At 35.7% G+C, this 72,089-nt stretch overlaps 1 protein-coding gene and 2 long non-coding RNA genes across 3 annotated transcripts; all 3 read left to right on the top strand.

Moving 5' to 3' along the window:
• Positions 1 to 4,866: 4,866 nt before the first annotated feature.
• On the top strand, positions 4,867 to 5,602 carry LOC109076794. The gene is made up of 3 exons (XR_006157802.1): positions 4,867 to 4,990; positions 5,177 to 5,287; positions 5,542 to 5,602. It is a non-coding gene; the product is annotated as an uncharacterized LOC109076794 (long non-coding RNA).
• Positions 5,603 to 26,306: 20,704 nt separating this feature from the next.
• LOC109092282 (CD276 antigen homolog) lies at positions 26,307 to 42,055 on the top strand. Its single transcript, XM_042749799.1, has 4 exons — positions 26,307 to 26,378; positions 40,690 to 40,730; positions 41,024 to 41,344; positions 41,510 to 42,055. The coding sequence occupies exons 1-4, from the start codon at positions 26,368 to 26,370 to the stop codon at positions 41,728 to 41,730; spliced, it is 594 nt and encodes a 197-aa protein (XP_042605733.1). The 5' UTR covers positions 26,307 to 26,367; the 3' UTR covers positions 41,731 to 42,055.
• Positions 42,056 to 53,469: 11,414 nt separating this feature from the next.
• On the top strand, positions 53,470 to 54,180 carry LOC122141534. Its single transcript, XR_006157884.1, has 2 exons — positions 53,470 to 53,574; positions 53,745 to 54,180. It is a non-coding gene; the product is annotated as an uncharacterized LOC122141534 (long non-coding RNA).
• The last annotated feature ends 17,909 nt before the right edge of the window (positions 54,181 to 72,089 follow it).

Genomic DNA, 72,089 nt, shown 5'->3' with positions numbered 1-72,089 from the left:
GGTTTAATTCATAAAAATATTGAATGCAAGACTAGGTGATTTGCAGTAATCATTAATTATTGTGTCAACTGCACCCTAAAACAGTCAGTGTAATGCACATACACTTACAGGAGGAAAATATATTTCCATTATTTATTAACAACCAATAGGCCTATATTAAATTACTGAAAATATACATAAAATATACTGACTAATACTAAGCTGCAGAATTGGCATTTTTCATATATTGAAAAATATGTGACCGTATATTTATCTATATATTTTGGAGTTAAAACCCTCACGTTATAAAGCTCATTTTCCCCCACCATGCCTTTAGCAAGACATTCAGTTGTCTGAAAATGTTAAAAATTTGAGTTCAGTAAACACTTTTTCTTATATACTGGCATGCATATGTTCTTATACAGTAGTGTCCATGAAAAGAGATGTTCAGACCAGGAAAACTGCTATTTCGTCTTTTATTCAAACATACTGAAAACTGTGTTGATGATGTAGATTTTAAAAGCATATCTATCGCTGAACACATGCAGAAGACTTTTGGCAGAGGTCTAGTGTCCTTGCATTATTCAGCCTGAAGATGGCGCTCTAATGTTGACACACACACGACATACGCATACGTGTATGTAAAGCAATCTTAGTATAGATTTAATGCAATATGTATCGCCCTCAAATGTTATTTTGGAATAATAAAATTTGTGGACGAATTCTGTTGAGGAAAAGAAAGTCATGTATATTCTCAAACACAACACATAAAACATATAAATGTTAAGTATTTTTTATTTTTTTTTTTTTTAATTATACTTATCCATATAAGAGAATTGTTGGCTTTGTAGTTCCTGAACTGAAGCAGACTTATATACACATAGCTGAAGTGGACTGATCTGGAGTGAGGTTTTCATAAAGTAACGTGAAAATAGGACAGTCTCAAATCTGTCCCAGTGGCTCTCATTAGAGTGCGCTGCAGTTCCATTTCTCACCACAGGTTTATATTCGAAAACTGTGGGGCGCTGTAGAGCAGGGGAGGACTCAGGCACCGTCTGCCCCACTTTAGTATCATAATCGTTGAAGCTATGTGTTAAATTTTAATGTATCCTGTCTACTTTACGACATAAAGTAATCTAGAATATCTAAAATATTTATTAATATATGTATATTTGTTATCAAGTGATGTTGGTGAGATGTTGAAAAAAAAATGATGTGGTGAGAGTGAGTTTGTCTTTGACTTCCTCTGTTTGATGATTTTTTTATTTTTTTCTTCTTCCTCTGTCTTTGCTTCAGAGCTGCAGTAAATTGATATAACTGCTGTGTGGAAGGAAGATTTCATACTGGAGTGTTTTAATTATGAGAACAACATGAAGATCATTCTGCTTCAGTTCTGTGAGTTCATTACATTATATTAATACATTTACATGCAATTCAGAAACAGTCATAAATTGTTTCATGCTTCACAGTAATTTTAAGCAACTATCATCCTTTTTTTATTTTATAGATGTATTTATCTGTTATCAGTATGCAGTGTCAGATCTATTAACTGATCTGGGATCAAATGTGATCATAAACTGTGATCTTGATGGATATGAGGTGTTTTTGATTTTTGTTATTGAAGAAGTTATTAAATGTGTTATTGTAAGAATAAGGTATGATGATAACATCACCTTTTTATTTAAATGATACATTCAGAAAGAAATATTTCAGTGCAGTTTAAACATCGTCTGGTTATTAATAATGTGACTGCTGATGAATTAGGAGTTTATTACTGTATGAACACACGTACACCTCCAAAACTCAGCAACAGCACCAGAATATACTTCAACGGTGAGTTAATTTGTTCATTCAGTCATCAAGACATATTGATTATCACTATGTTTATTTACTATTCATTATGTATTTTTTACTACTTCAGATTTTTAAACACTTAGGAAAACCACGATTAACCCTCTCAGTGGTTGCTCCACAGAGATGAATATGTTATAGATATTCATTTCATATCACACTTTCTTTACAGAATCAACTCAACTAATTCACAATCATACAGCGGTCGACTGCATTGATCAGAATCAAACACAGTATCAGATTATCATCATCATATCTGCTCTGATGAATGGACTTTTGATCATTGTGGTGATTGGTGAGTTTTTTTTTTTTTTTTTTTTTTTTAAATTATCAGATAATATACGCATTGGTGTAAAAACATCAATATAATGCAGTTCTCTGCAGGTGAAGTATTTTTAATTTGGGTTTTTTTTTTTTTATTTGGCCTATATATATATATATTCCATTTAAAATAATAATGTAACCATTATTAAATACATTTCTGTTTCATTTTTAGTTTTTGCTGCTGGAAAAACAGAGCGGTTGGAAAAACACATTCACGCTGATCTGCAGACAAAAGTTACTTATCAGCCTCAATTTTAGGAGCAATGAGGTGAATGTGAAGAAATGTATTTGTTTATGTATTTATAGCTAAATGCTATTACTGTAAGTTTTAATTATTGAGGATACAACTGTCATCCCAACAAAATATTGTAGCTTTATTGTCTGGATTAATTTAAATCAACTGCAGCTGAAAGTTAATATTGTTTTCATTGTTTCTCTTTCAGTTCATTAATGTGGAAAATATTCAGCAAGCAAAATGTGGAAAAACTGTGGAAAATGTGGAAAAACAGCGATCCCAAGTGGCTAACAGCGGAAGCAAGTTCCAGTTTATTAAAAAGAGAAAAAATAGGAAAAGAAAGGGAAAAGGGAAAAAGACGATTTATTCATGACATTAGGTTTTCAAGACAAGAGCTGCTTCCACTGAGACGCTTCAACATAACGATTTCAGCAAAATGAAAGAGAAATGATAAGAGACAGACTATGACTACTATATAATAAATAAATAAATACAAATAACAGAAATAAATCCTCTGCAGGTCATTCATGATAGTTCAGAATTACTGTCTGTTTAGTGCACTGGTGTTTGGTGTTTGTGTTTTTTGTTTTTAGTGTGATGAAGTTATCTGTATGTTTTGATCTTGCAAGGCTTTGTAACACTTTTTATGTTTTGATATTGAAAGGATTTGTAAAACAGGTTCTGTGTGAGTTTATTACATGATATCTAATATGATTTCATTTACTCTGTAAAGGCACTTTTTTAAACAGCATTATGAAATAACTTTAAGAACATTTGCTCTTCATTACTTTGTGTTTGATTTATCTACTCATACTGTGAGGTTTATATGCGATGTTAACAGGGATTAACAACTAAAATGAAATAGAAGTCATTTGTTTAGAGAGCACAACTCACCCTCCTTCAGTCACTGTCCCACACTAAACCTACACCAAACTACTCCACTAGAGGATCTCTAGACCCACAATACCTCCTCACTGCTCACAGATCAGTCACCAAACTAAAGAGACATTTAAAACTATAAACACGTCATCAACACATTTAATACATTTACACCACTCAGCGTTTAACAGTTATACTACTGAACACTGAAAATGAGTGTATTTATTCAATAAGATTATTGGCTTCTGTCATACTTTATGTAAATATACAGTAGCCTATTGTGCATGTTTTCACACACACACACACACACACACACACACACACACACACAAATAAAATTATATTATTGGACATGCACGCACACACACACACACACACACACACACACACACACACGCACACGCACGCACACACACACACACACACACACACACACACACACACAAACACACAAACACAAACACACACACACACACACACACACACACACACACACACACACACACACACACACACGCACACAGATCCAAACTCAGGGGTGTTTAATCCTGCTCCTGGAGGGTCAACATCCTGCAGAGTTTAGCTCCAACCAGCTTCAACACACTTGCCTCGAAGTTTCAGAATCAAGCCTAAAGCTTTGTGTTCACATCCGTCAGTCAGTCATATCAAAGATTCAAGTAAATTACAAAGTTCATGTAATAATGGTGAAGTTTCATTACAAAAAAAAATAAAAAAAATTAATAAATGGTGGTGTAGTAAAAAGTATGTGGTCCGAACAAACTTGACTTCCTCTGATATGGTTTTCTTTCTTCCTGCTTTGCTTCAGAGCTGAACTGATCTCATTTTAACTGCTGTGTGGACAGGAAAGTGTGTTTTAATCACAGCAACAACATGGAGATCATTCAGCTTCAGTTCTGTGAGTTTATTACATGATATCAATATACTGACATGCTTTATAAACTTGGAACAGTAATTATGTTTCCCAGCTAATAATGTTTAAAGCTGTAATGGTTAATCTTTATCTATAATGTTTATCTTTTTATTGTTTTATTTTTTTTAAATCTTTTAGATGTATTAATCTGTTGTCAGTATGGAGTGTCAGATCTTCTAACTGATCTGGGATCAAATGTGATCATAAACTGTGATCTTGATGAAAATGAGGTTTATTGGATTTTACTGAAAACAGCAGATCCTCCAACAGTGATTCTACGATCAATGTCAGCTACAACATCACCTTTTTATTTAAATGATATATTCAGAAAGAAATATTCAGTGCAGTTTAAACATCGTCTGGTTATTAATAATGTGACTGCTGATGAATTAGGAGTTTATTACTGTATGAACACAGAAACACCTCTAAAACTCAGCAACAGCACCAGAATATACTTCAGCGGTGAGTTCATTTACTCCTGTAGTGATTAAGACATTTATGATCAATGTGTTTATTTACCTTTTTATTATTTGTTATTATTATTTGTGGTTGTTCCAGACAGAGAGGAACAGGCCTGTGTTGTAGATATTAAACTGCAGTCACTGTACTCCAGTAAAGAGTAACGGTTGTTGCTGTAACTGTGGATATTTTCTTTACAGAGTCAGTTCAACTAACTGAGTGTCACGATCAGACACAAGTGGAGTTCACTGATCAGAATCAAACACAATGGCAGATGATTATTATTATCATATCTGCTCTGATGAACGGGCTTCTGATCATTGTGGTGATCGGTGATTTAATTTTCTTATTGTTCTCAATAATATTATCACATTTTAATACATAATAGTGTAATAAATATCATAATGCTCTTCTCCATAGGTGATTTTTTTTAATTATTTGGTATATTTTTACCATTTAAGAAAAACTAATATAACTGTTAGTAAATATTAAATCTGGATTCTCTGTTTCTTTCGTAGTTTTTGCTGCTGGAAAAGCACAACAGTTGGAAAAACATATTCATAATACTGATCTGCAAACACGAGTTATATATCAACCATAAGAACCAAACCAATTTCTTCAATTGTAAAGTAAGTGAATGACTATCTATATTTATTTATTGCTAAATGTCATTAATGTAAGTATGAATTATTAAGGATTCTGATGTTATCACAACATAATAAAGTCACTTTTTGTTTGGAGTCATTAAACTCAACTGCAGCTGGATGTTAATATTGTTTCCTTCTTACTCTTTCAGTTCACTGAGGTGCAAAATATTCAGCAAGTAAACAGCAGATTTATGACTCTATAACATGTGCTTATCATGTGCTATATTCTTTTACAGAGTAATATCTGAGTATTTGGGACACTTGTTACACTTCTTACTCCAGTGAAGTCTGTAAAAATATCTCCCACAATCCTTTGCCTGATTACACAGCATCTGGAGCCTAGTTTTGTTCTTGTCTGGCTGGCAATGCTGATTGGTTTCTGTTGTTATTTCTGGTTTGATTGATCTTGAAATGTTTTCCCCTGTTTTACGATTGCTCGCTGTCTGTTTAAATAAAACTTCAAAAGGGTCGTTGCTCGAATGTTCTGTCCCTTACGAAAAAGAAGTTTATTCAAGTGTGCTATTAGTATACTTATTTTAAACAAAAAATAGGAAAGTATGCTTTTAGTTTACTTTTTATGTACTTCTCAGAAAAATACTTAAAAATGACATTTAAGTATACTTGACTTATACTTACAAAAAGTCTAAATATACTTGAACTTTACTTAAGTATACTTAATAAAATAAACTTGAAGTATACTACTTTTTGGTAAGGGGTATCACACAGACATAAAATTTTACAAAACTCTGCATGGTGTAACTACAGGCGACACAGTGCGGTTAAACTCAACTGAAGTGCTTAACCAAAACCAAACATTTGTTCCATTGGTTGGTCATCTGACAGCCAATCACTTCACATTTGTCTAGAGTGAGGTTAAACCTTGAACCGAGTGTCAGTATCTTTATGTATGTATGTATCTCAGTTCTCACAGCTGTCTGAAACTCAAATAGAAACAGCAGCATTACAGTTTGTCTGTTTTGTAGCGTATATCTACACATTTAGTGTCAAAGAGCTTGACGAGTGTTTAAATGCATATAAAGCCAGTTCACACAAACTGAAGTTTGTATTGCTTTGAATATCCAATAGTTAATAAACTGCAACTGTCAAAACTATTGTTAAATATTCACATCTGATCTCTGTATTTTCTGTTTCTCAGTCTGTCTTGACTTTTCTGTACTTCTTGGCAAGTAAAAAAAAACACAACAACAACAATAATATAATCAAATTTTCAACATTTTTAAGTGACCGTTTGTGCTTGTTTTAATATTGGAAAGGCTTTGCATGGAGGAAGCACATGATACTGAAACACAACTTCAGTTCTGTGTAAGATTATTAGATTTATTGTCACATATAGGCTTACACAGTGTAACTGAGGTCTACAGCAGATGTTACAGAGATTAACAACTTTAGTTAAATGGAAGATGGGTTCATTTGTTTAGAGAGAAAAAACAACCTGCCCTCGCTGTGTCAGCCACTGGAGGCTCTCGAGACCCACAACGCCTCCTTACTCTAAACAGGCAAGAATAATCACCAAACTGAAGTGACACTGAATACACCAAACATTTCATTAAAGACATCTTGATGAAACCTTTTAGAGTTCATCTGAGTGTCTCTTCAAACACACACACACACACACACACACACACACACACACACAAATATAATTATCTCTTCACATTCAACAGTTTATTTTTCTGAACTGTCTCACATTACTTCTTTCATTGTGTATTTAATACATTGTTGTGTTTTGACTTCAGTTTATCATCGCTGTAGGAACATGACAAGAAGGCAGATCCTCATTCTGAATTGAAAAGATATTGAAAGAGAGAAACAAAAGGTTAAAAAATACAGCCTTTTCATGAATTCACCATCCAAATTCATTTTATATATGTTTATAGGCATATTGGCAAAATAAAAATATTGTATTTATTATAATTATTATTACAAATGCTGACAACAAGCACATGTCCAACATGTCACGTTTTCATGACAAACCCAAACCAAAATGTCTCCGAAAGAGACTGTAAAGGTAAAAGATCTATCTGTTATCTATAACAATAATTACTATTGCCTAAACACTGAGAACAAATGTAATGTGCTATATGAGAAAGAAAGCACTGAATCATTAACATCTATAGACTAGTCAGGTATCATGTCTCACCTTAAAAACACAACACTGGCCTCAAACATTAACTGCTTCCATCATCACTGTTCAGTTTGATTTAGTATTATGGCGCAGACTGATAGGTTCTAACTCAGTCTGATATAATTTAATGATTATTCACAACTGATTGGTTTCTTTACACATCAGCAGCCAATGAGGTTGCTGCTCAACATTCAAATTCTTGGCTAGTGCTTGGTGTAGCAGTTGTATCACCCTCCACCTCCCCAGCTCCACCTGTATAGATCTGCTATGGGGTGATTAATGTATGCTATGGGAGTTATTCATATATGCTATATTTGCAGCAGCAGTATTTCTTACATGCTCACAGCATCATGTTGTGATGTATTGACAATGGCTAGTCTCTGTACTTGCTCTGCCTCAGCCGCAGCATAGCAGAACTATTTCGCCAAACACATTAAGATTGTCATGTACATTACCATACTAAACTCTCCGAGAGCTGTCATTACAGATCTGAGTTTATGTGAAGGATTCATCTGATTCAAACCCATATTTTTCTGGTCCAAATCCAGTCCAAAGTGTCAGTACTTATAGTGTCTTCAGTTCAGCAGTCATGTCTTTGGACCGTGGAAGAAATCTGGCCTGGCCCGGGACTCGAACCAGGGACTGTCTAACAAAGCTACCCACCAATGCACTACAACACTCCTAATCTGAGTCATAAACTGATATCCAAAAGACAAAGAAAAAAGATTATGTTTGAGGGTTGATTCTAAACTTTGCAGAAATGCAAGTCTCTCTACACTCTCAAATGACATATATTTGTTTATACTTTAATATTTTGGATTAAACTTCAAATGTGTGGTGTTTTATAAAAATATTTTAATCTTTTAAAATACAAAATCTAAAACAGTATTAACCATTCAAAAATGAATGCATTATGATGTGAAAATACATCACTTAATACATGTGTGTTATACTTTTTAAAATGTTCTTTAGGAAAAGACTTAATAATAACAATTTAGAAATGTCTTAGACTCGATTCTCAATTATCCCCTGTACATTTGATAAAATATCTCTTTTTAACAAGAACTTAGGAATCTTTTCCTGCTCAGTTTTTAAATGCAGGGTCACAAGCCTGATGTTGGTCACATGATCACAGGACTGATCTGAGCCACACACTTCTCAACAATCAGTCCTCAAGCTTTCTGTCAGCTGTGCTTTCATTGCTACACGTGACCCAGCTTTTGTCCATCAATGCCAGCCTGAGGCAACATCAGGCCAAGATCATAGCAAGGTGTTTCATTATTTACATGTGTACCAGTGTGAACAAGAGCTGCAGTTCACTTAACGACCAGTGGTCTTGCTAAAGGCTTTCTGAATTCTACATGTTCAGATAGACAAAAAATGATTGATTTTTGAGTAATTTTCTCTTGAATCAGACATTTGTCGTGGAGCTGTTTATTTGGTGGTTGAGGGTGGGGGATAAAATGGCTAGCTGCTAGTTTTGGTTATTGAGTTTATTTAAAAAAATAAGTTTGACTAATTAACCAAGTGGTTGGTGGCCATTAGGTGTTCAAGAAAACTGTGTACAGTGTGGTCAGAGCAAACTTGACTTCCTCTGATTGATGTGGGAAGTTTTTTTCTTCTTGTCTTTGCTTCAGAGCTGCAGCATATTTCATTTTCAGTGTTGTGTGGAGGGACAAAAGGCTTCTTTATTTTTAGCTGTTTTATTCACTGCAACAACATGAAGATCCTTCAGCTTCAGCTCTGTGAGTTTATGATATGTGTATTTACTTGTAATGTGCTTTGTCATTAATTGTTTTGTTTTATAGGTTCACAGTGTTTTAAAGCAGGTAATCGTAATCATGATGGTTGTTTTTTTTTTTTTTTTTTTTTTTTTTTTTTTTACAGATGTATTAATCTGTTATCAGTATGCAGTGGCAGATCTATTAACTGATTTGGGATCAAATGTGATCATAAACTGTGATCTTGATGAAAATGAGGTTTATTGGATTTTACTGAAAACAGCAGATCCTCCAACAGTCATTCTACGATCATTCTCAACACAAACACCACCTTTTTACCCTAATAAAACATTCAGAAAGAAATATTCAGTGCAGTTTAAACATGGTCTGGTTATTAATAATGTGACTGCTGATGAATTAGGAGTTTATTACTGTATGAACACAGAAACACCTCCAAAACTCAGCAACAGCACCAGAATATACTTCAATGGTGAGTTCATTTACTCCTTAATAATGGTGATTATTTACTTTTCATTATTTGTTATTTATAACTTTTTTATACGTCATCATAGTTCTCCCTCGTTCCAGTAAAAGACTGACAGAAACAGACTGAACACTTTCTTTACAGAAGCAGCTCAACTACCTGAGTGTCACAATCATACAGTTTATGAGTTTATTGATCAGAATCAAACACAATATCAGATTATCATCATCATATCTGCTCTGATGAACGGACTTCTGCTCATTCTGCTGATCGGTGAGTTATTATTCTTATTGTTCTAAAAATTATCAAATTAAATACACATTAGGGTAAAAAAAAATATTAATATAATGCTGTTCTCTGTAGGTGAAGCTTTTATTTGGTTGTTTATTTATTTAATCATTTATTTATTTATTTTGTCTCCATACTTTAAACAGTTGAGGTCAAAAGTTTACATCCCCCTTTCAGAATCTGCAAAATGTTAAATATTTTACCAAAATAAGAGGGATCATACAAAATGATTGTTATTGTTTATTTCGTACCGACCTGAATAAAATATTTCACATAAAAGATGTTTACATAAAGTCCACAAGAGAAAATTATAGTTAAATGGTTGTTTTATAAAAATAACACTGTTCAGAAGTTTGTCCACAAGAGAAAATTATGCTGTTTGATAATTGTTTTTTTTTTTTTTTTGATCTTGTTTGTATGGTTGTTTTATAAAAATAACACTGTTCAGAAGTTTACATGAAGTTTTTGATAATTGTTCATGAGTTTATTTGGTTTTCCAGCATTTTTGTGTATTTGAACCCTTTCCAACAATGACTGAATAATTTGAGATCAATCTTTTCACACTGAGGACAACTGAGGGACTTATGTGCAGCTATTACCGAAGGTTCAAACGGTCACTGAAAAAAACATGCATTTAAAGTTTGGGATGGAATGTTTTTAACATGAACAGACATGCATTAAAAGTTTGGGACAGAATGGAGATGTGTACATTTCTCTTATTTATTAACATTTTGCAGATTCTGAAAGGGGGAGGTAAACTTTTGACCTCAACTATATGTTATTTTACCATTTAAGAAACAATAATATGCCTGTTAGTAAATATCGAATCTAAGTTCTCTGTGTCTTTCTTAGTTTCTGCTGCTGGAAAAACAGAACGGATGGAAAAACACATTCATAATGCTGATCTGCAGACAAAAGTTATATATCAACCATAAGAACCAAACAAACTGTAACTGTAATGTAAAGACAGTTTCTATATGGGCACATTTTAAAGTCGTGTCTTTTTTTGTTGTTGTTGTTTTTTTTTAGTTTTTTTTTTTTTTTTTTTTTTTTTTTTGGTAAATGGTCCTTACATTATTAAACCTCAGTTAATCTTGTCGTGTTGATGTGTATTTCTTGATTTGTTTCAGTCAGAATTTGTTTTTTCTGTTATAATGTTATTGACTCATTCATGTTCTATGGGTGGGGTTTCTGTAAAAACCTGCTAGACCAGTGATTTGGTAGAAGGAAAATTATCAGACATGAAATAAAAAAAAAAAAAAGAGTAAGATTTCATGTGAAATGACAAGAGCTTTTTAAAATATTTTCTATCAGTCATCAGAGATAAAATGACACATTCATGACTATTTATTTATGTATTTTATTTTGTATACTCTTACATTTAACAGATGCTGTGTCCTTGTATCTTTTGACAGAACAGAGTTTAAGTAAATATATTTGAACAGAGTTTAAGTAAATATGAACGAGTTTACAAGTTTGTAATAAACAGAGTTTAAGTAAATATATATGAACAGAGTTTAAGTAAATATATATATATATGAATTAAGTAAATTTATATGAACAGAGTTTAAGTAAAATATATACGAACAGAGTTTAAGTAAATTATATGAACAGAGTTTAAGTAAATATAAATGAACAGAGTTTAAGTAAATATATATGAACAGAGTTTAAGTTAATATATATGAACAGAGTTTAAGTAAATATATATGAATAGAAGTAAATATATATGAACAGAGTTTAAGTAAATATATATGAATAGAAGTAAATATATATGAACAGAGTTTAAGTAAATATATATGAACAGAGTTTAAGTAAATATATATGAATAGAAGTAAATATATATGAACATGTATACTTGAACAAGTAAATATATATGAACAGAGTTTAAGTAAATGTATATGAACAGAGTTTAAGTAAATATATATGAACAGAGTTTAAGTAAATATACGAATATAGTGAATAGAGAGTAAGTTAATATATATGAACAGAGTTTAAGTAAATATATATGAATAGAAGTAAATATATATGAACAGAGTTTAAGTAAATGTATACGAACAGAGCTTAAGTAAATATATATGAACAGAGTTTAAGTAAATATAAATGAACAGAGTTTAAGTAAATATATATGAACAGAGTTTAAGTAAATATATATGAACAGAGTTTAAGTAGGTCACATCCTCAGTCTCTGTGAAGAAACCCTTGACGAACACATGTATGAACCCTGATGCTAAAAAAAAAAAAGTTGTTTTTGTTTATTGGGGACTTGTATTTTTTTCCGGTGAATTTCAGGATATGCTATATATATAAATATATATATTTGTTATATAGTTTTTTTATTCAGCAGAAATCTACACAGTGTAACTACACAGACTGTGGTTAAACTGAAGCTCTAGCCAAAACCATGAATTTGTTCCACTGGTTGGTCACTTGGGCATTTAACAGCCAAAGATAAACAGTTTCTGTCACCTTTGTCTAGACTGGAGGTTTAACCTTGAACCGAGTGCAGTGTTTCTCCTGCACCTTTATGTCTCTCAGTTCTCACAGCTGTCTGAAACTCAAATAGAAACAGCAGCAGTTTTGTCTACTGTTTTCTCTACATTTAGTGTTTATAAAGCCCCTTCACACAAGTGTGTAATGCTTTGAATGTGTTTTAAACTTCTTCTGTCAAAGCTGTTGTTAAATATTCACACCTGATCTTTGTATGTAAGGTTTTATCAGTCTGTCTTGACTTTTCTGTACAAGTGGAGAAAGAAAACAGCGACACCACGTGGCTCACACCATAAGTTCCAGTTTATTTAAAAACACGATTTATTCATGGAATCTGGATTTCAAATGACAAATGAAATGACATTAATAACATTGTGAAAGGATGTTTAGGTCTCAAACAGCTTCTCTCTAACTGAACAACGTGCAGCGTGTCATCATGAGTACATGCGAGATGAGTTGTAACTTATTTCTGAACTAATTATGAACATTAATGACCTGCAGAGGACAGCAGAGGATGAGTTTCAGCTGTTCCTTTATTTGAAATCTCAAAAACATTAACATACAGTAAAGGGCAATTATAGTTTATGAATTTAAATCTCTTAACATTTCCTTTTTAGTTTGCTAAAACAGTTTTGTTGAAGCCTGTCTTGTTGGAAGACCGTGTTATTCTTTTTTCTTCTTTCAGTAATGATTGATGAGGTTGGTTGAGGTAAGTGAATGATTATTATTTATTTGTGTTGGTTGGTTTATGTATGATAAATTAGAAAATGTATTTGATTCCCAATCCCAACAAAATTTCCTCTTTGGTTCAGTGTTTGCAATATGCTGTCTACAAGATCTCTCTCTCTCTCTACAAAATTTCCTATTTGGTTAGGTGTTTGTTTTTTGATGTAGAAAAAGCCAACCCACCCTCGTTCAATCATTGTCACACGCTAAACCTACAACACAGAACAAACACCAAACTCAAGAGACATTTAAGACTATAAACACTTCATCATGACATTTAACACTTCAGTTATACCACTGAACAATGAAGACAAATGTAACAGATATTGTCATATTTACTCAGTAATATTCTTGTCTTCTGTCATACTTCATGTAAACACAGTGCTGTGCTTGTTAGTGCATGTTTCACAAACACAGAAACACATTCTCACTTTACAGCATTTTTCAGGTGTCAGTCTTATCATCAGCTGAACATGACAAGCAGGGTTGGGTATCGTTAGAAATTTTCCGGTTCCGATTCCATTAAAATCATTAAACAACTATTAAGAAAATAGTGGTGAGGAAAAATGAACAATACTTAACTACTCAGTGCTCAATACTGTTTATTACTTACTGTCTACTTAATTTAAAGGTTGGCAATGTCAAAATTCAACATATATATTACAGTATACAAATTTTCCGGTTCCGATTCCATTTAAATTAACTATTGTTATGTTTTTTTTACTATTTTACCTTCATTGAATGTAGTGTTGCTGGAAGGTAGTGAGTAATGTTGAGTAATTCTAGTCCATCAATCAGCATGTGCTTCAAAGTTGATGTTTTTTACACTATCAGTAACATTTTGCTTTTCAAGCAGGAATAAGCTGGTTGGCCAAATAGTCCCTCGAGGGCTAAGACACTTGTTCATTTCCCTAAATTAATGAAATATAAACTGTTATACTTATAACCATGTATACACACACTCCATAAAGCCCCTATATTACAAATAATAATGCAGTCAGGAGATGGTGTGATGCAATGAATGGTTTCCTCATTTTTAAACATTTAAAATGCATGAAAATACATATTTTCTATCACTTTATTTATCTCTCTTGAAATGACCTGTACACTAAATAATCTAACCCTCTAATAATCTAATACTTACATGACAATAGCAGTCTATTTATTTAGTGGTCCAAGTTGAAGTCAGTGTGTATATTAATGAGAATATGGGACAAATATAATGTAATTTAGTGGCGGCAGACAAAACAACAAAAAGACGTGCACAGTTATCAAAGGCGCGTGCGCGTACAGTTGTGGGAAACGTGTGTTATGTAGTTACTGTAACTGTGGAGTGCGCTTCACTGGAAACAATGTGCTCAGTAATTAAAGAGGCAGGGCGGTGTTGCTGTTATTTTGGTTTGTGACATCTTTCACGGGAAACGCCGAATCGATTCGTCAGAGCACCAACGCAAGGCTGATCACAGCGCCTGGTCACGTGTCGCACCAGAACCGTTTTTGGAAACGAAACTTAAGAACCTGAATAAGAACCGGTTCTCGGTTGGTTTTCGCAGAATCGTCAGAACACCAACGCAAGGCTGCTCACATTGACTTGCAAAGAAACTGAAAGAGAGAAACAAAAGGGTCAAACATACAACCTGTTCTTGAATTTGCTATTCAAATTTCATTCATATTTGTTCATAGGGATATAGGTTTGCTTTTGTGTGTTTCCTTTTAGTTTGTTCAAATCAGACTGAACTCTTTGGCACACTTTGTTGTCTATTTAGTTTCATTATTACCTTATTACAAAGAGCCCCAGTGACTGACTCAAATCAAAAGAGTGTTGTGTACATCAAAATAATTAATAGGAATGATGTGTTACAAGAAATTAATAAATCAGATTTGATAAAAGCTGTGCAGTTTTAATATTAACAAGCATACAGTGATATACCAATAAATCACACACATGCATCATGGTATGATCATGACAAGTGTCAAAGACTGTCACGGAAGAGAAGACATTGTTGAATAAATTCATTATTTTTGTTTTCTTTGCGCACAAAAAGCTTCATAACATTATTGTTGAACCACTGATGTCACATGGACTGTTTTATTGATGTTCTTACTATCTTTCTGGGCCTTGAACGTGTCAGTTACATTGCTGTCTATAGAGGGTCAGAAAGCTCTCGGATTTCATCAAAAATATCTTTATTTGTGTTCAGAAGATGAACGAAGGTCTTATAGGTTTGGAACAACATGAGGGTGAGTAATTAATGACAGAATTGTAATTTTTTTGGGTGAACTATCCCTTTAAGTTCAGTTATGGATTACTTTAATAAACATATATTTTGGGGTTAATTTAATTTGCATGTGGCCTCCTTGTTACAATTTTGGATATATTTTGTTTAACTCCACAAATAAAAAAAAACTGATGACAGCCAGAATAATAATAATAATAATAATAATAATAATAATAATAAACAAAAAAATCACCATCTTTTAGGTATAAAATTTGGTTTAAAACCAGGTAAGTGAGATATGAATAAACCCCTTCTTTAAAAACCTCATGAAACCAAATATTAACCGTACACATTTATTATGACTTCCACTACTGAGAACCCTGAAAATGTGAAAAAGGAGGCATGTAAGTCATGATATACATTTACATATTAATAACATCAGGCCACCATGCTCATAGAGTTTGTTTTTACAATATAATTCTGTTTACACAAAACACATCATACTTCCTGCACATTTCACTTTGAAACTTCAGTGATCCGTGAAAAAAGACCTGATGGAATTTGTGTTCCCTCATTTGCTTTCAGCCTGTGTTGTTTTGAGCCAAATCTGCTTTATTTAAACTAGGAGGATCTGTGTGTAAAGTTGCGTCTGTTGGTGTAGTTCCAGCATCTACCAGCAGGGGTGAACAGAAACCATTACCAGAAACATCTTCAGGAACCTGCTGAACAGCTCATTCCTGACCTCCTGGTGTCTAATACAACAGCTGAGGACGTGAAAGAAAAGGTGTGGAAATGCAATCATGAACAAAATAGAAGAAAAAGAAGAATTTGCTGTAGTCTCTTATTCACCAGAAATTTATAACATGTCATTTATCGTCTATAATGACTTCCGCTACCGAGAACCCTGGAAATGTGAAAAAGGAGACATCTAACAATACTTTCAAATGTGTACAGTTTATATTAATGACATCAGGGCACCATGATCATCTGGTATTTTTATGATTTTTTCAGTTTACACAAAACATGCCATACTTCCCACACATTTCACACTGAAACTGCTATGATCCGTGCAAAAACACCTCACACAGTTTTGTGCTTGTATTTGCATTTGGTCTGGTTTGTTTTGGTCCTCACCTGCTTCATTTAAACTAGCCTTAACAAACAAACTTTTGGACATTGTTAATACATGAAACATGGATTATATCATATGGGGCTGTTGGATGCCTCTGATTGGCTGACGAATGTTTTAAGGAAGGCAATTATTTTCATGAAACACACACCGAACTTACAGCCTAAAACAACAAAAGAACTAAAATCCACAACAACACTGGACAAGCAAATAAATATAGTAAACAATAGGATAAAAATGACAAATTATTTTCATGTTTTTGCTACAAAATAACATTTTATAGTGTACGGAAAGCACATACTCTCTTTCTTATGTTCTCTCTCCCTTACAAACACACACACAACAAACGTGTTGTCAGTGCAGATCTGGTGATTTTATTAGTAAAATAGTTTAGCAGCTACAGAACATTTTATCAAGAACATTACTGCTTGATCTGATTAATTAAATCCTGGTAACACAACAGTCAAATAAATGTTTGTCTGTGTTTTTTGTCATGTTAATATTAGTCTTCAGTTATTTATAAAAAAAAATAAAAAAAAACACCTGGCATGCATTTTGTATTGACAGCAGGGCTTGGCAGCTTTGGTCCTGCAGAGTTCAGCTCCAACCCTAATTAAACACACCTGCCTGTAGCTTTCTACTGATCTTGAAGACCTTGATGAGCTGGTTTGGGTGTGTTTAATTAGGTTTTGGGGACTCAGCCCTGTATTACAGCATTCTTCTATTGTGTTTTATACAATAAACATCACGATAATGGAGATATAAACACTGTCAGAAGTCAAAAAAAGACTCCACACACATTTCTCTACCAAACTCTGCTGCTGAGATACAGTTGAGGCCCTCAAGAGCTGCCAATGCAGTGACTGACCCAAATCAAAAGAGCCTTCTGTTAACAGCCAGAAACAAACATTAGCAGATTTAAAAGATAATCCATTTTTCTTTTATGTCAGCATAAACATCACTAAACAGGTAGTGAACACATCTAGTTAAGATTTACAATTAATATTATGTTGAAGTTTTGTTTAAGAGTATAAAAGACTATATCAAATAGATACATCCTGCTTGTTGTTGATTTAAACCATTTTTCAACAAGGTAGGTACAATGTATGGGATCATGTCACCCAAAAATTGAGTAACCACTGTCCCAATGTGCAGTGAGCCAGGGTCCTTAACAGTGCCTGGATTCATGTACACCATAAACTGACTCAGGAGCTGATTAAGATACACCTTGATGTCGCAAATCACAGTCAGTAAAAAGGTTTCAATTGGTGCAAATGAGGTCTGGTTTCATGTTGTTTCACAACACACAGTCCAATCCGGACATTGGCTCTGGTCGAGAGACGCAATCGCACGGAGTGCGATCATATGCTCAAGTCGGCATATATTAAAAACTTTTACAACTACACAGCCACAGCATGATTATGAGCACTATTTTGTTTTACCAAGAGTTTCATATTGAATCTATGGGTTAATCTATTAGACTGTGGCTGTCAAATGTGTCTTTACCGAGCTCAACGGCTCTGGCCCGAGCAGATATAAACAAAACGCTATTGGTTATTTTTAAAAGTGGGCGTGCTGCGTCCTGCCCTCTCTTCCTGTTTCAGTTGAAATTAAGTCACCACATAGAATAATGCTGCCTGTTTCAAGGCACTTCAGGGGACCTTTAACACTGTAAATCTATGAACTTGCTTCTTTTAACACTTCTGCCAGGTTGTTTCTAACAGTAGAAAACTCTACTTTTGAAAGTTGCCATCTGTTGCTGTAGTTCCAGCATCTACCAGCAGGGGTTTAGAAGAACTGAACCAGAAACAACAAAAGGAACCTGCAAACCAACCATTTTCTGAACTCCTGGTTTCTAATACAGCGGCTGAGGAAGTGACGTCAATTTGATGCAATCTTTTCCGTAATTTCCGTGATTTCCGTAATCCATTTTTCTATATTTTTCTTGTTTTGGAAAGTCATCTAAATGCAACTAAACAACTAAATTTGTTCACTATACATGAACAAAATAATAACTTCTGCTGTAGTCTCTCATTAAACAGATCATAGCCATACAGTTCATCCATCAATATTTTGACTTCCACAGCAGGGAAACCCCGGAAAGGTGAAAAAGGACACATACTTTCATTTGCGTACAATATATGTTACTGATTAACTATGATCATCAGGTATGTTTATGATTTTTTAACGACATTAATTTTACGCAAAACATGTCGTACTCCACACATTTCACTTTGAAACTGCTGTGATCTGTACAAAAGACTTAGTGCAGTTTGTGTGCTTATATTTGCATTTGGCCTTGTTTGTTTTTCCTCAACAACTTCATTTAGAAATGAGTTTAACCCAAATTGTGAAACAGTGGTTCATTAAGCATGAGAAATGCACACATGAATTGGCCACCACCGAGTCCTGAGCTTAACCCTTTGAAAGTCTTGAGGATGTGCTGGAGTTGACTTTAGAGAGTGTCTTAACTCTGCCATTGTCAATACAAGATCTCAGCCAAACATTAATGCAACTCTTGATGGAAATAAACGTTGTTCAAACAATGTTACAACAAAAGCACAACAACATCAAAGCCAAAGGTGGTGCAACGAAATATTAGAGTGTTTGACTTCTTTTCAGACAGGTGGTGTAAAGTCAAGTCCTGCACTTCCAAAAAAGACAATGCCAAATGCCTTGCCTTGGATGCAAAGAACATAGTAAATTTAGAGTTGAAAGATCAATGTCAGTGCGCATATGTGGCAGAACATCAGGCACCATCACATTAAGCAAAGGTGCCCCTCAAGGCTGTGTTCTCAGTCCGCTGTTGTTCACGCCGCTCACACACAACTGCACGGCCAAGTCAGAATCCAACCTTGTTGTCAAGTTCGCTGATGACACAACAGTAGTGGGCCTCATCAGCAACGATAACGAAACACCATACAGAGATGAGGTGGAACAACTGGTGAGCTGGTGCTACAGCAACAAACTGTCTCTCAATGTGGACAAGATGAAAGAGATTGTTGTGGATTTACGAAGAACTCCAACTGATCATCTTCCCCTGCTCATCAATGGCTCGGCTGTAGAGAGAGTCAGGAGCACCAAGTTTCTTGGTGTGCACATTTCTGATGACCTTACCTGGTCCATCAACACCAGTTCCACTGTGAAGAAGGCGCAACAATGTCTTCATCACTTCCTGGGGAAGGTGAAGAGAGCCAGCCTCCCGCCACTCATCCTCACCATCTTCTACAGAGGAACTGTGGAGAGCGTCCTGGCCAGCTGCATCACTGTGTGGTTTGGAAACTGCAAAACAGCAGAACGAAAGACCCTCCAGCGCATAGTGAGGACAGCTGAGAGGATCATAGGGATCTCCCTCCCCTCAATCCAGGACATCTATCAGGCACGCTGTGTACGCCTTTGCCATTGTGAAAGATTCGTCTCACCCCCGCCCACCATCTGTTTGACCCTCTGCCATCAGGCAGAAGACTACGCAACATCAGAACCTGCACGGCAACAGCTTTTTCCCCAGGCTGTCAGAATCCTGAATAAGCTGATACCACCCAGTATACTACTCCCATCATACACTGCCTTCCTACCCCATAACTACAGGAAAGAAGGAAACCAAAAAAAACAAAAAACAATGGACATTTGCATACATCTGCACTCTGCACTTTCACTTAGCTGTGTACTATAGACACTCTTGCACAACTGCACAATGGTCAGTTTACATACATCTGCACTCAATTCATCCACTGTGCACCAAAGACACTCTGTGCAAATACACATTTTCTAACATAATACCTGCTCTGAGCCACCTCAATTGTGCACAAGCACTATATTCTTAAACTCTAACATTTCTTACATTTCTACCTCATTTAACATTTCTGCCTTGTTATATTTATTGTGCTCGTCATGTTTAATGTGCTCTTATGTGTGATCCCTGTTGTCATGAACATGTGTGTATACTGTCTTGTTTTGTCGGTGTCTTTGCACCTTGGTCCCTCAGAAATTACATTTCGTTCTTCTGTATACTGTGTATGTGGAAGAATGACAATAAAGTGAAGTTGAGTTGAAGTTGAGTTGAGTTCAACATGTTTTATAAAACCAATCCTTGTTCTTGTTATATGCCGATGTGTGTTAAGTTCATCATCAGTATTTCCCATCATGCTTTTAATTTGTGCAGCTGGTAAACTGAAGTTTCATCTAAAAACTACACCATTTGGCTCTCACAAGAGTATTTGAGCAGAAAGTATTGAAAAAAAAGTCAGAAAGTATTTCTAACCAGCATGCACCTCGTGGTTGTTGTTTGTTATTTTATAATATGATTATTGATTGTGTAATGATCTGATTGAGCTACAGGAAATTAAATAACTTATTTTTTTTCTTTTTCTTCAGGTTCTACTTCATCTGTGTGTTTGCAGTGCTGATAAACAAAGGTGAGCATCTGAATAACACATGTAATATTAATGTTAAACATTTACTGGATTGTAATATTTCTATTGCTTTATTCTGTTTATTCCATTGAAAAGGGTTTTAAACAAGTTAATAACGTTTCGTTTTAGAATGCTTAGAAAAATGTGTCTTAAATATCTTTAATTTGTATTTAACATTTTAATTAAAGTATGTTTTTATTGCCAAGAAAATAGCCAAGGAATCTGGAATGGCATTACGACAAACAAACATGCTACATGTATGAATGTCAGACTGTGTGTCTACAGTTAAAGTTTGTGTGATTTCAGTGTGTCTGCAGGGGGGTATTCCAAAAAGCAGGTTATGTGACATACCCGGGTATGTTTGAGGATAAGCGTGTGGATAACCTCAGCTTTCGGTTCCAAAATCAAAGATTACTTTCAGGGTATGTTAGTAACCATAGTAACTTGCTCTCTGAAGTTAACCTACTCCGGAGCAGGTTATGTTCTTGGGTTAGATCACTTCAGCGCACGTGTGATCTACTGACGAGCCTTCAGTGGGCATGACAGATAGCGCACATCATTATATAATATTACATATATATATGATTTAATGATGAAGCGCTAATATAAGTAATAAAAAAAGGTAATATATTAATCCAATATGGTTATTATATTTATTTTATTTGGCATATATAACAGTTATCTGTATAAATTATAAAACACTATGACAAGGTAATGTTTAATTTATTATATTATACAGGTCCTTCTCAAAAAATTTGCATATTGTGAAAAAGTTCATTATTTTCCATAATGTAATGATAAAAATTAAACTTTCATATATTTTAGATTCATTGCACACCAACTGAAATATTTCAGGTCTTTTATTGTTTTAATACTGATGATTTTGGCATACAGCTCATGAAAACCCCAAATTCTTATCTCAAAAAATTAGCATATCATGTAAAGGTTCTCTAAACGAGCTATTAACCTAAATCATCTGAATCAACTAATTAACTCTAAACACCTGCAAAAGATTCCTGAGGCTTTTAAAAACTGCCAGCCTGGTTTATTACTCAAAACCGCAATCATGGGTAAGACTGCCGACCTGACTGCTGTCCAGAAGGCCATCATTGACACCCTCAAGCGAGAGGGTAAGACACAGAAAGAAATTTCTGAACGAATAGGCTGTTCCCAGAGTGCTGTATCAAGGCACCTCAGTGGGAAGTCTGTGGGAAGGAAAAAGTGTGGCAAAAAACGCTGCACAACGAGAAGAGGTGACCGGACCCTGAGGAAGATTGTGGAGAAGGACCGTTTCCAGACCTTGAGGGACCTGCGGAAGCAGTGGACTGAGTCTGGAGTAGAAACATCCAGAGCCCACCGTGCACAGGCGTGTGCTTTTGAACCAGAAACAGCGGCAGAAGCGCCTGACCTGGGCTACAGAGAAGCAGCACTGGACTGTTGCTCAGTGGTCCAAAGTACTTTTTTCGGATGAAAGCAAATTTTGCATGTCATTCGGAAATCAAGGTGCCAGAGTCTGGAGGAAGACTGGGGAGAAGGAAATGCCAAAATGCCTGAAGTCCAGTGTCAAGTACCCACAGTCAGTGATGGTCTGGGGTGCCATGTCAGCTGCTGGTGTTGGTCCACTGTGTTTTATCAAGGGCAGGGTCAATGCAGCTAGCTATCAGGAGATTTTGGAGCACTTCATGCTTCCATCTGCTGAAATGCTTTATGGAGATGAAGATTTAGTTTTTCAGCACGACCTGGCACCTGCTCACAGTGCCAAAACCACTGGTAAATGGTTTACTGACCATGGTATTACTGTGCTCAATTGGCCTGCCAACTCTCCTGACCTGAACCCCATAGAGAATCTGTGGGATATTGTGAAGAGAAAGTTGAGAGACGCAAGACCCAACACTCTGGATGAGCTTAAGGCCGCTATCGAAGCATCCTGGGCCTCCATAAACACCTCAGCAGTGCCACAGGCTGATTGCCTCCATGCCACGCCGCATTGAAGCAGTCATTTCTGCAAAAGGATTCCCGACCAAGTATTGAGTGCATAACTGAACATAATTATTTGAAGGTTGACTTTTTTTGTATTAAAAACACTTTTCTTTTATTGGTCGGATGAAATATGCTCATTTTTTGAGATAGGAATTTTGGGTTTTCATGAGCTGTATGCCAAAATCATCAGTATTAAAACAATAAAAGACCTGAAATATTTCAGTTGGTGTGCAATGAATCTAAAATATATGAAAGTTTAATTTTTTATCATTACATTATGGAAAATAATGAACTTTTTCACAATATGCTAATTTTTATTTTTGGACCTGTATATATTTATTACATTTTATATTTTCATTTCCCACATGGATCGGCATTTTCTATAATGTCTAAATTCTAAATCAAAATACATATCTGATATGACTGATATGATAAAATTAGCATTAAACAAACTATATAATTCATATTCTCAAGGATTAAACGGACAAAAGAAAATTAAAATGATTGCACAACCATCAATTAGGTGGCGATATGCACTAAGCATGTAAAAGAAGAAGAAAGAAACAGCATGGCTCGCTTTTTCCTAGCGCCCGTTTCCATAGTGACTCACTGATTCGTCGATTTGTTGAGAATGTCAGGAACATAATCTGAGTTGAATGAACTTACTCCCTGACGCGGTTTTTGGAACCACATACCTTGAGTAAGCAAGGTTTGAGGTTAATCAACAGAAAGTTCAGGGTAAAGCTGATGGTAAGTTAACCGTGCTTTCTGGAATACACCCCTGTTCACAGTAGAGGCTGTTATCAGTGGTTCTGTTCTCCTGCCGTGTTCTTCAGCTCAACAGGATCTTAAACTTCAAGACATTAATGTGCACTGGAGACACAAAAACTGTGAGATTGTGTATGATATATAATCAAGGTAGTAGAAAAACAGGACCCATGGTACAAGAACAAAGTTGAAACTTTCCCTGAAGAGTATAAGAGAGGAAACTTCTCCATCAAACTCAACAAACTCCAACTCACTGAAGCAGGAAAGTTCAATTGCTTCATCATTCTCCGAAAGGAACAGAAGACTGTGGAGCTGCAGGTCAACAGTGTGTCAAACTACTTGAATAATATATGAAGATTTACATAAAATAAAATCAAAGTTCATTAGTTAGGATTTGGGTGAATACTGCTGTATATACACATTACAGACAGATCTGGGGCCCAAAAGGAGGTTAAGTGAAAACTCTGAGTATGTTAAACCTGAAATGAGGGAAGCTCTGGGTTTTCCGTTTCAGAATGGGAGGTTTGTCAAACCTGAGAAAGCAGGGTAAGTCAAGCCTGTTTCTGAAAGAGAGGTAACTTATACTCAAACTCAGTTACCATGGTAACTTACTCTATGAACCTAACCTAGTCAGGTGTACTCACTTTCGTGGCCAACGGTTTAGACATTAATGACTGTGTGTTGAGTTATTTTGAGGGGACAGCAAATTTACACTGTTATACAAGCTGTACACTCACTACTTTACATTGTAGCAAAGTGTCATTTCTTCAGTGTTGTCACATGAAAAGATAATAAAATATTAACAAAAATGTGAGGGGTGTACTCACTTCTGTGAGATACTGTAAATGCATTAAATGGGTTTAGATTTAACTGTAATTATTGTATGTTTTATTTATGTTGTCAAATTAGTTGTTTATTTTAAGAGACCTATCTTATTTTCTCTTGTATATCTAGAATTGCTCTTTAATAAAGAATAAATACTTATCCAATTTCTTGATTAATCGATGGAACAATCGGTAGAATACTAGATTACTAAATAATATGTTTAATTTACAGGCCAGTCTATTGCTTGCACATATGGAAGCATTTTGGGAATAAAATGTGCAGTGATTTGCTGCTCTATCAAGTTTGCTGGGAAAACGAGGAAGCAACCTTGTTTCAGATTTAAGCATGGAGATGTTTGTCTGAAATGTGAAAGGATGACCAGAAGAAACAGTAGAGCCTGGACACTTTCCAAAGACTAGAGATAGTGAACCAGACATTTCAAGGCTGGAAAGATCTAGAACCCCAGAGATGGGATGGGTGGAGCCGATATTTGGCTGTGATTTATTGTACGAAATGAAAATATTTAGATGAAAAAATAGCAAGAATGAGGGATGAAACCATTTTTAAGGACTGCAGTCTCTCACCCTAGATGGAAAACAAGAGGGCAAAAGTAGAAGGACTGAGACTGAAGTTAATTCAGACAGGGCCGACATGAAAACCACGGACAAAACCATGTAGGGCCCATATCTCAAGTCCATATCGTGTCCAAACTGGCCCCATCATGAAATGTTGGCTGGGATGAAGATGAGTGTGTCTCTCCACTGAACACTTTCCCAGAAAGATGCAATGTGTATAAAGGAATTGAGGAAAAACAGCCCAAGTTGTAATTTGAAGTTCTCCAGTGACATGACGTTTTTAGGTTGGTAATCTGGTAATTACAGTAACTCAAGCGTGACATGAACATACCATAAAATATTCAGTTCCACATGCATAAAACACAAGAATATTTATGTTGGCCACACTAACACAAACTGAAAAACTTGTAAATGTTTGACATAATCATTATATCGGCGTTCTTATGCACTATTATGTGATGTTTTGTAGTAGAAATAATGTGAGTAGTGCATTCAATGAGAATTCCAAAAAAAAAGTGCACTTTTAAATACCCGGATGATAAACTTAAATAACCAAAAAAAAATGAAGTGTGGAATGTTGGACACTTAATGCACTCAACTGTCGCAGCTTTGATTATGTAGCAAAGGGGGAGGGGCTATCAGACTCCAATTATTAATGAAAAAAAACCTTATAAAATTCATACGCTACATGGCTGAGTACATAGTGCATACAGTATATAATGTATAAGTGCATATGTTGCGTCATTTAGGACACAGTTATAGTCTTAATTAAAAAAAAAAAAAACTGATTGTTTCCACAGTTATTAACACTATATCACATTTTAATTCTTTTTTTTAAATAGTTAACACTTCTGCCAGGTTGTTTGCGCTCTAAAAGACTTCTAGAAAACACAAGTTGCCGTCTTTTAATGTAGTTTTCCAGCATCTACCAGCAGGGGTTCAGAGGAACCGTAACCAAAAAAACACTTTAAACATCTGACCTCCAGGTACAGAGCTTGAGGAAGTGATGTAAATTTTGACATCATCTTTCTCCTGATCGCTGTGATCCATTTTCCTATATTTTTTCTTGTTTTGGCAACTCGTGGAAAAAAAAATTTGGAAAGTCGTGGAAATGATAACAATAATAATAACATGTATATAGCAATAAATAAATAAATCATGCAAAACAAAAGCTCATTCATCAGAACTTTGCCGTACGTTACTGTGCCGTACTGCTATGACTACTTCCGCTGCATTGAAACCCCGGATAAGGGAGACAACAGCCTACTTTCGGTTGCGTACAATATATGTTATTGATTAACCATGATCACCAGGTATGTTTATGACTTTTAACGACATCTGTTTACCCCAAACACGTAATACTCCCACATATCTGAACCTACCGCGATATGTGTAAAGAGACTTAATATAGTTTGCGTGCTCGCATTTGCATCTGGCACTTCGTTTTATCTTCTTTCAAAATGGCATAATTGATCGATAAATCTATTTGTTTCGTTTGTGCTACGTTTGTGCTAATTTGTGCCGCAAAAACGAATGTTTGTGCTGGTTTGATGTTTGAGATATTAAACATTCTTTTTTCGACCGTGTGACGTCACTCTCCATCCTATGTTGCCCAAATCGCTCCAAACCAGCGCAGTTTCCTTTGTGCTCGTTTTGTGCCCGTTTGTGCCGTTAAATCAAACATTGTATCTATTTTCCTTCCGTAGATATAACCAAAATATTTTCGGAGGCCGTGACGTCACTCTCCACCCCAGTTCCTCTAAATTGCACATAACTGTTTGTGCTCGATTTGTGCCGGACGGTTTGTGCCGTTAAAATTTACATTGTATCTATTTCCCGTCCTCAAAAATAACCAAATACAAAACGGGCCAGTGACGTCACTCTCCACCCCATGCAATCTAAATCATTCCAAAACGGTGCCGGACACCTGTCAGACACCTTCAACATTTCACATTATAACAGTTTATACTCTATAGTTTAGAAGATGGTAATAAAATATGACAAGAACTCATACCGTTTTAAACTGTGTCAGAACAAACTAATCTTGATAATGTTAGATAGCTTTGATAGAAAGGTATGTAATGGATTACGATCAACCAAAAATTATACAGACAGCTGTTAGTATGACAGTATTTACACAACTATCAATACTTAGTCATGCCTCCCTTAGCCTTAATGACTGTCTGTAGTCTCCTGGGTATGTTCATGCAAACAGCAAATAAATTTAGGGGCAACCTGCTTAAAACAGTCCCATTAGACGCCATTATAGAAGGCCCAGATGGGATATCTGCCGGATTGCAGGTCACATAGTTTGATATTGTAATGGGAGTGGTGTATTTATTGGGATAACTTAGTTTAATTGAGACATGTGAGTTGGCTGTTGAGTGGGATAAATTACATTGATTGTGTGAACTCACTGTAAACCAGCATCCATAAATCTGAAACGCTCTTTTCGGTGTCCACCTTCTTCACCTTACACTCGCCATGTTTTTTATATCCTACCTATCTATCACCGTGACTAAATAAAGCATTGCAAATCATTTTAACTTAAGTGTCAGCGTAATGCCAATAGAACAGGTCAACAGCCTTCTGGAGAACACGTGTACCGACCATATTAAGTTCAATTGTATTTTGTTTGCGTCCCACCCGCGCCACGCCCACGTCCAGTGTAGACACAGTGTAGGTTAAAAGGTTACTCCATCCCAAAATGAAAGTTGTCATTAATCATTTACCCCGATATGCGTTCCAAACCCAAGAAAGCTTTGACTCATCTTGAAACACACTTTAAGATATTTTGAGTTTAGACATTGAAGGCTTGCTGACTGTCCATAGACTGCCAAATAGTTAAATAACAGTGTCAGGTCCAGGAGAGAGCATAGAAAGTATCGTCAGAATAGTCCATCTGCTATCAGTGATTCAACCCGCAGCGTTATGAGGCTTTATTGAGAATACTTTTTTGTATCATCAAAGACAACAAGAACAACTTTATCCAACAATTCACTCTCCTCTGCGTCTCTCCAAATCAGCGTGGCATCATCTTAGCAATTCTGAGCAGCACCCATGAATGGCGATGCGCGCTTCGTCTCAGTCACCATTAAATGGGGATACACGCTTTTATGTGTAGGCCTAATGCTCTCATTTTAAGAAGCAAACAGCGCATCGGCGCAGCGTGGCTGACACTGAAGAGCATACACCATCTGTGTACAGCTCAGATTTGAAACCTTAGCACTCACGCTGATTTGCGAGACACAGAAGAGAGAGGAATTGTTGAATAAAGTCATTATTTTTGTTTCTTTCGTGTACAAAAGTATTCTTGTTACTTCATAGCGCTACGGTTGAATCACTGATGGCAGATGGACTATTCTGAGTAGCATTCTTTATATTTTCCTGAACTTTTGACAACCGCTATTTATTTTGGCAGCCCTATGGAACAGTCACAAGCCACCGGTTTTTCATCCAAAATATCTTAAATTGTGGTTCCAAGGCCGAATGAAGCTTTTACTGGCTTGGAACTACATGGGGGGTAGAGTTGGATTAATGACTAATTTGAATTTTTGCAGTGGAAAATGACCCAATATCGTAATGTCGCTTTCTGATGCTGTGTTTGAATTTTCATGCCACATTAGTTGAAATAAGCGCAGGCCAATTTTTTTTGTATGGCTGGTGTTGTATTGAGGATGGGTTAAGATCAGCACTTTTAATACTTTTAAGTAAAACTGGTATTTCTCTCGCAGGCCTGCTATTGAGGAACCCTGGGTTAAGATCACCACTTTTAATACTTTTTGGTATAAATGTCTAATATATTGTTGTATATTGTTAAGTGAATGGAAATATTTGCTAATTTGTTTGATTCGTATTGACAAGTTATTTAAACAAAACTAACGAAAATCCCAGTTAATACACTAATTATAGGAAATACAATGCCTGAAAAAAAAGGTCACCATTCGGATTTAAATAAGCATATACTGAAGAATTTAAGAATTATTGCAGTGATTAATATGTTTCTGGCATGTTATACGTTTTAAAATAAGTCTTTTATTGTTTGAAAAAAAAGGTCACCATTCGGAGTTTGAATTTTGCACAGTGTGGTGATTGAGTAATCAGAGTCAGAGGATTAAGCATTATGGTGCGATTTTCCGGTTTTTTCTTTCTCTTTACAGGTGTTGCAAACTCTTACGTGCAAAGAAGATGCATGAAGTTGCAGAGACTAAAGTCTCAGAATCCAGGAGATATTCTTTATAAAGGTAAAGGTCAGCCGCGCCCTCCTAAAAGCGACGTGTACTATGCGCCCCCCATCTCTGCGTCTTTATGTGGGAAAGTTTGCCTGCCTTGCTCCCAAATGTTCCAGGCAGAGAAAGAAAGGCGTGCCCTTTTATTCTCCGGCTGTTGAAGCTTTGTTTTACCGTTGTGAAAGCCGAAGCTACTTTGTTTTGGCCTTCAAAAGAGGTTTAGCAACTAGAAATCAGTGTTAAGTGGTGTATTTACAGCACTGTTCCAGAACAGTTCAACCCAAATACTCAGATGTGTGCAGCGTATTTTACAGAGGACAAGGACTGTTTCCTGTGAGAGTAGCTTACAATGCCGGTGTCTCTTTCTATAAAGTGGGGCAGTTCCAACTTTGCAAGGACAATCTGGCACTTCTGGCTCACAGCCTGTAAGTATGTATTCATATTTAAAGGATTTGCCACTGATGATTCAAACTCACGTTTGCTCAAGCAGCGCTTGTTGTTTGTTGTTTCTCCGATCACAAATGCAGACATGGTTTTAATCTGGCACACGGTACTTAATCGCAAATGTCGCATGCGTAAAAACACAGTATAAGTCATTATAATCAGTAATTATGTCCCCCACTGGATGCAACAAATGCCTCGTTTGTAATGGGTTTTATTGGTTTTGTCTCTGTTTATTTTATTGGTTTGGGCTCGTCGTGCTGGGAGATGATATCACAGTATGGTGAGGGGTGTAACATTTCCGTCACACGCTTGAGGTATTCAGCCAATCACAATGTTTATTGGTTTGGGCTCTTTAGAGGCGATGGAAGCTTTGTAAAATCGATCGTCGTTTCAGAAAGGCGGTGGCATAGGGAGAAACAATTTATGCAGAGTGTGTGGGAAAATAGTGTGTTTTTTGGACAGCAAACCGCATGAACACATTGCATTACACAAAATAATGTTCTTTTTAGCAACATCATATGACTTCTTTAATTGCTTATTAATTACACATGAAATTTGGCTGTAATCTGTTTGAACACACTGTAATATTTTAAGGCCAATATTTTTTTATGTTATTTTTTTTGTTTTTTTTTTTTTTTGGGTTTTTTATTTTTTTTGTTATTTTTTTTATTAATATGGATTTTTTATTTTCAGATCTTTTATTAATATGTAAATATTAATATTTTAATAAAGTGATAAATAATAACTAAACCTGCCTGTTAGGTGGCAGTAAATGTCTTAAAGGGGTCATATGATGCTTTTTTAAAGATCATTATTTTGTGTATTTAATGTAACAGAATATGTTGACATGCTTTAATGTTCAAAAAACGCATTATTTTTCAAATACTGTACATTATTGTGGAGTCCTCTATGCCCGCCCTCTCTCTCAAAAGCCGCGTCGTTTCTACAAAGTCCCTCCTTCTGACAAGCACAGTCTGCTCTGATTGGCCAAACTTGTTGAGTGCATTGTGATTGGCTGAACATCATAACCTTTTCGTCAATGTAATGGCCCCGCTTTCCATAAATAGCGAGCTTCATCTTTCTAAAATAAGGAAATAAACATAGTTAATATTGTCTTTAGTTTTACCATCAGTTCCAAGCCTGAAGGAGGAACAGAGTCACTTGACGAGACACAGTGATGGAAGCTCTCCTGTGTTTTGCAGTACACAAACCACGCGAATGGTTAAGACGGCTGGCGCCACTGTGTGACCTGTCTCTCTCTCTCTCTCTCTCACCGCTACACACAGGCCATAAAGCGTAGCAGGTGTATTGCAGTCCTTCTGCCAAATGTCGCAGAAGCTAACAAAACAGCATACTTGCAGTACGGCTTCAGTTCCAGAAGCGTACAGATTATGCACCGTAACAAAAGTCAGGCCACTTCCTATCTACTATAGTTCAGAAAAATTGCATACATAAAATGCATTGCTGTTCTATTTATGTAGAAATAATCATACAAGATTCCTAAATGCATCTCTCTTTTTGGGAAACCAGAAAATAAAGATGCTTTTTTTTGCCTAGATGCCACATCTCTCCCTGAAACTTATAGCTGCAACGCATAAATCTTGATTCACTAGGCTCCTTAACAGAAAGCAAGTAGCTCTGCTCATAATCTTGTCGGCCAAGGGGTTGCGGTTGCAGGGGTGGGGTGTGGAGTGCTCCACCACCACCTCCCATCGAACCATATGCTTTCTAATGCCCTCTATCTGCACGTTGTCTACCATTTTTCTACCTGCACGTTGTCTGTTTTCTCTTTGCTCTGCGATGTATTTTTCACTGCCTGAGAACATGTGTGTGGTGTGTGAGGAGTATTGTTTGTAAGTAATGAAGGAGTTTCTTTTTGTCTGAACGGTAAGTTTCTATTACTCATGTTATTTCATTCCAATAAGATATGAATTGATTTTATAGAACACAATAATGAAATCATAGAAATTTATTTTCATGTTTATGTATTGACAGCAATGCAACTTATTTATTAGAAGAAAAAAGGCAGTAGTAAGGAAGTTGTTAAGACATTGATAAATCCAATAAGTTTTTGATCATTAATTTTATTAAGCTACTAAATTTTTTTTTGTTGTTGTTTTGCACAAAGAAAACAAAAACAACGACTTCATTCAACAATTTTATCCTCCAAGTCCACCATCCTCTGCCATTATTGAGAGTACCATGACATATGCGTGTGCATTCCTCTGCTCATAAACGTAAAGGTGCAGTACATGTGTGTTCTGATTTAGTTGAACAATTTTATCCTCCAACGTTAGGTTGCAGTGAATGTGTGTTATAATTTGTTAGCAAATAGTTATAAATTATTGGTAAAGAATGAATTTTTTGCTAATTGTTAATGTTAATGCATTAAAGTTGATGTTTGTTAGTTTTTGATTATTAAAGCATAAAAATACCATAATATGTTTGCAGATATTTTTGAACTTGCTAAGTTAATAACATGCTTGTTTATCTGAAAAACAATGCCTCGAATCAGTACAGTCAAAATGTGCGGATTTCAGGCTGGAATGTGATCTTTGTTTTGGTTTGTGAAGCCGCCCACTGGTTACCCAGTGTATTTGGCTTTGGTTGCCAGTTGGCGGAAAACACAGCATATTTCATTATATTCATTGTCAAGTGCGCTCGTTCCTGTTTGTGTCGTCAACCTGCGTGTGCGACAAGTCTGAGGAGGAGTGGCCGGGTGAAAAAAAACTCTCTCCAATATTTTGAATTTGGACTGAAATACCTAGTACCTAGTAACTAAGGTTACTAAGGAGACCTTATTTGTAATGTTTCTTTTTTGTTTTTTTTTGTTTGTTTTGTTTGTTTACTTTATAAATTTTTGTGTATTGCTTTATTTATTTAAATGTACAGTTATTTTTGTCATAAGAAAGAAGTTATTAAACCTGTTATACTGTGGCAACCCTTTTTTTCCAACTAAATTTCAAAACCGCGATAAAAGGTTAAGCAATTATCGCAACATGGAAATCTGATACTGTCACATGCCTACAGTGTAGACAGCTTCATTGATTACAGCGGGAGTTGTTTTGAAAGTGCTTAAACTTGCACTAGACTGAAGTCAGTGATAATATTATTTAATGTTCTTTACTAGCGTTCTGTATATAGAATAGTAGTAAACATTTGAAGTGGATCAAAAAAGTTTATCAAAGTTGTCCTTTTTTTTTTTTTTTTTTTTTAATTTAACTTCAGTGAAATGTTTTGATCCACTTCAGATATTGACTACTGTATAATTTATTGGCTGTTTGAGTAACCGTTGAAATGAAAGCAGTATAATTAGTAACTTAAAATGATTTTCTTAAATTGTGGTCACATTAAATACAAATTCATTTTTATGTCACCGTTGAAATGTATTGCAAAGTATGTTTTATGTCCTCCAACAGAGCAGGTCACCAAAAGGCATCACACAGAATGTGTTTTTGCTTTGAAAATTGCAAGACGCGGCAATGGAAGTTGCAAAAAAACTTAAGGTCTCTTCTTTTAAAGAACTTTTAAACTTCTTGACTTGAGTGCCTGTTTTGAGAGGTTGCTTGCTGCAGAGCCAAATTCTTTTAAAGAACTTTTAGGTAATGGGTGGAGATAGACACCTAACCACAGGCCTAATCCTACCTAACCCCTGTGCTTTCACCCTATTGCCCACTCATTAGTTCCACAGACGTGGAGCTGGAGGCTGTTTGGCTCTGCAGTGAGCAGTACTTTCCCATTTTTAGAATGCAGTGTCATGCTCGGGATACTGCAAAAACCATGAGATGTGAGTGCAACGGTAGTGCAGTGGAGTGGAAAAGCATGTGAAAACTAATGACACAGCTTAATATACTAAAACAACAACCAGGGAAAATCTACCTTTTGGATGATATTTTTTAAATTAAATTTTTATTAACTTGTGTTGATCTTAATGACGAGCACTTACGCAGAAGCACACCAGGAGCATGTGACAGCCGTGTCAGAAGATGTGACTATGAGCAGATATATTAGGTGAGCACAGTGGCCAATCAACGATATTTAGGAATCCACTCAGCAGCGCTTTGGGGTCATATGACATTGCTAAAAAGAACATTATTTTGTGTATTTAGTGTAATGCAATGTGTTCATGAGGTTCAAAAAACACATTATTTTCCACATAATGTACATTATTGTTCTAACCTCTATGCCCCATGCTTTCTGGCTGAAGGCGTCTATTTTTACAAAAGCTCATTGTTCTGAAAAGACGTGTGTGCTCTGATTGAAAGCCAGCTATGCTTTTTCAGTGTGTTTGTGATTGGCTGAATGCCTCAAAGGCGTGTGGCCCGCGAAATGTATGCCTTACATATGCTGTGATGCAGTGTGTCCCAGTACGTGACAAGACAAAAGGCAATAGAACCCATTGCATTAGTTGGTATTTGTTTGCATCCAGTGGGGGACATAATTACTGATTATAATGGCTTAAACTGTGTTTTTACTGGCATCGTTGCACATGGCATGCGTGAAACATAAAACCATATCACTGCTATTTGTGATCGGAGAAACAACAAACAACAAGCGCTGCTCTTAGCTGCTTAAAACATGAGTTTGAATCATCAGTGGCAAATTCTTTACATATGAAAACGTACTTACAGGCTGTGAGCCAGAAGTGCCAGACTGTCCTTGCAAGGGTGCTGAACTACGCCCCTTTATACAAAGAGAGACACCGGCATTGTGAAAGCTATACTCTCACCCAGGGAACGAGTCCTTGTCCTCCGTAAAATCGCTGCGCACATCTGAATATTTGGGTTGAACTGTTCTTGGAACGGTGTTGAACCACCTGATTTCTGAATTGTGTCTCTCCTCTTTGGAAAGGCCAAAAAAGTATTTTTGGCTTTCCACAGAAACACGAAATATCTTCACAACTTGGTGGTGGCAGCAACGGTGAAAATAAGTATGCCTTCTTTCTTTCGTCCCGTCCATTTAGGAGGCGTTATGCAAATCTCCCACATAGTGGCGTAGAGATGTGGAGAGCGTGTTTAAGCGAGCCATTTAGGAGGGGCATGGATAAATCTTAATTTTATAAAAGATATACTCTCTTTGGATTTGAGACTTTAGAGTCTTTGCAACTTTACAGATCTTCTTTTTGCACCAGGAAAACATAACACTCCAAAGAGAAAGAGTGAAAAATTTCATCGCATCACATGATCCCTTTAAGTTCTGGCAGGAAATGCTGGAATCATCTCATTTTTTACAATTTACGATTTACCAACTGCACGTTATTGAAGTCAATGCTGACAACCCTACTTCTAAGACAACCGCACCATAATCAACATGGATATTTTTAATGCTTAACATGGCTTATTCATTAAGACAGTGATATTAAAATATTAAACTCTGCAGAAGAGCCTACAATATGAAGACAACATGCTAAATTTTATGTAAAGCGTTTACCTCCCACTGTAAAAGTGGTAACGTGCAATTATGTTAAATATCTATTTCTACCTGCAATTACCCTTAAATTTAGTTTTGTTGGTGTAACCTAACATTTATAATGTTAAAAAACATTTTTGAAATAAAATGAATTAATTTAGATGTTACCACATGAAGCGTATTTTTAGATTATTATAACATATGCTTAATGTGGCTTATTGCATTAACACATTAAAAGATTAAATTTAATATAGCCAGACCTTGATGATGCAAACTATGTTTTTGTGCACTGGTCTGCTGCTAAACCCCTACTCTAACAAGGACCTTTTTTCAAGGAAATGGCAAGCCAGGACCTTTTTCAAATGGCAAACGCTTTAGAGGATCAGAACACATTTCTCCGGAGCACAATTTTACAAGACTATCCAATTTAGCTCTTCCGAGTACTTCGAATACCTGTGCTCGCAACATCGACATTAAAACTGCAGTGAAAGACTTTTAATTAGTGATGCTTATGTAGGCCAGTGTGAACTGAGATGAGATTTTTGCATTGTCTTGTGCTTGCACGAACAAGTATACCTTGCCAATTTAAATATGCAAGCACAAAAAGACACGAAAGAGCTTAAATAAGCACTGTGTTCTGTTTTTGTGCTTTCACGCAGAGAGGTGTGTCTTGCCAATTTAAATATTCAGTTATTAGAGTTTTACTTTTTTAGTGATTGAAGTGTCTAATAGATATGGATACTGGGTATAGTTTGAATTTTTTATGTGATTGGTAGGGATTGGGGCAGGTACTTTTCAGATTTTGGTAGCCCAAAAATTAATTTATTTAGCCCACATAAAAAATATCTTTTTTTTAAATATAGACAATCAGATTTATGACCCATTTTAAGAGCTGCACAAGTAAAATGAATAGTATGAGTGAGGCTGGACAATGTTTATGGTAACATATAGTATTGAGCCAAAAAATTACATGATTTACAGTTCAGATAGGTTTTCACAAAAAAAAAAAAAAAAACTTATACAACAGCATTTCAGCCATTAGACCATTTTTATGAAAACTGATAAATCAAGCATATAAATTGTCAATTTAAAATGTATAAATAGTACTATCCTAATTGTTTAGATTTTTAGAAGGCAGATCAACTTTCTCATTTACAACTCTCTATGTTTGTTGCGTAAAAACATGATTTGATATGTGTATTTATCTGACTATAAACAGCAAGAAATGCAAATTCATTCTCTGCCACGAGGTGGCGCTTTAGGAGCACTAAAATATTGCAGTTTCCCCGGTAACGGCTGTACACAAAGCAGCTCCGCACTCATAAATGCTGCTTTATCAGAAATTGTAGGTAAATTAAATTAAAATAAGAGATTGCCCGTCGGGCAGAGTGGTGATACATTTTGGTAGCCCGACTGGAAAACCGGAATGTCGGGCTAGCGATTTTGCGAGCCCTGAAATAAAAAAACTGTGGTTATGTCTTAAGTGAACATAAACCGTTAAGAAAGAAATCGGATGTGTATAGACATGTGCCGGTATTCGGTAATGCCATATATCACGGCAATGAATATGCACGTTACTGTGAATAATTATATATTACAAATTATTCAGAATTTGGGATGCATTTTAAGAATACTTTTCCCACTACAACATGCCCTAGAATTGTTTTGATTCTTTATTGTTCATTCACACTTAGCATTAGGGCTTCATTAGTTAACATTAGTTAATTCATTAGTTAACATAAACTGCCAATGAAAAATTCTTCTGAACATTAATTAATCTTAGGTATTCCAATATTTAATATCACGTTGTTAAAATCGAAAGTTGCAACTGTGTTATTTAATGAGCTAACATGAACTAAGACATATTTTAAAAAAAAGATTAATAACTTCTGTAGCAAATGTAGCTGTTGTTCATTGTGAATGTTAATGCATTAACTAAGGTTAACTAATGAGATCTTATTGTAAAGTGATACCTATTGTTCTTTATAGTTCTTTTGCACTTTAATCTGTGTAAAACGTTTAACTTTATATATTTTTCTGTATTGCATTATTGTATAGTTATTTTTGTTATAAAAAAAAAGTTATTAAATCTGTTGTACTGTATTATGACCACTTTTTTTAAACTAAATTTCAATACCGTGGTAATACTGTATACCGTGATAAAAGCATTGGCAATTAATCGCAACATGAAAATTTGATACTGGCATATCCCTAGATGTGTATCATTATATTGTGTCTCTTAAGGGGTCTCAAAATTGTGTGGTACTCCACTGTTTTACATCAAATTACTGCGAGAGCAATAGAGTAGACAACTCTGTAAGCTTTTGAATGGCTGTCACAAGACTTTGATGTCATACACCGATCGGTCTGTACAGTGTCAAGTCGAATCAAGGGACTTTGGTCGAACACAACTTAAGAAATGTAAGATGATAAATGTGGGGCGAGTCCAATAATTGCATTAAGATCTTTTTTTCCATAACTAATTAATTAGATTAATGCATTAAATTGACAGCCCTACTTTTAACCCTAACTGATGCAGTGTGTAACTTTTCATTTCTTAATCAACCATATTCAACACGCACCTACAACATTATTTTAGGATAACAATTGGACCCAGTACATGAAGCATTGTACTCTAATTATAGTTGTTTCAGAAGTCCAATCTGAATGAAAATGCTTTATTGCACAAAACTTCGTCAACTTCTAATATGGAGCGAAAATAGATAAATATTAAGTCTGCATTTTAAAACAAAGAAAGGGAGAATGGTTACCCGCAAAAACAGTGGGAAACTCTGTATATTCGTGAAGTGTGCACATATCAAAAGATCAAATCTGATTTGAAGCTTGTGACATATAAACGCACACATCAACTATTTAACAATCATTTATTTAGCATTCATGTAAACACTATGTTTGGATTCATCAGTGGGAATGATTTAATTCCAATTAAATGTTTATTTAGATTTGATGTAAAATTTGCCTTGATCTTTTGGGAATATAAGAGGTCTTTGTACCATTAAAAGCGTCCTGCAAGTTTCATAGCTTAAGGCGTCCTCCCCATTATAAACGAGACATTTATTTAATCAAGCTCTAAATACAGCTCGTTCTGGATCCATGGTAAGAAGTGACGCCACGGTCGATGAAGTGGCGTTCAAACCATTTGCATATGACCGCCTTCCAGCACAAAGACAACCACGCTCATTTCAGATCGTTGTCGCGCCCGTAGCGCCTCCACAAGTGTTCAGTCGACGGACAGCAAGTGGGTCTGTGTACAGGAAAATTACAATGCCACGCGAGTATGGCGCTTATTTCCCTGTCAAATGTCGAGCGCGCGTATTGTAAGCGAAGTACATTAATATAATGTCGCGAAGCCTAATCTCTGTGCTCGCGTAGCGGGAACTGGGTGCACGCTCTCAGATACTACGTTGCTCTTGTAAGAATTTTCTCTGGGCTCGGGCTCAGAGAGTATACCTGCACTTAAACCGTGTTCAGTGCAATCGCTGATCCTCTCCTCTTAAAGCTTAAAGTAAGCGTGTATGTGATTAGACTGTGTCCCGTGCGTTAGCGCAAGCATGGCCAGAAATACTCTTCTCTTGATTTCTTTCTCTTTGCTCTTGGCATAAAACGCTGTCAAAAGCGGCAACAACCAATCAGAAATAGGCTTCAGCGATTGACCAATGAAAGCGCGACATCGCATACATGGAATCACCGGCTACTAAACAGTTCGCTCAATCCACAAATGTTCTGGCTGGGGGTGTTAATAATTGAATCATAGGCACTGTCGTTAGCCAATCATAACAGTGAACTCTTAAAGGGGAAACAACCCAAAAACAGACTGTTTGAATCAAAGGATGAGAAACAGGGTGGGAAAATGTAATAATTCACTACATTTTAAAAGTTTTTTTTTTTTTTTTAACTATAGTAATACTATAATTGCACCTAGGGAACCATAATAATAAAATAAAAAAAACCATGTCATGACCCCTTTAAAACAAAAAGTGTCCATGTAAACGTAGCTAGTGGTTCAGTGAGCATGAGGAGTCATTTTCACACATGAATTGGCCACCACACAGTCCTGAGCTTAACCCTTTTGAAAGTCTTTAGGATGTGCTGGAGTCGACTTTACAGAGTGGCTTGACTCTCTCATACAAGATCTCAGCCAATAATAATGCCACTTTTGATGGAGATAAATGTTGTGATATTGCATAACATTGTTGAAACAATGCCACAACAAAAGCACAATATTGTCAAAGCTAAAGGGGTTCCAACTAACTAAGTGTGCAAATTTTTCTTCGACTCCAGCACATCATAAAGACTTTCAATTGGATAAAGTTTGCAGGTCTCTGTGGTGGCCAATCTTTCACAACTGAAGCCTGATAAAATTTGGTATTGTCATCCTGGAGACACAAATACGTCTTCTGACATGGTTGTTTGAGAAATAGAAATATAAGCACTACATCAGTTAGAGTTAAAATAATCATTGCCAAACTTACAACATGCCAGAAACATATTAATCATTGCAATAATGATTCAGTCCTAAAATCTCAAGTATTTGCTTAATTAAATCAGATGACAAGTTTTTAATTTATTTATTTCAGACAGGATTTTAATTAAAGGTATCATGAGAATAGAAATATAACAGTATTGCAATTTGTAAGCTCTTCAGAAAGATAAAGTAATGGTTTTCATCACACTTGACGATAGATAGATAGATAGATAGATAGATAGATAGATAGATAGATAGATAGATAGATAGATAGATAGATAGATAGATAGATAGATAGATTGATTGATTGATTGATTGATTCTCTGTATATAAAGGACATGAGTGATTGTGAGCCTAACAGGAGGCTTATTGGTTAATGTTAATAAGAGTTAAGATATCTAAAAAGTTTAGAAATTGAGAAATAACATTAAGTTAAGAATGATAATGTGAGTAATGTGTTTTTTGTTTAGAAGTGAGACTCTGCTGATATGGGGAGAATAAACACTATTTGCATATTTAATAATTGTGTAATTATCATTCATTTGAAAATGTGTGTTATGAAGAAGAAAGAACAGACATATTGTTGTTGTGGTTATAGATTTTTTATTATTAATAATTATTTGTTAGTGAATATTTATTTAATGAGTGTTGTGTGTGTTATTAAAGAACTTTGTGAATTAAAGAACTTGCCAAACACCTCGTCTTGGATGTACACATCAGTAGGAAATTTCATTTCAATTTAATTCAAGTAGAAGACTAACATGTTTTATGAAACCAAACCTCGCTCTTACTCTAAGTGATATGAGTTAAGGTGTATCGTCAGAATTTCCCAGAATTTTAGTTTTTTTGGTTTTTGTTTTTTAGGTTGGTATAATCAAGCTTACTATAAAATCTGGATATTATGGGTGTATTTGGTGTATATGTTGAGTCAGAAAGTATTTCTAGCCAGCATGCACCTCGTGGTGATCATGTGATCATCTCAGACGAGGTTATTGCTAGTGTGGTGATCTGCTGGTTTAGCAACAAGAAATTAATAGAAATTATTTCTGTTTCTAGATCCTACTTCATCTGTGTGTTTGCAGTGCTGATACACAAAGGTGAGCATATGAATGACATATTTAATATTCATGTAAAACATTTACTGGATTGTAATATTTCTAGATTTCTTATGGTTTTGTTTTGTTTATACCTTGGAAAAGGTTTTAAACAAGTTAATACCTGTTTTAGAAATTCTAGCAAAATGTGTCAAGTATATTTTGTATTTCAAATTTAACTTATGTTTTTTGCCATGAAATGCCAAATGATCTGGCATGTCATTAAAGCAAACAAACAAAAAAATGTGTATGAATGTTATATTGTGTGTTAACAGTTACAGTTTGTGTGATTTCAGTCTCTCTGCAGCTCACAGTAGAGGGTTTTAATGGAGGTTCTGTTGTCCTGCCGTGTTCTTCAACTCGGCATGGTTATAAACCTCAAGACATTGAAGTGTTTTGGAGACACAATGGCAGCAAGATTGTGTTTGATATAATCAAGGGTAAATATTTAGTAGAGCAACAGGAGCCACGGTACAAGAACAGAACTTTCCCTGAAGAGTATAAGAGAGGAAACTTCAACATCAGACTCACTGCTCTCAATCACGCTGATGCAGGAGAATACACCTGTCTCATCGCACACTCATCTGAACATAATACTGTGGAGCTGATCATCAAAGGTGTGTAGTAATGGTTAATTGATATATTTATAAAAAAATAAAGTTTGCTCGTAATGTTCTGTTCAGTCTGAATGCTGCTGTATAAACATTAGACAAATCTGTTGCATTTGTCACATTGCAGCAATCTCTTTCTTTCTTTCATTCTGTCTCTTTCTTTCTTTACAGAGCCAACAACAGAAAGTGGAACTAAATCAGCTGGTCAAGAAACCCAAAAACCAGAAACAGATGTGGTGACATCATCATCTTTGCTCTGGGTTTACATTACAGTAGCTGTATTAATATTAATTATGCTTATAGCCTGTTTCATCTATAGAAAAAAAATTCAAGCTGCTTTATTCTCTCCTGTCTTGACTGAAGATAAAGAACAGACAGAAACAAATGTGTAAAAGTTTCAAAAGGTATTTTACCTAAATTGTTACAGCTTTCATTGTTTCATTCTGGTGTCAGAGACACTGTTTTGTGCATTTATATTCTTGCTGTTTGAACTTCCTTGCTCTTATTGTATAACAGAATTAGGGGTGAGCCCGAATAGTCGACGATTCTTTGTTTTGATTCGAGGAGCCCGATTTACCGGAAGTTCTAAGCAGCTGTGCATTATTTATTTTTTCCTTCTTGTTTTCTCGTTATAACGACTTAATTTTCTCGTGATCTCGACATAACGAGTTGTTTTCTCATTATAACAACTTAATTTTCTCGTTATCTCGACATAACCAAAGTTGTTTTCTCGTTATAACGACGTATACTACGGGCCCGTTAAATGCTTGAATCTGATTGGCTGACGAACGTTCTGAGAAAATTATTTTCAGGGAAACGCACGGCGAACGTAGTTCCAGGCAGCTCTCCTGACCGCATTGCAGTTCCATATCACTTCGCATAGTAAAACCGTAAAAACGGTCACGTATAGTTTGCACAAAAAGGTGTTGTCAGGGCTGCACTGGTGGTTTTTGTAAGTTGGTGTTTTTGTTGTTTAGACTTTAAGGTTTAGCATGTTTTTGGGTGCTGTTTAGTTTCGGAGCTGTTTAGAGATGCATAGAGGTAGTTTTCTCTCTTTCTCTCTCTGTGTGTGTCTCTGTCTCTCTCGCTCTCTTTCTAATAACTTCATTAATAACTGCAGGAGAATGCTATCAACGGCTCAAGCCTCCGTTACCAGTTTAAAATGACGTTTTGGTAACGTTACTAGCAAAAGAGACATTGGATGAGATGATGAAAGAAATAATCCTACTCACAATAGCGATTTAAGTACAAAAACCGGACGAATCCCTTTAAATATATCATCTGATCGATGTCTTGAGGTGTGGTAACCGTAGTATAAGCGGAATAATTGACCTCGGGTGTGCATTATGTTTCTAATAATTCAACGGCCCGTCGTCAATTATTCCTTAGGCTAATCTATTTTAATTATAGTTATTTAGTTTTTATCGTTGTTTTTTTATAGTTATAGTTGTTTTATTTTTTTGTGATATAGTTATAATGACAGTTTTTTTTTTTTTTTTTTTTTTGTTTGTTTTTTGTTTTATCTAGTTTTTTTAAAATTTTTGTTTGATCTGATGGACAACCGGGCGCTCTTACTGTAGCTTTTATTTCAGAAAATTTAGCTTCGCCTAGTAATAACGTCTACAATACATAAACAAAGGCTGATCAATCGCTGTTGATTTTTCCAGAGACAGTACACCAGACTTTCTGTTTTTGTAATTAATGTTTAAATGGTCAAAGCAACACCGCAAACACAGGCGGAGCGCCTTCAGAAGGATTCAGAACTATTCCAAGATCTTTTAGAGCTGATTGGATTAAACTTACTTTTGATTTTCCCTTTATTTGAAATAAAATTATATATAATTTGTAATTTTTAGTAGTAATTATATGCTGTGACAGATATCATGTGCGTTACAAGCTTCTGTTTGAAAAGAGCGTTCATTTGTACGCGTTGTAAATGTGTTTATGTGTGTGTAGAAAACAAAAGATTACAACACTATATAACAACACTGAATTAAATTAGCCTATACACTTTACATATACATCACATTTCTCATCAATAAGATTAATAATAAGGAAAAGAGGCACATCACAATAGCCTACGTCGTTAAATCCCGTCCTGATGTAGATAAACAGAACATCCCCGCTTATTATCTACAATCATGTATCTCAAAGAAGCACAAATAAAGATATAGGTGCAAACAGAATACAGTGACGTCAACCTTGGTTTTGATAAGCAGTTATTTTATGACACAGAACGCGTGTAACCCAGACAGCAACAGTGTTGGCCCACATCTGGCCCGTGTGAAATCCATGCGGGCCGGATCTGGGCCGAAACTGCTTGCTGTTAGGGAACTCATGCATCTAGCAAGAACTTAATATACAAAGTAGTCATATTGATTCAAGCATTTAACATTTTTGAATTAATTAAATGTCAATAATGAACAATACTGCACAAATTATAGCAATCACGAGAAAGGTCCTATTCTATCCCAAACGCGTTCAGTAAAGTGGATATACAGTAGGCCTATACAACACCCCATCAGTTATATTCAGGTCTGCCACCTTTTGGCGCAGTTTTGTAATTTCTTAGAGAACAACTTTTGTTATGTCGAGATAACGAGAAAATTAAGTCGTTATAACGAGAAAACAAGAAGGAAAAAAATGATAATGCATGGCCGCTTAGAACTTCCGTATGATTCACTACCAAACTCACAGTCAAATATTCGCGGGGTGTTATGATTATGCCATTTTGACTATATGGGGGAGCTCAAATGTCTGATTTCACATAGAACTACCGTTTTCCCAATAAATTCATATACAGCCTATTATGATAAAGCTGTAAATAAGAATCTGAAAAGAAAGAAGCTTAAAAAAAAATTTAAAGCGCGTGAATAAATCCAACCACCCCTATAGATTTGTTTCACTTTCCATAATCCCTGACCGACAGAGGAGCATCTTGGTGGCAGGGATTTAAAACTTTAACAAGACTCAAACTGACACAGACAGACGTTTTTGTTTTATTTCTTTCAGGTAGGGTACACGTGATTTCAAAATATTATAGCCGGTTTATATATATCGTGAATATATAATTTACCTGATATAAGATTCATTTGGTTGATTCAAGCGCTTCATTGTGATTATCTCTTCTATTTAGCGCGCAGCGCGAGCAGGACAAAAAACAATGTAGAATATTAATAAATATGACTGGGACTTTCATAAACATACCATTATAATAAAACGTTAAACGTGATTTTTTAGAGTTTAGCTGACGTGTTTCTACATGTTGTTGCGTGAAGAATGCGTCCACAAAATGAGTTCTTTCAGAGCTGTGCAGACACGTTCATGTGCATTCGGGCCCTTTTTGCAGATTGCCTATAAGCCCTGATATAAACGTTATGTTGTATAAAAAACGAAGCGTATTTTATATGAAATGATGAGTTTAATCCCATTGATAAAACACTTGCTATTAAATGCGTCACTTTACTGGTAATCTATAGCTTGCGCAGCTCAAAAGAGAAATGTAGAACATTAATAACTACTGTCATATAGGCTAACGTTATATTGAGAGCACTACTGTAAAAAAAAAAAATTGTGACCTGTTAATAAGCCGCCTTTCCACTGTCTCCGACGAACGACAAGCGACAGACCGGCAGTCATTCATTTCCAATGGAAAGTAGTGCGGGATCTGCGCAGAGTTCCGATTATATGCGTATGCGGAAATTTCGGATCCGATTTGAGCCTCGGATACGTTCAAATATTTGAACTTCTGCGACTAGACCGTATGCGAACGCCCGGCGGATGTGTTGTATTCTAATCAAAACTTTCCACTAGAGGGAGGAATGCGACAATCGTGTCCGAATGGCGTGTGCAGTGGAAAGGCGGCTTTCGCTGACGTTTAGTGTTACCTATCTTTTAATCAAAACATAAACGATTATTTACCCCGTTTGTATCTGCGAGGTGTTCGTTACACATTTTCCCTGTGTGTTAACATCAGTAATTATGGCTGTCGAATGTCTGACTTGACTCAATGTATTTTGCCCTGCCCCCAAACATGAGTCGGCTATTAGCTGAATATTGGCAAGATTCGAATATTCCGATTCAACTATGAAAAATCTTAGTTGGGGACACCCCTAAACAGAATATGATCTTGAAACAGGAATTTTGTTTAAAATTTAAGGATGAATGATTTTGATAGTGTTAGTGCCTTAACAATTGTTTCTGTTCCATAAGTTTTCTTTTCTTTGTGTTTGATGTTTTTTGTTGTTTTTTTTTTTTTATTTAATTTATAAACTTATCGTTTTTTGTACTGTATTGTTTGTATTTCCATGTTGTTTTAAATCAACTCTCTCTCTCTCTCTCTCTCTCTCTCTCTCTCTCTCTCTCTCTCTCTCTCTCTGTGTGTGTGTGTGTGTGTCCATTCAAATCATTTCAAATAAAGCTTTTTAGCATGACTAGTATTGCCAAAGCATCAGCCATTACAGGAACATACAACGAATAAAAATACACATAAACAAAATAAAAATATGTAATTATTGTATGTTGCTGGAGTTTTCTCCCAAAATAAGTCAAAAATTGGAGTACTGTCTTCTGGATGGTGATTTAGTGGCATCTTTATAGTGAGCACTAATGTACATGTTCTGCGTCTGGCATTTCAGGACTTGAGCATAGTATGAACTGGGGTAATATTTTTATGTGATTAATTAAGTACAGGTGCATCTCAATAAATTAGAATGTCTTGGAAAAGTTCATTTATTTCAGTAATTCAACTCAATGAAATTCGTGTATTAAATAAATTCAATGCAAACAGACTGAAGTAGTTTAAGTCTTTGGTTCTTTTAATTGTGATGATTTTGGCTCACATTTAACAAAAACCCACCAATTCACCTTCTCAACAAATTAGAATATGGTGACATGCCAATCAGCTAATCAACTCAAAACACCTTCAAAGGTTTCCTGAGCGTTCAAAATGGTCTCTCAGTTTGGTTCACTAGGCTACACAATCATGGGGAAGACTGCTGATCTGACAGTTGTCCAGAAGACAATCATTGACACCCTTCACGAGGAGGGTAAGCCACAAACATTCATTGCCAAAGAAGCTGGCTGTTCACAGAGTGCTGTATCCAAGCATATTAACAAAGTTGAGTGGAAAGAAAAAGTGTGGAAGAAAAAGATGCACAACCAACCGAGAGAACCGCAGCCTTATGAGGATTGTCAAGCAAAATTGATTCAAGAATTTGAGTGAACTTCACAAGGAATGGACTGAGGCTGGGGTCAAGGCATCAAGAGCCACCACACAATTTGGCTACAGTTGTCGTATTCCTCTTGTTAAGCCACTCCTGAACCACAGACAAGGCATCTTACCTGGGCTAAGGAGAAGAAGAACTGGACTGTTGCCCAGTGGTCCAAAGTCCTCTTTTCAGATGAGAGCAAGTTTTGTACTTCATTTGGAAACCAAGGTCCTAGAGTCTGGAGGAAGGGTGGAGAAGCTCATAGCCCAAGTTGCTTGAAGTCCAGTGTTAAGTTTCTACAGTCTGTGATGATTTGAGGTGCAATGTCATCTGCTGGTGTTGGTCCATTGTGTTTTTTGAAAACCAACGTCACTGCACCCGTTTGCCAAGAAATTTTGGAGCACTTCGTGCTTCCTTCTGCTGACCAGCTTGTTGAAGATGCTGATTTCATTTTCCAGCAGGATTTGGCACCTGCCCACACTGCCAGAAGCACCAAAAAGTTGGTTAAATGACCATGGTGTTGGTGTACTTGGCTGGCCAGCAAACTCACCAGACCTGAACCCCAGAGAGAGAATCTATGGGGTATTGTCAAGAGGAAAATGAGAAACAAGAGACCAAAAAATGCAGATGAGCTGAAGGCCACTGTCAAAGAAACCCGGGCTTCCATACCACCTCAGCAGTGACACAAACTGATCACCTCCATGCCACCGAATTGAGGCAGTAATTAAAGCAAAAGGAGCCCCTACCAAGTATTGCGTACATGTACAGTAAATGAACATACTTTCCAGAAGGCCAACAATTCATTAAAATGTTTTTTTTTAATTTTTTTTTTTTTTATTGGTCTTATGAAGTATTCTAATTTGTTGAGATAGTGAATTGGTGGGTTTTTGTTAAATGTGAGCCAAAATCATCACTATTAAAAGAACCAAAGACTTAAAACTTAAACTACTTCAGTCTGTGTGCATTGAATTTATTTAATACACGAGTTTCACAATTTGAGTTGAATTAATGAAATAAATGAACTTTTCCACAACATTCTAATTTATTGAGATGCACCTGTATGTCATAATTCAGCTCTGCATGTGTTGTTTGATATTTAAGTTTTGGATGCTCTTTCAAATCTGAGATATAATGGATTTGGTTCAATTATTGGTTTTAGGATTTTTAGCTAGGAGTGGCCTGTTTCATAAAACAAGTTTACCAAATAGGCCAGGTTTATTTAAGTTCGTCTGAGGTATTGTCAGTTGATTTGGTTCAAAATAAGTCAGACTAATTGAAATAAGCCTGGTTTAATTGGTAAACTTGTTTTATGAAACAGGCCCCAGGGGTGTATTCCAGAAAGCAGGGTTAACTTACCGTGAACTAAACCCTAAAATCTTGGTTGATTAACCCCAAATCCTTGCTTACTCGAGGAATGTGGTTCTAAAAACGTGTCCGGGAGTAAGTTCATTCAACTCAGAGTATGTTCCTGATTAAGACACAAGACATTCTCAACAGAGCGAAGAATCGACGAGTCACTATGGAAACAGGCAGCTAAGAAAAAGCGCGCCAAGCTGTTTCTTTCTTCTTCTTTTGTTCATTAGTTGTTTACATGCTTAGTGCAAATCGCCACCTAACTGATGGCTGTGCAATCATTTTAATTTTTTTCCATTTAATCTTTAATCCTTGAGAATGTGAATTATATTGTTTGTTTTATGCTAATTATATATTAAGTCATATAAGATATGATTTTTGATTTAGAATTTAGACATTATAGAAAATGCCGATCCATGTGTGAGATAATATAAAATGTAATAAATAAATATATATAAGTTAAACATTACCTTGTCATAGTGTTTTATAATTTATACAGATAACTCTTATATATGCCAATAAAAGAAACAATCATATTAGAATAATCTATTACCTAATTTATTACTTATATTAGCGCTTCCTCATTATCATATATATATATATATATATATATATATATATATATATATATATATATATATATATATATATATATATATATATATATATATATATATATAATAGGCTATATTACATATTGTAATATTATATAATGATGTGCGCTATCTGTCACGCCCACTGAAGGCTCGCGCTGAAGTGAACTAACCCTGGAACATAACCTGCTCGGAGCAGGTTAAGTTCAGAGAGTGAGTTGCTATGACTACTAACATACCCCTGAAAGTTACCTCCGTTTTTGGAACCGAAAATTGAGGTTATCCGCTTACTTACTCTTAAACATACCCGGGTATGTCACATAACCTGCTTTCTGGAATACCACACAGGTATGTTTGGGAACTTTGTTTCCTGCTCTGAAGAAGTTTTTATTTTCCATAAACCTGGGGCCTGTACCATTAAGCCGGATTAGCTGGCTAGCCATGTAAGTTTCAGTTTAGTCTGTACCAGTCCTGAGTTTTAGGTACCATAGAAGTGGCTTTTAGTGATGTTCATCACCATAATAACTTACGCTCCACAGCTAACCTGCTCCGGGGCAGGTTATGTTCTGGTTTAGAGATCTTAAACTGAAATTTGACCAATCAGCTTCAAGCAAAGTGACACATCATCGATGCAATAAAGCTACTCCCTCAGTTTCTCTTACTCTAAATTAAAGGACGCTACATAGTAAAACATTTTTAAAGATAAAATTGTCTGATTTTTAGAGGTGATTATTTTTTATAATTATTTGATATGATTTATATAATTATCATCCCCTTAATCCATTACACAAGCTAGCTTAGTTTAATAGTAATTCAGCTTTTATTTTGAATTAATATAAACATATAGATAATATGCAATATAAATTAGTTTTAGAATCAATAGCTTTAAAAATTACTACATATGAGTTTAGATTTTTAAGTGTTTTAAACTCTATAAACTAACTTTACAACTTTTACTTGCACTTGTATGGCAAGATGTTTTCTTTACATTTCCCTCTTTCATGGAAAGATTGTTTCATCTCACATAAATGTGTAAATTCTTCATCTTGTTCAATCTTTAAATCTTTGGTAATGAATCGCACCGACTCTCTCACGAGAAGTGAATCACAGTTCCAAGGCATGTGATTGGCTGTTTCATGTGCACGTGCTCCATTGACTTAGGATCAAGCCTGAGCTGACAGAGAAAGTTGATGATCAGCTTCATGGTACCAACAAAGCCAGATTGGACTGGTTTGGTCAACTCAAAACTAATCCTGTAACCCTGAGTTTGTTCAGCCACCATTATGGTACAGGCCCCTGGATCTGTTTTTAAAAACCTAACACACACTCTCTCTCTCTCTCTCTCTCTCTCTCTCTCTCTCTCTCTCTCTCTCTCTCTCTCTCTCTCTCTCTCTCTCTCTCTCTCTCTCTCTCTCTCTCTCTCTCTCTCGCACACCATGATACCATTGACTCTTGTCAGCCTTGTTTGGCTGCTTTGTGTTTTGTTGACATTCAAACTAACAAAGCTATTGACCAGTGCTTATTTAGGATTCATGGAAAAAATAAAAACATCACATTACACGAACTGAAGCTTAATTAAATATTATAGCCTATATTTGAGATAAATTAAATCAAACAGTTATACCATTTGAAACAACTGAGGTAGCCTATACTGTAAATGTGATTTGTTTTGTTTAGTTGGTCTTGAGAATAGACTTTAAGAACCTCTGGAAAACAATGTGGTAGCCTCTTGTTCCTGATATCACTTTAAATTTAAAAAATGAAATTCTTGATTTATACATGACTTAAAAAAAGTGTTGAATGTTACTTATTTTGAATGATATCTTATTTTGTTGAAATTGCATCAAAGATAATAATTGTTGAAATGAATCAGTAACTTACTTAAGTACGAGAGTGAAGCTTCCTTTCATCCGCTGCACTGGAAAAACTCAAGTGAAACGGTTCTCTGAATGACATCTCATAGTCCTGCTGTCAATGAGTCTTTAAAATGATGCCATGAGTTAATCGACACTGTAAGAGCAGAGCAAGAATGCAGAGATTCCAGTCCCATCCTGAGAGAGAGGGAGGGAGAGGAAGAGAGGGAGGGAGAGAGAGAGCGAAACAAGTTAGTTAAAATAACAGGGAAATACAATCTGACTTTTCCATGAATTTGCCATTCTAATTTTATTAACAGTGCCAACAGATGCAGCTGATAGCACAGAATTACAGCACTCACTCTCTTCTGAAAATAATAAATAGTTTACTTTTTTTCTACAATAAAAAAAATTACCAGTATTGTGATTTTTTTTCTTGCTCAATCCAGAAAGATCTACTTCATAGTTCTTCTCGCTTGTTTTCTTTTTGTCAGTGTGTTAATGTTCTAGTTATATTTTTTGATTGTCTGATAGTGTGTAGAGGAGGAAAGACTTTAACTTTAAGGATTTTAAGACTTCAGTTCACAAAAACCAGATGAGAAGGTCACAGTATGTTCTTTTTGACGGGCAGCTCGCAATGCTTTTATAATAAACATTTTGAAGTGCTTTATCAATAATTGCACACTGTTATCTCAAATTGATCAAACAGTGAAGATGTAATAAAGTAGCATTTAAATTGTTCAAAAGCTATTTATTCTGAACGGTCTCACATTCCTGCTGTCATTCTGTCTTTAATAGTATACACTTTCATGTCGTGACTTCAGTTTGTCACTGTGAGAGAATGACATGAATGCAGATCTTCCACTTACACCCACATTTGTGACATTCAGAGAACCTGAAAGAGAATTTAAAACACATTGTTTGAAAAAAAAAATGTTTTGTTTTATTAACAAAAAAAAAAAACACATTATTTTATTGGTTTGTTGGTTTTGTTTGTTATACAGTATGTGCTGTGTTTATTTTAATTAAATTAAATCTTTTTGGACGTTGTGTTCACACCTATTCTTTGTTACTGTTGTAATGCTATATTTGTCTTTAGTTTTATTACTTTCAATTTAATTTGATTTTGTCTTATCTGAGCAAAACAGTTTTAAGGCCTGTTCTGCATAGTCTGTTTCTTACATGTAGATGAAATCCAATTGCTGATGTTTTACATGTATTACAGTAGTACAAATCACATTTCACTAAACAGCATTTATTTGCAGATCTGTGCTTGACCCAGAAAATATAAAATACAATATAAAAATGTTGTATTATATTATTATTGTTGTTATTTACAACTATTATTATTATTACACCATGTCACCTTGTATACAGAACCAAAACCAATGTATCATGTTCTTTAAATTGCTATTGTCCTCTGCTGCCCTCCAGAGGCTGTAAAGGTAAAAGGTTTACTTATTTCCTCATTGCAAAATAGGTTGGATTGCTAGTCACACACACTGTACCTCAAGTAGCATACACAATGGTGAATCTAATTCAGAAACAGTTCTAATGGGTTCAGTTAGTTCATTACGTGAATTATCAATTTATTTTAAACCAGCATTTGTTTTTCTGTCCCAATTATAGTCTGCACAAGCAGTTTTCCCTCTGCTATAAAGAATGATGTTCCTGTGATGGCCCAGATCTTCATTACATTGGCCATAATTGGCTCAGCCAATGAATAATTCCATAAATTTATGTTTGACAGTTGAAGATCAAACTGATCTCTATAGAAATATAGGTCTTAAAGAATGTTTCTAAAATAAATACATGACATATTTACAGTATAACTATAATTGTGGGGACATTTGGACCCCATAACATAGGGAATACCAGGTACACACAAACACACAAAATAAACATGCTCAATTTGTTAAATAAGCGATGGTGGTGCTTTAGGACTAGGTGGTGGGCATCAGGTGTTGAAAAAAGTTTGTACAGCGTGGTCAGCAAACTTGACTTCCTCTGACTGATGTGGCAGAAGTTTTTTTTTTTTCTGTTTTTGCTTCAGAGTTGCAGCAGACTTCAGCTTCAGTGTTATGTGGAGGAAATGTTTATTCACAGCAACAACATGAAGATCATTCAGTTTCAGCTCTGTGAGTTTATTACATGTTATGTATATATTTACATGTTTACACATTCTTTGTAAACTTAAAAATAAAAAATGTTATGATACAAAGAGTAATCATAATTATGATGTCTGTTATTATTTAATATATTTTCTTATCTTTTAGATGTTTTAATCTGTTGTCAGTATGGAGTGTCAGATCTTCTAACTGATCTGGGATCAAATGTGATCATAAACTGTGATCTTGATGAAAATGAGGTTTATTGGATTTACTGAAAAACAGCAAGATCCTCCAACAGTCATTCTAATGATCAATGTCAGGTACAACATCACCTTTTTATTTAAATGATACATTCAGAAAGAAATATTCAGTGCAGTTTAAACATCGTCTGGTTATTAATAATGTGACTGCTGATGAATTAGGAGTTTATTACTGTATGAACACACGCACACCTCCAAAACTCAGCAACAGCACCAGAATATACTTCAACGGTGAGTTAATTTACTGCTTCAGTGATCAAGAAATATTGATAATAACTACTTAAATTTTTGTCTAAATTTTTTAAATACTTATGAATAGCATAGTTATATCCATATATTATCTTGAATATACTATCTATGTTTTCAGTTTCACAAAATCACAGCCATTGTACCAATAGTAACAGATGTTACTTTCACAGACTGTGAACACTTTCTTTACAGAATCAGTTCAACTAACTGAGTGTCACATTGAATATACTATCTATGTTTTCACTCTTAACTGAGTGTCACAATCATACACAAGTGGAGTTCACTGATCAGAATCAAACACAATGGCAGATTATTAGCATCATATCTGCTCTGATGAACGGACTTCTGCAAACATTGATATAATGTTGTTCAAAAAGTTCTTTATTTTAACTGTTTCACTGCTATTTTTCCATTTATGGGACTTATATATCTTTATATTTAAAATAATAGTAATACAACCTTTAGTAAACACTGAATCTGACTAAATCACTTTTCCTCTTTAGGAGTAATAAAAGTTTTTGTTGTTGGAAAAAGAAATTCTGCAGAACAAGGTCTGAAGAAGCAGATGCAAGTTATAGAACAGCATCAGGACCCAAACCAATTACAGGTAAATTATGTGAAACCGCAATCATAACTTTTACATTTAGAAACTCTATTTCTGGAAGTGAGGATTCTTGCTGACCTATTTTTACATCTGTAGTATTTTATAGAATTAATTTTGCTACAGGGACAACTAACTTCTGAAATGCTAAATGTGTTCCTTCATTGCTCTTTCAGTACGCTGAGGTGGACTTTTCCAAGATACGTAGAAATATTCGGTCCAGCCAAATCAACAGCACCTATGCTGCTCTAAACCTGCCGAAATCATAAAGACGGGCATGACTGCTCTTATACTATACTTTCTTGATGTTCATGTAATGGTCTAACCACAATCTGCGTCTAGTGTAAAAAATATAGTTTTTTTTTTCTTTTTTATTAATGAATTACAAATGTTTAATTTGATTGAATGTGATTTTTATAATATTACTGCTTCATTTTGCTTTCTAAAGGTGAAAAAAAGTTCTAAAAGGTTGGAAATCACACAGTTTTTAATGTATTGAAAGTATATAGTTTTATATTTTTCTTTAGGTCTATATAGTACGTCTAAAATCATTCTAATAATGTGCAGGAAAAAATACAGCTTCTCGATAGAAAATAAATATCCAATTTTCAATTCATGGTTTGTTTTTATTTAAAATATTCTTATGTCTTCACAGTTTAAATGTTGTATAAATGTCAGAATGCTAAGCTATACATGAAAATATATAGCTGTCTTTATATTACAGGGAATCATTATATTTGGGAGTCATAAGTGACACGGGTAGATTTATAGCCAATAATACATTGTATGGGTCAAAGTGACCAATTTTTCTTTTATGCCAAAAATTATTATTATAATAAGTAAAAATCATGTTCCATTAAGATATTTTGTAAATTTGCTACTGCAAATATATCAAAACTTAATTTTTGATTAGTAATATGCATTGCTAAGAACTTCATTTGGACAACTTTAAAGGCTTTTTTATTATTTTTTTTTTTTTTTTTTCTCGGATTCTAGGTTTTCATATTGTAATATTCTATAATACATCAAAGGAAAGCTTATTTATTCAACTTTCAGATGATGTATAAATCCCAATTTCAAAAATGTGACCCTAAATGACTGGTTTTGTGGTCCAGGGTCGCATATGTGTGTTTAAGAATGTTTTAGTTTACTAGTTGGTCTACTGTCATTTCTTAGTTGGAAGACCTTTGTCTTGCAGTAACTGTATCTTTAGAAAAACTGGTTGAAACTTCTGTTAGTAATCATACTTTGGTCTGTATCCTATAGGATCCTAAATAGAGAATGTGAACATTATTTATCATTTTTGTGGAGCCTGTTTGATTGAGTTTTTACATGCTTTTTGACCTGTAAGACTTAGAAATATAATGGAAAATGTCTTTTTTTTTAGTTATAGTTTTTTTGTTGTATTGCTAAGATGCTTTATTTATACCTGTATGAATTAATCTGTATAAAAAAGTAAGTCATCTTTGATTAGTTAAAGATTTTGTGGATTAATTACTTAATTTATTCTTAATTTGTTTTTATTCATGCCTTTGTAAATATTTTCTGGATGGAAAACATTGTTTTAATATTAAACAATATAAATATGACTCCCTTTAATGCCTTTAATTCTTTGATCTATATTCAATTTACAATTAGATTTACTATAGTTTTTAATATATAAATGGTATTTAAATATATAATGTAAACAGAAATAAATAAATATTTCAATAAAAACACAAGTAGTAAATGCAATTTTAGCATCATATTAAATAAAGTCACAATCTGTATTAATACGTTTATGACTGTATGGATTCAGTATGAAACACTGAGTGTATGAAACACATCCTTGTCAGATACAGTGGTAAATAAATAACAAATTAATAATAAATAAACCTAATAAAAGTCTTATGAGGTTGTATGGCCTGTTTTGTGTGTGCATAGGCCCGATATTTATGTATGTCTTATGAGGTTGTATGGCCTGTTTTGTGTGTGCATAGGCACTATATGGGATTCAGTATGAAACACCCTTGTCAGATACAGTGGTAAATAAATAACTCAGCTGAAGCGCTAAACCAAAACCATAAATATGTGTGGTTAAACCCCTTGTTTGGTCAGTTTGGTCGGCCAATGACAAACAGTGTCTGTCAACTTTGTCTAGAGTAGAGTTTAACCTTAGAACTCAGAGCAGTTTTTTTTCCTGCAATCTTTATGGTGATGTATCTCAGTTCGCACCAGTTGTCTAAACCTACACGTGGAAACCGAGCAGCGTTGCAGCTTGCTGGCGGTTGTGTGTACTATGTCTACACATATCATGTAAAAATCATTTGCTATTGTTTTAGTGTTAAAGTGCTGCTCACTACTTGATTCGAGAACATTCTATTGCTGTGAATGTCCAACATTAATAAATCCAAATGGCAAAGCCATTTCACAAAGAGCTACAGGGTCTGTTCTCAGAGACTTTTGAGTTAAATAATAAAATAAAATAACTTTACATAGTGGTACGATAAGTGCTGCACAGTCTATGGGCGCATGAGGCAAAGCCAAATATAATAAATAAAAAGTTAAAAGAAAACAAAATAATACTAATCTTCCATTTAATTTAGCTATTAAATGTGTTAACTAGCATAAAAATCAAGTTTTCACAGCACTGCTGTCTTACATGAAGTGTATTCTATGATTCATGGGCATTTGCATTTACAGTACGTCGTGTAACATGTTAGAAACTCAAATACATTAAAGTTTGAGTCTGTTCCCTTGCAAACATACAGACTTGTGGTTTATGATCTGGGCAGCCCCTGCCTTCCCACTTATCTTACAAACATCGGCCTACTTCCAGTTCCGCAGGCGGTGGGCCCTGGAGCTAACCCTCCACAACAGCCACTCTTTACAGTATGAGGTCCCCCTACAAGACCAAGGTGTGGAAACCAAGTAGCCACCGTGTAACCTCGTGTAGAGAGGTGCCATGTTTATAGCAAATCTCAGTAACGTCACACTGACACACTGAAGTGTTCTAAATATTCGTGACGCAGCTTCTGTGGGAACTCTCTCTCAAGTTTTGAGTGTCTCCTAACTCCAGTGCCATAAAAGTAAGTGACTCAATATTGACGGTCAAGTGAAGATTTATCACTCTGTCGCCGAGTCTGTGCCCAGTTGATCACAGGATTGCGGACTCATTTCTTTTTCGTAGCATTAATTTCCTTTTCACTTCTTTGAGGGTCTCTTTGTCCTTCTATGCTTCTTCAGAAACCATCAATGTTGCCATCAATCCAATTGATTAAAATCAGGATAGGTTCAATAACCAATAACAAAACTTTTTTATAAATTTTTGTGTGTTTTTGTCATCTCGTAAAACATACAAATTAGTTGTAAGATCGGGTTGGAACTGCAGAGAAATCATTATGTCCAATATCACGTCAATGTATTACTGATTAAAATGACATTTACAATTAAATGATCATGTTACAGGTTATAGTGAACTGTGTTATTACTCTGTAAAAAGTAACTGTTACTTTTCCAATAAAAATATGCTTTTCAGGTTGATAATTTGAGTTATGTGTAAGAAAGTTGTTTTTTAAAATATAATTTTTTATTGTCTGTTGTCACAGATGTATATAGAGAAAGATTTTCAGTTATTTAAAGGGTTAGTTCACCCAAAAATGAAAATTAGCTTGTGTTTTTACTCACCCTCGAGGCAGGTGTATATGACTTTCTTCTTTTCAGACGAATCCAGTGTGAGTTATATTAAAAATAGCCCCCTTTTTTTTCTTATTTGGCTCTCAACGAAGGCGACGCATTTTCTCTCCCTCTCCTCCCCCTTACCTTCCCTGCTTGCTCTCTCGTCTTGTCTCGTCTAGTGTCTAATACTCGAGAGACTCTCTCTGCACTGCTCTCCAAAACAAAATCATGTATTTGATCAACTGGTCTCTCAACGCAATTGACACCATCTTCTCGACGAGAAGCTTGGGTTCGGGGGAACCTGAATGCCCTGCCGGAACGTTCGCAGTTGGCTATACGATAGACGTGTGGGAGAGGTGGCAGGTTGTGTGTCTGGTGGCTCTTTCCGTGGAGGATAGTGAAGATATCTACCTGTTCGGAACCATGATAACAGGTCTTCTGCTGATTGGATTAGCTTTGCCCTGGGGTTATGGAAGAATTCAGAAACGGGAACAGCTGTCCAAAGCCTCACAAGGCTGCCCGTCATGATTGAGGCAGTGGGCAGAGCGGTCAGCACTGAGACTGAGACTATTAACCGCAATATGGATACCATCATGGAGAAGCTCACGGCTTTGCAAAGGAAAATGGATGGATTTGGAGACCAGAATGGACAAAGAAAGTAACCGGTAAATTGGAATGTGGCTACTCGCCCCAAGACCAAACAATCGCAATCTTATCTTCTTTCGGCATCCCCTCTACCAGCACTGGCCTATAGGCCCAGGCCAATGTTGGGAACAACAACTACCCTGGAAGAGCACTGCAGCGAGACGCTCTTGCGTTCCTCCTCCCACTTTCACAGACACCTGCTTTTGATTGTTGACTCTGTCCTGGGACCTGATTAAGGCTGTCTCCATGGCAACTTGCTGTGTCGCTATCACAATCTGCGGACTGAGGCACCGAGATTTGAATGCCAAACTCTCCAGGCCTACAAATTCACAAACTCTACATACATACACACACACATACGCACATATATACAGATATGCATTCACCCACCCACCCCCCATCCCCTCGCCTTCGCCGCTTTGTACCCCCGCCAGTCTGACAAGCGGGTCTGCGACCAGCGCCGTAGGGCTGCAGGACTGGATGGCTGCTTGCCTGTGCTGGATTACCACCTCGACCCCCCTTTCCCCTCCCCTGTTGCAGTCATGTGTTTATGGCTGTATTGAGTGTGATATGTGCTTTTGTTGCTGAGGTGTTTTTTTCCTGTTCTCACAATGTACTCCCAAAGGAGCATAATCTGGGTGTTGTTTTTTTCTCCTCCCTTCCCTAATGTTATGCTGTATTTTCTTCTTCCCCTCTACTCTATTTCGCGTGTGCCTTGTACCCACATGTGCAATGACAATAAAGTTGAATCTAATCTAATCTAATCTATTCCAAGCTCTATCATTGCAGTCAGCGGGTGTTATAGTTGAACAGTCCACAAGTCGTCAAATAAAGCTTGCGCATTCATAATAAAATGTGCCTCAAATGGCTCCTGTGGGTGAATAAAGGCCTTCTGTAGTGAATCCATGAGTTTTTGTAAGAAAAATATCCATATTTCAAACATAATAAACACTTTTCTCTCACTTCTGGTATCTGTCATACGTGGAAGCCATTCCGGCGGATGTCGTAGTACATCGGCTTTGCGTGATTAGTGATGAATGCGGAGAGAGAACAAACAAAACGCTGGTCACGAATTAGAAGTACAAAACGAGGATTTGTAAAGAAAAATGTCGGAGGATTTCAACATAAACCAAGAGGAGACCGGTTTTCCTTTGCTAAAGTATAAGGAAACTTTGCTTAATTTGCTCCTATAAACAAACTCGCGAGACTAGCATATCTTAGAGATGTGTGCCGGAGGTTTTCATTATAGATGTGTAGTAGGCGGGAACGGGTTGGATGTGTGGGAGATGCTTGAATTTATGGAAGATTGTTTATTTGGGTTGAATATGGATATTTTTCTTACTAAAACACATGCATTCACTACAGAAGGCCTTTATTCCTTACATTATTTGCTAAAGTACATGCATAGAGCTGCTTTCTGTGTACAACTGTTGGTGCAAGCTACATTAAAGTGATTATTACTAATAATATAATATTATTTTAAAAATTTATATTTTTCTTACAAAAATGCATCAAGTTGCTACAAGAGGCCTTTGTTCACCCCCTGGAGCTGTGTGAGACACTTTTTTTTATTATGGATGGGCACTTTTTATTTCACTTCTTTTGGACTGAAGCACTGCAACACCCACTGACTGCAATGATAGAGCCTGAAATATCAAAGACTCCAACTGGATTCGTCTGAAAGTAATATACACCTAGGATGCGTCAGGGGTGAGTAAAACACAGCCTAATTTTCATTTTTGGGTGAACTAACCCTTTAAATCTTTCTCAGGATGAACAACTTCACCTTCCAGAGAAGTGCATGAAGTTAATATAAAGGCATGTGACACCAGGTTAAAACTTTCTGATGTAAACGTGTATATAGCCAATAAAATATTGTGACACTGAATGATACAATATATGGTTACATTTTATTTACAGTATGCACCAGATGATGGTCTTTGTTTCTGTAAATACTGTAGACACACATTTAAACAAGAGCATATAACAATTGTCTTGTAACACTGTCAAAGCAGCTTCACGTGAATCTAGGGCAGGGGGCGGCAGTTTGGTGTGTGGGGAGTTATTGGCACGAGAGAGAGAGAGCATGCAAAACCAGCAGAAAAAAAATAAAAATAAAAAAGGGGGGTATGATTTTAATAAAAAGGTAAACTGAATGTTTTCTATTGAAGTTTTCGATCCTGTGGACTTTTTGTGGTAACCATCAAAGTTTCACAGAATGTTTTATTAAATTAGTCATTGAAAATACTGTTAATGAACAGTGCCATATTCAACAGAACGGCTCAGACAAACAACTGACGAGACCTGAGCAGGGTCACACTGAAAATTTGCTATTCACAATATAATTAAATCAAGAAAATAAAACGCTGCTTTTTTATGATTTTTTACAAAATTTTTCAAAATTTTATTTTATAAAGAAAATGTTAATATTTTATGATTTTTTACAAAATTATAATATATAAAAAAGTTAATATACAATTTTTTTTTTGTTTTTACAACTGTTAAAGCAATCTTGTTTGCAACTTTATCAATAAAGTAAAACACAATGTCTGTAGATCATTGGTTTCCCAATCACATTTCTGAAGGCCCCTCACAGTGTATCTGCAACCATAGTGGCATTACTGGGCAAATTCATTCAATCCCATAATGCACAGAAATAATGAGTGTACAACCAATGTACATTCAACAGCTAGAAAATACCCATAATGCACTGTGAGATGCATTAAGGTGCCACCGGCAGCTTAATCATCCATTCATCTATTTTCCAAACCACTGGTCGATTGTTGGTACAGTATAATAGTATACATGTATAAATGAAGTTTAAATTGATTATTAATAGTTTAATGGATGTTTATACATGCTAGTTTCCATGACAGAGTTCGAGATCAATCTGAATTCACTCACTCAATTTCATTTACCCCTTCAGCTACACTATTAGTGGACTAATGTAGGGAATAGTGAATGATTTCATTTACCCCTTCAGCTACACTATTAGTGGATGCGCTGCAGAGCTGAAAAATGTGCAGTGTTGGAAGCACAGATGAGATACTGCAGTGTTGTTCTCTGCTGCCCTCGAGAGGCTGTAAATTGTAGTTTTTCCACCCGAGTCACCCAGGTACTGTGGGAAGTTCTTTTCTTCCTGTCTTTGTTTCAGAGCTGCAGTGACTTCATCTTAACTATTGTGGGGAGAAAATATTTCATTCTGAAGTGTTTTATTCACAACAGCATGAATTCAGCTTCAGCTCTGTGAGTTTATACATGTTATGAATATATGTACATACGCTTATTCATAAATTGTTTTATGGTAAATGTTGGTAGTTTTTGTTTTTGTTGGATTATCTATTTTTTATTTTTTTTTTATCGTTTATTTTTTGTTTTTTATATATGTTGTAATTTTTTGTTGGTATGTATTTTAAGTTATTTGGGATCAAATGTGAGCATAAACTGTGATCTTGATGAAAATGAGGTTTACTGGATTTTACTGAAAACAGCAGATCCTCCAACAGTATCTGTTGTCAGTATGGAGTGACCATCACCTTTTTACTTGAATAATACATTCAGAAAGAAATATTCAGTGCAGTTTAAACATCGTCTGGTTATTAATAATGTGACTGCTGATGAATTAGGAGTTTATTACTGTATTTACTTGGAAACACCTCCAAAAACTCAGCAACAGCACCAGAATATACTTCACTGGTGAGTTCATTTGCTCTAGGACTATTTTATTAAGCTATTGACTACTTTTTTATTTACTTTTTATTTTTATTTATTTTTAGAAACTAAAGACATAACTTGGCCCCCCCACTGATTGCTCCAGTATACACATATTGCAGTCATTGTAACGGAGTAGTCTTATATTAATTGTGAACACTTTCTTTACAGAAGCAGCTCAACTAACTGAGTGTCACAATCATACAGTTTATGAGTTTATTTACTGATCAGAATCAAACACAATGGCAGATGATAATTATTATCATATATTTTTTGTCGTAGTTGCTTCTGTTCATTCTGCTGATCGGTAAGTTATTCTTCTTTAAGAAAAATAGCATTTAAATAATTTAAAAATATCAGTGCTCTTCCTGATAGACAGGTGACGTTGTAATTGTGCATTTTCCATTATTTAGTCTTTCCCCTATTATTTGGCAATTTGAGAATTGTTTGATGTTGTATTTTTTAATTGTTGTTTTCTTTGTCTCATTATAGTTTGTGCCATTGGAAAAAACCCAACAGTTGGAAAAACACTTGTATAATGCTGATGTTCAGTGGACACGAGTTGTATATAAATACCAAGACTTGAACTGATTAACATCAAAATAAGGTACATTTATGTGAAACCATCAGAAACCATGCATTCTGCGAATATATAACATGCTCCTAAATATCATGTGGTTTATTGTGTGCTTAATGTACCTTATGTCAAGAATAAATGACCTTACATTGTAGCATGCAGGAGAATTATAGACTGGGGCTTTTTGTCATTCTTTACAGTAATGTTTATTTTTTATCTTTTTTTTTTTTTTTTTGGAGTATTATAGACTGGGGCTTTTTGTCATTCTTTACAGTAATGTATTGTGTAAACAGACACATATTAAATGTCATTATCTTATTTATTGATAAATAGTAATTCAGTTATCAAGTCTGGTGTGAAAACTTACTTCATTTAAAATATACTTGTATCTAACAATAAATTTACTGTCATTAATGTTCGTTATAAAATATTATTGTTAATGTCTATTACTATTACTAAATAATTATTATTTCACATAATCTATTTTATGTTAAATATATACATGTTTTAGTTATTATTATTACTATTATTATGAATCATGCTATATATATTTTATGTTAAATATATACATGTTTTAGTTATTATTATTACTATTATTATGAATCATGCTATTTTTAATAAAAAAATAAAAAAAATTATATGTTTTTAGTTATTAAAAATTAATTAAAAAACAATGTACAAGCTGCACAGTGCAGATAAACTCATCTGAAGTGCTAAACCAAAACCTGAAATATGTTCTTCTGGTTGGTCATTTGCCATCCGATGGCAAAAAAGGATTTTCATTCTTATAAGTTTTGACTGTAGACATTTAAACTAGAAGATATACTTCTAGTGCTCAAAATCACCCTTATAGTAAAATAAATGTAAAAAAAAGAAAAAAAAAAAAAAAAAAAAAAACCTTGGAAGTAGAAAGTAGTTGTTGTAGCCAGTCATTTATTCAATTTTTTTTATTGTTGATTGGGAAATGTTTCTTTTTATTTTATATTGAAAAGGCTTGGCGGCTATGCTTTATAATAATTATATTTTTTTAATTTATTTTTTGTTTTTTGATTGTTGAAAAGAAAAGGCTTGGCGGCTATGCTTTATTTTTTAAGATGAAAATATTTTGTTTTATTTCTCTTATTCTCTTATTTCTTTTTTATTTATATTGTTGTGTCTATTTATTTTTGAAGTAAATATTCTCCAGACAATATAAAATCTTTACAAAATGTTGGTTGAAACTTCTGTGGCCAATTGTGTTGGTTGAAACTTCTGTGGCCAATTGTTGACATAGTTATATATATATTTTCTACCATACTTTGTTCTCTCTGTAAACTGTAGAAGGAAATGTCTTAGAATGGAGAATGTGCACATTATTTGTTATTTTTGTGAAATTATTTTCAATGCTTTAAATGCTTATGACAGATTTTGTCAGATTCTTTTGAAATATATAATAATTAAACGTCTAATAATTAAAAACGTCTAAGGTGGTTCTTTGGAAGTGAGTCACACCAGCCAGGTCATGTAACACACACAGCACAATGATGTGGTTAAACTAAAGTGCTCAACCAAAACCGTAAATATGTTCCATTGGCCTTGGCACAGCCAATGACAAAAAGGGTCACTCTTGAGAGAGTGGAGGTTTAACCTTAAACTGAGTGCAGTGTTTTTCCAGTACCTTTATACATCTATGTATCTCATTTCTCCCAGCTGACTAAACCTCAAAAACGAACATTTCTTTTTCTTTTTAAATCTTCACATTTAGTGCATATTTAGCACTACCCTTACGAAAAAGAAGTTTATTCAAGTATGCTATTAGTAGCTATACTTCTTTTAAACTTAAAATAGGAAAGTATACATACAGTCTACTTTTTATGGACTTCTCAGAAATATAGGCCTACTTAAAATTACTTTTAATTATCCTTGACTCATACTTAGAAAAAGTCTAAATATATCTGAGCTATACTTGTGCTCTGAGAATGTTTTCATTGTTATATGGTAGTAGCGCTATTACACATCTTCTGTACAGAATTTCCAAAACACAAGTGAAGAAGAAACCGAAACAGCAGATGCTTCCACACGTGTTGGGTGCTTCTCAAATGGATGGCTGCTTCCTACCGAGGCTGTGTCCTTCCTAGTTCAGTCCTTCAGAGGCTTGTGGGCTAGACTCCTCCTCAACATTAAACATTAGTGAAAATAGCCACAGGCACGACGTAGTTCCACAAAGTTTTATTTCTCCTCCCGCTCCTCCATCCGAGCAAAAACCAAACTGAACCAGAAAACAGTCACGCAGACTCTCGCGATAATACATTCCCTCGCACATGAAGTTAACAATCTCCCTCTCTTCTTTAAATAAAAAAAACGAATGAACGGGTGACTTTGACATATAAAGCATTGTCACCAAATAAAAAAATTTAGAACACAGTAACATTTAAGTGAGTTTGAGTATTTAAACAAAAAAAACTGTACCAAGATAAATGCTCAGTGGACCAGATATTACAGTTTCCATACACCCTCATACAGCGCTTTAAGAAGCATAAGTGAGGAAGCACCTTTCTTCGTCAAACAGTCAGCAAGTTGTGACTTGGCTTTTGACCAACGCACTTCTTTGATTTTGTTAGCATGTATGAGCTCTTTGACACCGCTTATTTCTAATTTTAGTCTCTTCTCTGTGACCTGTTTTGTAGACTTAAGAGCGTCAAACAGGGAATGGTTATCAGTTACACAAATAAGGGGGGAGAGCATTAAGATCAGCTTTACCAGTGGTAAGCTCAGAGTAGAGCATAGCCAAGAACATGGCATTGTCAATACCATCTGACATGGAAAGGGTTTCTCCTGCCAGTGTGCTTCTTACCACACGTCTGGTTTTTTTTAGATTGCCAAAACAGTGGAGAGAACTTCCCTGTTTTTTCCATGAGGGCAATTAAAGCCCTTCCCTGTGTACCTCCATCTGGAAGATTGCCAAGTGAAGCATCACTATAAACCACCAAACTCAAATCATCACTGTTGCCCAAGTGTTGAAACTTAAGTGTGACCTTCTCTGACTTAAGTTTACGGATAACTCTGTTCACTTCATGTATGGACTGAACAGTAGCATTCTTAATGTTGGATGCTAGGCTACATGTGTCAAACATAACATCTGGTCTTGTTTGTTTAGCAACCCACAGAACCTGTCCTATTTTGGATCTGAGTTTATCTCTTTTCTTTCTCGTTTAGTGGAGCCTCTCTCTGTACAGCACGTGCTGCCTGTAAGTGAACTGGTTGTAGGTTTTCAATATAACTGTGCTGATGCACCTGCACTACACCACCCACAGTAGCAATGTTCATCCCCACATATGAAAAAACTCTCATGCTCTTCACGACCCTCGTGAAATGCAGATTTAAGTACAGGAATGACATTAGTTACAAAGTGCTCTGAACCTGCCCAAAAAAAATCATCCACATGGCATGCCAGTACTCCTGTCACCTCAGACTGCTCATTCTGCCAATAAAACACTGCAGGATCAACCCGTGACATTTTACCACCACTGTTCAGCATGAGTTCTTTGACCTTGTTGTACCAGTAGAGGGAAGCGTCTGCAAGTCCATACACACATTTCTTTAGTTTCCACAACACATTGTCCACGCCTGCTTCTGGTGGGGGACGAATGTAAATGTCTCTTGAGAGTTCCATTCCCTGCAAAAAAGCGGACTTAATATCCATAGAATTCACTTGCCATTTGTTTTGACAAATAACAGCTAACAGCAGCCTGAGTGACTCTGATGCACATGTGGGAGAATCTTTTTGTAACTCATGAATATTGACTTCTTCAAAACCTCTCGCCACAAGGTGAGCTTTGGGAACAATACCATTAGAAGTTTCCTTCAACGTACATACCCATCTAGTAGAGATGCATTTCTGACCCTTGTCTGTGACCTCTTCGTAAACATTATTATTTTGCCAGTTTTCAATCTCTTGCTGTTTAGCAGCATCAAAAGAGATGTCTTTGGTAATAAGTACATCAACATCTGTGTTTTCACATTCAGTGAGAAGTTCATCAACATGTGACATGTCTAAAGCTTCCTTTTGACCCTCACTGCCATTTGGTTCAAGATACTGCACATTGTACCCGTTTTTATATTGCCCTTTTGCTTTTCCTGCTCTGCCTAAAACTCTGGCAGTGTGTTTAGTACCATCATCTCTGTTTGTAAATGTAACGGTCTGACCTGTTCTCAGTTTGACACCAGTGGAACCCACTGTATTAGTAGCATCACTCTCTGTCTCATCATCTCTGTTTGTAAATGTAACGGTCTGACCTGTTCTCAGTTTGACACCAGTGGAACCTACTGTATTAGTAGCATCACTCTCTGTCTCATTAGTTTGTCTCACGTCTTCTCTATCATCTGTTTCTGTGTTTTCAGGGATTTGCACTTCTCTATTAACACTCATTTCATCATCTGAATTCTCTGACACATCAGTGTGTATTACGTTTTCATTTTCTTTACTATTTTCAGGAATATCAGGTAGTACAGGTTTGTCCTCATCCTGTGCATTAACTTTATTCAGCCTGGACTGGTGTATTCTGACAAGAATCCCACCATGTCTGACAAACACTACAGAGCCACTCTTGACCGATAACTACAGCAGGGCCTTTCCACTCTGTACTGTCTGCTCGTTTGTAGTACACTCTGTCTCCTGTCTCATACTTTTCATCTGTAGGCCTGAGCTGCTTTCGTAAAGCTCTTCTTATTCTTTCTGAGCATTCCACCTCTGTGAATGCTCTTCTGGAAGCATGCAATGCTGCTATGTGCTGTCCTTCTCTAGTACTCATAGAAATGCCCTCTAGAGCAGGCAGTTTATCAACCAAAATGGAGGGAAGATTAGGACTGTGACCAAACACAAGCTGGTGTGAACTATAACCATGCACATTGATCATACTGTTTTTGGCCATTAGAGCCCAGTCTAGAGCAGTCTGCCAGCCACACCCATTTTCCTTTTTCAGGTTCAGGATGATCTCGTTAAGTTTTATGTTGTGTCTCTCCAGCAGCCCGTTGCTCCAAGGACTGTATGCCGCTGTAGTCTTCATCTCAATGTTGAATTTTTCTGCCATCTCTCTTATCTCCTCATTGTTGAACTTGCCACCGTTGTCACTGTATATTCGTTTAGGGGCACCATGAACACTTATCCACGAGTGAATAAAGGAGTTGACAATCTCCGAGGCTTTCTTTGTTCTCACAATTTTTCCAGCGCTGAAGCGTGTAAATGGTCGATGATGTGGAGGTACCATACGCCAGGTTCCAGCTCATGTAGATCCATTGCCACCATCTCATTGTACTCTGAGGCTAAAGGCAAACCAACAGCAGGCCTGGGCTTGGTTCTGCTATATCTTTGACATACCTCACAGTCACGGATGATCTCTTGCAGAATAACTGGACAGTCTTGTCAGTATTTCCAGAGCTGAGGATGAGCCGGTCTGCAGAGGCGTGGCCAAACTGCTTGTGAAGCTTCAGGAGAACTTTACATTTCTCTTTTGTAGACATCTCTGCTGTGACGACAAGGACTTCACTTTCATTGGTGTCCGCTTCAGTATTATCATCTCTAATGTCAACACAATAGTGTCCCGAACTAGAACTAGAGTTGAAGTAGCTATGGTTGGTTGTAAATGGGAACTGTTTGATTCTCCATGTCTAAAACAGTTCCTGCTCTCTTTAGAGCCATTTTGCTCAGCAGTATTCTCCATGTCTAAAACAGAACTTCCGTTTCAATGTGACATTTTGTTGGTCCGATCTTAGCGGGAAGCTTCACCTTTCTGTTGGAGTGTACCACCTGACCATCACCAAACCTGAAAGGTCTGCAGCTTGAAGATTCTGTTTGCATCAGTTTGTTTATTTGGCTTTGGCTCAGGTCTTTCATGTAACTATCCAGCCACTTTTCACCACAAACAGTACGTATGCATGCGGTGTCAATGATAGCTGATCCCAGTGATTCAGTTAGGAAGATCTCGGAGTCAGTCATGACTTTTGTAAACAGTGTAATGTTACACTCTTCAACATTTTCATCTTCTGCTAGCTTTACTTCATTTCTCCGATGAGGACAGTTTTTTTTTGGCCCAATGGTACGTGGTCTGACAAATGATGCATTTTGTTTGCTTACCATATTTGTCGAGTGGATTTGTACCTTGCTGCGGCTGCCGCTGTCTGCTCTGTAACGGGCCATTTGTTCCGTCTGAATTTACCCGATGGCCTCTGCTCCATTGGTTTTTCCTCCAAAAATCCGCTTCAACGCTGACTTCATGGATGCGAATGTCAAATCCGTACGCGCTGTAAGTGCTAGCTGCCTACTCTTCTCCTCAAGACAAGCCGTGTCCAGGAGTTTAAACGCTAACACAGCGTCAGGTAGGGTCATGTTGTACTTCTTCATGCGGTTGTATCTCTGCTCAAAGTCTATGATGTAGTCCGCAATGGACACCGCGCTGTCTTTGGAAATCGAGTCGAAATGAGAGTACGCTTCATAAGCGTGGTCTTTTTCTTCTCTCAAGAATACCGCGTCCAGCTTTGCTAGCAAGGTTTCCATACCGTCGTCTTCGTTCAGATCGTTCGCAGGTATTTCCAAAGCGGTCTCTCTGGCTCGTCCCTCGAGCCCCAACACCACCGTGAGTGCCTGCTTCTTCTTGTCCAAGTCCGTAACAAGTTTCCAAATACTATAGTTGGAAACCATCCTCTGCTACCATGAAAATAGCCACCGACACGACGTAGTTCCACAAAAAGTTTTATTTCTCCCGCTCCTCCATGCGAGCAAAAACCAAACTGAACCAGAAAACAGTCTCGCAGACAGTCACCCAGACTCTAGCGATAATACATTCCCTTGCACATGAAGTTAACAGCTAGAATGAGACAGTCTACAGTCTTTCCCGCCCTCACCGTCAAGGCACAGTAAAGTACTTTTTATTACAAATATGTATATTATTTTGCTTTCTATTAATGCAGTACAATAAATCACAGCCATCTAGTTTCCCAGTGGCTTACATTATTGGCAGTTTAGCATTAAGTAAGTAATTTACACCAAAACAAAAGATAACATCTATCCTTTCATGTCCAAAAACATTATTTTTGTCTTAAATTGCATAATAACTTCAGACAAACTCAGTACTGACTCGTTTTCTGTCAGTTTACTTTCGTGGTATTTAGTTTTTTGTCCATTTTGTGGGTGATTGAAGGTCGCGGAGGATACATCCCATGCATCCTTCAAATTCAGCTGAATGAAGGACGCGAAAAGAATGCCTTGTCCAAATACCCACACTTGGTCCGTTAAGTCCGCGAGACTGTAGAGTCTCCCATTCGTCATTTTAGCTTTCAGAATGGTGCTCACAAGCGCCCCCTTTGCGGCCGCTATGTGCGCTCGATGCTGAGATCTTGATAGCACTTTTGCCGAACCCGCACTGAGCAGACTTCTACCTGAATGTCAAAGTGGCATTATGTCACAAAAGTGTGGACTCAGAGGAAGACCGTGAGGGTTTAGGGTGCCATTTGGGACAGGGCTGCCTTCCAAGGATCCTTCTGATTGAGATGGCCTTCAGCGACGCTTGATGACATGGCAGCCAAAAGAAGCACCCCTAATCTATCTAATCTAACACAATCATCAGACATAAAACAGCATCAAAACTGTGTAAAGTTATATAATAAAATGTTGACCCATGAAGAATGACATCTTTGGTGTGTTGATCGACTACCAGATTATCATTCATCAATTAGGCCTATATCAATTCATAATTGTAGTTTTTTTTCTAGCTTTTTGTTCAAAATGTTTATTTATTTCTTTATTTTTTTTATTCATATAACTTACCCACGTTCAAGTGTTTATAAAAAAGAATGCATGAAGCTAGAATAAAATGTTTTTGTTTACAAGCAGATACCCTGCTCTTTCTTTTGATGCATTGTATGTTCAGATATTCATATAACAAAACATCTACAAATTAAAACCTAAACACGGACATAGTAATATACTTAAAGTATGATGTAAAGTTCACTTAAAGAAAACTTATGAGTAAACTTGCAGTATAAAACTACTAAACTAGACTTTACTTCAAAGTGTACTAAAATGCTACAAGTGTTGAATAAGTAAACTATCAGTATATCTATAAGTTTGCTTTTAGTATAGTTGCAGTACAAACTACAAACATAGATGTAAACTAGTTAGTTAAGAGTATACTTTTATATTTTAGAAAGTGAGCCAATTTAGACCCAAGGAGTATTGAAATACAAGTATTCTACTGATATTTGTATACTTACTACATAAAGTATACTTAAAATATGCTTGAACTTTACTTAAGTGTACTTAATAAAATAAATTCAAAGTATACTTCTTTTTTGGTAAGTTAACGAATGTCAAACACCTTCACCCTTGATAAATAGCTTATATTGCTGTGACTGATTGTGGTCAATACAACATATTTTTCAAGACCCCGTTTCTGTTGCAGTTGTTTCCTGTTGTTAATTCGCAGGTGATCTTTATTGAGTGTTGTGCTTGAATAAATACCCCCTTTTTATTAATCTGTAAAAAGCAGTGACCCCAGGTGGTTATGACTATTTATGACCATAAATCTAATAAACTGAATTGTTAAACTGAATTTGTTAGCTTTTCATGCCATTAATCCAAATAAATAACAATTGACCGCTTGTCTGATCAATGAATCATAATTTGAGCAAACTTGTTTCCTGAAGCTTAAATCATTTTCAAGATAAACAATCTCACCCTTCCAGAGAAGAATATTAAATAAAGTTTCAAACGTATGTTTGGGAAGCGCCTTATCATTCAGTCCTGTCAATCATCATTACAAGCCTAAATAAGCAGTCATTGCATCATCCCAGTGTCATTTCTTCCGTCATCCCTCATCTATTTATGTTATCCTCCCTCTATATAGTATCACAATGGGGGGTTGAACTCGGAGCTCAAGCTGAGCCTTGGGTTCGAGCCTCCATTGAGAACACCAATCCAAGTTTGTTTACCATTAACCATCAGGACTGGGTGGGAAGGTGAACTCGTTAAGTTAATATAATGACATGTGACACCAGGTTAACGTCATGCTCAGGAGAATAAGGAATGCTGTGAACAGTTTCTGATGTAAACACACATGTATGTATATAACCAACAAAAAACTGCTACACAGAACAATACAATATACAGTTACATGCTGTATTTACAGTATGCACATAACGTGATAATGTATAGTCTATAGAAAATATAGAAAATAAATGTGCATTTATGTATACTTAATCATTATTGTATAAGTGTAGCACAATATAATATATTATTGTGAAGTGTAGCACAAACCATTGTCACTATTCTAAAGCATACAGTATAAACGGTAGTGTCTCTATGTGCTTATATGCTTATTTATGTATTTAAAATGTAATGAAATGACAGATAAGTCTTAATTAAAACACTGCCACCTGTTTAACAGTGAACAGAACAGACATCTGATGAAAAAAAATAGCTGCTCTCATTTTAATAATGAAGTGAAAGCAGAGATTTGATCCACAGTTTCTAATTTATGTCAGTTTTAAATTAATGTCTTCATGTTTAAAATCACACACAATATTTCTTCTACCTAGACCAGCTATAATTAGCAATAATATTGTGCAGACCATTGAGTCTGTGTCTTTGAGTGAACTCTTGTCTACGTCACATCTCCTCAATGAGGCTTCAATAGTAATTATCTAAAATAGCAGCAGTTGAAGAACCTCAAGAGCTTCTTGAAACAGCTCAGGCCAAAAGACCCTGATCCTAAATTTAGCAAGGAAAAAAAATTGCAAGGAAATATTTTGCATTTGCAACACTGAAGAGAAATGAAACAGTACAACAGCAAGAAACATGAGCATATACATTTTTTGTTTTTTTGTTTTTTTTACCAAAGACAGTAGGCTGTAATTGCTAAATTTGGTCCTTAATAGGATATGTGTTGAAACTGTAACA

This window comes from Cyprinus carpio, chromosome B22 (genome assembly GCF_018340385.1).
Source record: "Cyprinus carpio isolate SPL01 chromosome B22, ASM1834038v1, whole genome shotgun sequence".
In the NCBI taxonomy this organism is placed as follows: domain Eukaryota; kingdom Metazoa; phylum Chordata; class Actinopteri; order Cypriniformes; family Cyprinidae; genus Cyprinus; species Cyprinus carpio.
This window is presented reverse-complemented; position numbering and strand designations above follow the sequence as displayed.

What these genes read in the sequence shown, in the direction of transcription:
- LOC109092282 (XM_042749799.1), top strand. An exon ending in TGCAGTGCTGATACACAAAG is followed by an intron (nt 40,731 to 41,023) that starts GTGAGCATATGA and finishes GTGTGATTTCAG; the next exon opens with TCTCTCTGCAGCTCACAGTA. An exon ending in TGTGGAGCTGATCATCAAAG is followed by an intron (nt 41,345 to 41,509) that starts GTGTGTAGTAAT and finishes CTTTCTTTACAG; the next exon opens with AGCCAACAACAGAAAGTGGA.